Raw genomic sequence first — 72089 nt, forward strand, 5'->3', positions numbered from 1 at the left:
CCGTGATGTTCTGCTCAATGGCATTTATGACTCGGATATACGCCGCGAGACGCTGGGGACACCTGACGTCCTGGTTAAGCCAGTTAATGACGTAATTGCACTCGTCGAGAACAGAGAGATGGCCCGTAACGCTCTCCCGTCGTCCTCCCTATCAGCCATGTCGTCATTCCGGCGCCTGAAGACGACTCCACAGACGAGCCCCACCCCAAGCCCTGCGGACGGGGCGAAACGTGCCTCGTGCCCGGAATGTAAGAGCGTCTTTAACGTCTTCACGGAGGGGCCTCGCGGGTGGAATCCTAAGCCTCACCAGGTGTGCATCGGCTGCTACAGGGCCCGCCAACGACAGAGGCGTCAACAGCCGTCGTCCGACTGTCAACAGGCCGCCATGGGGTCGGAGCCGGTCTCCCAGATCTCATCGGTGCAAGCTGGGGCCCGCCCTGGCCGACGTCACAGGAGCCATCGCCGACACCGCGCCCCTACGTCGCACGGATGTGTCAACAGGCAAGCACCTATCAGACTCGAGGACCACATCTTCTCCAAGGGCGAATGGAGACGGGCCAGGCTGAGAGACCACCCCCGAGCATTAATCACCATCTCGATGGACATGCCAGTCGGGCTGAGGGATGGCACCGGCAACCGGGGCTCGGCCGATGGAGCTCGGATATCCGCCGTCGCGGACACTAGCGCGCAGTCGGACGTTTGGTCGCTGGAGGAGTTCCTGGCCTGCGGTTTCTCGCGGGACGACCTGCGACCCGTCAGCCTCAGCCTGTCGGCCGCCAACCACTCCCCCATAACCATCGAGGGAGCGTTCTTCGCTAGGCTCTCGACAACCTGCAGCGGGGGGCGTGTCACATCCTGCCGTTCCATGGTATATGTGAGCAGCTCGGTCCGGGCCATGTACCTTTCCTACGAGTCGTTGCTCAACCTCGGCCTCTTGCCCGTGAACTTCCCATCGGACGACGTTGCAGGGGGGCACAAGGACAGGCGTAGCCCTGACACGGCTGACACGCCAGACCAGCCCTTGTCCGTCAATGCGACGAGGTCAGCCAACGGCGGCTGCGTGGGGCCAGGTGACCCCCGGGACGCCCAGTGCACATGTCCTCAGCGCACGGTCCCCCCGGCGCGCCCCGTAGCACTGCCGTTCCCTTGTAAGCCAGAGAACAATAACAGGATGAAAGATTGGCTACTCGGGAGATATGCCTCGTCGACGTTCAATACTTGCCCCCATCGAGCACTACCATGCATGGAGGGGCCACCTATCGAGATGCACGTGGACCCCGCAGCTACGCCTAGGGCATGTCACACCGCGGCTACAGTGCCTCTACACTGGCAGCGGAGGGTCTACGATGACCTCCTGCGGGACGAAGCCCTTGGGGTCATTGAACGTGTGCCATACGGCGAGCCAGTGACGTGGTGCCATCGTATGGTAGTCACTCGGAAGCACGACGGTTCCCCACGCAGGACCGTGGACCTCTCCCCCCTTAACAAGTTCTGCCAACGTGAGACCTTCGCCACTGAGTCCCCGTTCCACCTTGCACGCCGCGTCCCGAAGGGCACCTGGAAGACCGTCACGGATGCCTGGAACGGCTACCACAGTGTCCCCCTGCGTGAGTCGGATCGCCACCTCACTACCTTCATCACACCCTTCGGCCGTTGGCGCTACACCAGGGCACCACAGGGCTTCCTGTCATCAGGGGATGGCTACAACCGTCGGTTTGATGCCGTCCTCTCGCACTATGAACGCAAGGAACGTTGCATGGATGACACCATCCTCTATGACACCGACCTGGAGCAACACTGGTGGAGGACCATCGACTTCCTGACGCGTGTCGGCCGGTCGGAAATCGTGTTGAACTCAGACAAGTTTCAGTTCGCGGAGAGGTGCGTCGATTTCGCTGGCTTCAGGGTGTCGGAATCTACCATCGAACCGCTCCCGAAATACTTGGACGCCATCCGGGACTTCCCCACCCCTGGCTCCACGACGGACATCAGGAGTTGGTTCGGCCTTGTCAACCAGGTGGCCAACTACACCCAGTTGCGTGACACGATGGCTCCATTTAAGCCGTTCCTCAGCCCACGCTGTGTGTTCCTATGGTCCCCCGTTCTGGAGGAGGCCTTCCAGGCGTCCAAGCAAGCCATAATGGAGGCCATCCGCGAGGGCGTGGAGATCTACGACATGCAGAAGCGTACCTGCCTCCGCCCTGACTGGTCCATGCGTGGCATTGGCTACTTCCTGCTCCAGCAACATTGTCACTGTGCCTCGGGCATACCGGACTGCTGTCCAGGTGGATGGAGGATCACCCTCGCGGGTTCGTGTTTCCTGTCCCCTGCGGAGCAGCGCTATGCGGCCGTCGAGGGAGAGGCCCTAGCTGTGGCCTGGGGTCTGGAACAGACGCGGTACTTCACGCAGGGGTCCGACAACCTCGTCGTGGTCACCGACCATAAGCCGTTGGTGAAGATCTTTGGCGACCGTACGCTGGATGAGATAACAAACTCGCGTCTGTTTAGACTCAAGCAGCACCCTCCCATGGCGCTTTGACATTGTGCATCGGCCTGGCAAGAGCAACTATGCCGCTGATGCCACGTCGACTGTGGCTGCGAGGGAGTGCGGTCGTCTTTCAACCAGAAGGTTGTGGGTTCGATCCCAGCCCATGCAGTCAACATGTCGATGTATCCTTGGGCAAGATACTTAACCCTGAGTTGCTCCCGATGGCATGGCCAACGGTGTGTGAATGTGTATGCATGTTAGTTCCTAGAGTAACATACACTGCTCTGTATGAATGGGTGTGAATGGGTGAACGACATGTAGTATGTAAAGCGCTTTGAGGGGTCTTAAAGACTGGATAAAGCGCTATATAAGTACAGTCCATTTACCATTCCCCGTCGGGCTCAGCGAACGGCCTCTCATTGGGGCTGCCGAGCGGGCCTGACGCCGTGGAGTCAGCACTCATGGCCTCCATCCACGACGACGCACGGGAGCTCGGAGCCATCTCTTGGCCCCTCCTCGCACGGGAGACAGCGGCTGACGGATGCCTCGGCCACCTCCTCCAACTCATCGAGCAGGAGGGTGGGATTGACGTAAATGACCCTGCCCTGGCGAGTCTGTCATCGGTCTGTGAGTCCGTCTACGCACAGGACGGCGTCCTGCTCTATCGGGACCGCGTCGTGGTCCCCCCATCCCTCCGTGGGAGAGTCTTTCGGCATCTCCATGTCGCTCACCAGGGGACCTCAGCGATGGGGCAGCATGCCCGAGCCATAGTTTACTGGCCCGGGATGTCCGGGGACATTCAGGCCACCAGGGACGGGTGTGCAGACTGCAACCGCAATGCTCCGTCACAGGCGGCTACACCCCCCCTGCCGTCCTCACCCCCGTCCACGCCATTCGAGGCGGTGTTTGCTGACTTCTTCGACTATGGGGGCCGCCACTACCTAGTTGTCGGGGACCATCTCTCGGGCTGGGTAGAGGTCCTGAGCTCTACGGCGGGTACTGCCCTGGCGGGCTCAGCTAGCCTGGTCCAACACCTCCGTTCGTTCTTCGCCACCTTCGGCGTACCGGAGGAGCTCTCGAGCGACGGTGGTCCGGAATTCAAGGCGAGCCACACTGAGGACTTCCTCCGCTTATGGCACGTCAAACACCGTGTGTCGTCCGTTAGCTTTTCGCAGTCGAATGGGAGGGCGGAAGTTGCGGTTAAGACCGCTAAGCGCCTCCTGATGTCCAACACCGGCCCGTCGGGCGGCCTTGATCAGGACCGCTTCCTGCGTGCTATGCTGCAGTTGCGAAACACGCCTGACCCCGACTGCAACCTCTCGCCAGCGCAGATCATCTTCGGCCGCCTCCTTCGTGGCTCGCTCTCCTTCGTGAACCGCCTCGAGAAGTTCTCGAACCCGCACATCCGCCTGCTATGGCGCGAGGCATGGGCGGCGAAGGAGGACGCCCTTCGGACCCGTATGTCCCGTACCACCGAATCTCTGGGGACTCACTCAAGACCGCTCCGCCCATTGGCACTCGGCGAAAGGGTATTCCTCCAGAACCAGCAAGGCCCGAGCCCCCACAAATGGGACAGGTCAGGGGTCGTGGTGGAGTCGCCGGGCCACGACCAGTATCGGGTCAGGGTTGACGGTTCGGGACGTTGACACTGCGCAACCGGCGTTTCCTCCGTGCCTATACGCCGGCCACACCCTGCGCCCGTGAGCAGCCGGCTGCGCCGTTGCCGCCGCCCGCTGCTCTGGGCCATCAGCCCCCACCTATCCACCCGGGCTGGGCGACGCCCCAGGGGATTGCTCAGCGGCCGGCTGTTGGACCCCGCGACTCGGCTATGAGCGCTTCCCCACCGGCACCTGCCGGTGAGGCGTCCTCTGACCTCACCGTTCCTACGGGTGCCTTCCTGGGCGCACCGGTGCCGCAGTCGCCGCCGACGCTGCCCCAGCCTACTCGGCCAGGCCGCGTGAGGAGGCCGCCTGCACGTTACGAGCCCGAGTCCGGCAGCTGGATTTAGACCGTTAATCTATTCCGGCCCATAGTTTTCCGGTCTGGGGGGGATGAAGAGTTTATCGCCGACCACTAGAGGGCAGCGTCACTGCTGTCGCTGTCTGGGTATGCCGTGCTTTGACCCGGAAGTGCCGAGCAGCCATTTTAGTTCACATGTTGTTCATTCACTCCGCCTCGAGTTGAGACGTTCATCCACTCACTCATGTAAGACTGTTTCCACTATTGTTTGGTGTGTCTTTACTCTATGTAATTGAATATATGTGTATTGGTCATGACATGCATGTATGTAGTACTTTGTCAGCTTATCCTGCGGCATTGCTCTGTTTCAGGGTGTTGTCATCCTTGTCATTAAAGTACCGAAACTGACATTGAGGAGTGTGTTTCTTCAGCCATGACATAGACAGTCTGTGGTTTGTACATGTTTAACTTTTGTCCAGTTTCTGAACAGATATGAGGAGCTGTGAGATCTGAGTGTGTGCTAACGGCTGATGTGTTGGGACATATTTAGCTGTCGGGTGTTGACCAATCACGAAGCCTAATTTCTTGACTGGCAGCAAAAACAACCAATCACAGCAGTGCTTCTCTGGCTGGCTCTGTCCAATCACAAACAAGAAGTGTTCTCCCTAAAGGAATACCCTTTCCGTCCAATGTGAAATGCTGTGGTGTTTTCTGAAATGCTGTGGCGTTTTGTGAAATGCTGTTGTTTTTTGTGAAATGCTGTGGCGTTTGTGAAATGCTGTGGCGTTTTGTGAAATGCTGTGGTGTTTTGTGAAATGCTGTGGTGTTTTGTGAAATGCTGTTGTGTTTTCTGAAATGCTGTGGTGTTTTGTGAAATGCTGTGGTGTTTTGTGAAATGCTGTGGTGTTTTCTGAAATGCTGTTGTGTTTTCTGAAATGCTGTGGCGTTTTCTGAAATGCTGTGGTGTTTTCTGAAATGCTGTGGTGTCTTGCACTTCAGGGCCAGCGTACTTTTTTGCTGTAACAATGTACATTTCCACTCTGTGGGACTAATAAAGATATTTTGATTCTGATTCTGATGATAATTGCCACATGACGATAATCATATGCACAGCCTATACATCATTATTTTTTAAAACAAATACCTTTCTCACCATAAATACCTTTACTTATGTAGGCCTTCTTCAAATAATTGTACTGTTACAGTAAAACCTCTTTGATTTTACTCTGCTTTACCACTTCATTCAGATGTGCAATATTGCAAAGGGTTCAAAATTGCGGGATCAGGTTTTAGATGCTATATAGTTCTTAGTATACTAAGGAGTAGAGGCAGCATACAATAGAGGCATATATAAAATGTATGTAGTAATGAATAAGTCCCACAAGATGTTGCTGTTTTCACAGCAAGTGTTTGATTAAGGTCCAGATAGAATGGGCAGCAAATATTTTACATATCAAGGGCAAATCTAAAGATAGCCATAAGACAAATGTGATATTGAAACAAATATAACAAGGGTAAGTTAATACTTAACAGTGCAGTAGTTACATTAAAAAGGATAATCATTTAACAGCAGTTAATATAATTTTAAATATAAATGAATGCCATGTTAAAATTGTGTTATTCATGCTATCCTTATCCTAAAATAATCAATAGAGATACAAACATAAATGTGTATTACATGTAATAAATAAGTAAGACTTTATTTTATTGAGGTAGTTTCAACTTGTCCTCTTCTTTGTTTGAGCCTATTTGTAGTAACACCCATTGCCTATAAATGCCCAACCAGGTATACTGGTTTTACAATGAGAGTGGACCACATAGTTAACATTCTGTCACACACATCGTCAGTCTCACAGTTTTCACTGAAGCTGTTCAGGCTACCTCCTCCTGCTTACTTTTTATCAAAGCTTTTCTTCAGCATTGGATCCAACACATTTGGGTAACATATTGCTGCTGAGCTGAAGCACCTGTGGATTTCAATTTTGGTCCCATAATTGCCAGACATCCTATTTAAAAAATGTCTCTAGATTTAGACAGATATAGCTCGGACAAATCTCGTCGGTCTACCAGTCGTAACCAGTCGAGGACCCTGGCCAAGTCAGAGGAAGTGGTGTGTGACTTCTGCACAACTAGGAAGCAGAAGGCTGAGAAGTCCTGCCTGGTGTGCCTGGCGTCTTACTGCGAGACCCATGTCCAGACTCACTATGACTACCCTGCCCTGATGAAGCACAAGCTGGTCAAAGCTACGGGTCAGATGAGAGAGAAGATCTGTGCGCAGCATGACAAGTTGCTGGAGGCTTTTTGTCGCACTGATGAGACATCAGTGTGTGTTTTGTGCATGATGGATGAACACAAACACCACGACATCGTCCCGGCTGGAACTGAAAGGACTGAGAAACAAGTGAGTGGTGAAAACGACATGTCCATCTAAACTTTTGGTTAAGTTACTCAAGGAGTTTTTTTAAAGGCATATTTATTGTTCAAGGCTGACAAAAACACTTTAATGTCATTCCCTCTATAGAAACAACTTGGTACCACGCTGCACAAATCTCAGACTAGGATTGACCAGAGAGTTAAAAAGTGGCAGGATCTCCGTCAAGCTGTTGAATCAGTTAAAGTAAGTAAAATCTACTTTAAACATAATAGGTCAAACATTAGGGTATTTTGTAAGGAAAATAACTGCTTTTTTATCCATATTTTAACAAACTCTCTTCCTCTCTTTGTGATGTTTCTCCTCAGCATTCAGCTCAAACTGCCATGGAGGAGAACGAGAGGATCTTCAGCGAGCTTCTGCTTTCCATCCAGAGGAAATACAATGAAGTCAAAGAGATGATCCGTTCCCATGAAAAGACAACTTTGACACGGGCCGAGTTACTTCTGGACCGCTTGGACGAAGAGATCACTCTCCTGAGGAAGAAACACACTGACCTGGAGAAGCTCTCACACACCGATGATCACATACACTTTCTGCAGGTGAGGTTTATATGAACTGAGGAACTTGTATAGTGCAAACATCAGGAGTCTGAGTAGAAAACATGTAGAAGCTGTTAATGCTCATTTCTAGCTTTCATCTCTTTTACCAGAGCTGGCAGTCTCTGTCAGGCCCCTCCGGATATGAAGACCTCAACAACATCTGTGCCGCTCCCAATTACTCCTTTGATGCCACCAAGAGAGCCATCGCTGCACTGAAATTACAAGTAGAAGAAGTCAGCAAGACTGAAATGAGAAAAATCTCAGGAGCAGGTACACAAATGTGTGATTTTCATCTCAAATAGCATTGATGCCCCTCTCTAGTTCCTTTAAGGAATGTTTTTTCAGTCTGCTTCTGCTCTCATAAAACCTATGCTGCCCTGTGTTTTTTATCTGCCTCTTTATAGTGAATGATGTATACATCACGCAGGAGGTTGAAACAAGACAACGAGTGAATCAATATCGAGAGAAGAATCAACGTCAAGAGAAGAACCGAGGTCAAGAGATGAACCCAGGACAAGAGATGAACCCAGGACAAGAGAAGGACCCAGGACAAGAGAAGATTTCCTGAAATGTGAGTTAAAAAAATTATTTTACAGAGAAGGATGCCTTTAACCTTTCATGAAACCTTTAGCAAAAGCAACTTGGCAAGGCTACTTTGCAGTCATATCAAACCCCACTCATATTCAACCGAGTGAAGTGTATTCTGTACTAAGGTTCATAACAGGACAGTCATGTTGACATATAGCAGGCACATCTTCCTTACAAAGGTATGACTACACCATCGGGTGAAACACATTTTCGGAGTGTTACAAAAGGCCTGTAGAACTGGTTTGGTGAAATGTAAGTCAGCAAACTCACAGTTCAGTATCACTTAAACAAACACAGGTGTTCCCACTGTAACTCCACCTTGGTAAAGCATATTAACAAACTGATGCATTCAAAAATGATTCACCAAGGATTAAGTGGACTAACTTTGTTCCTAACCATTTATGTGGGTGATTTATGTACGACCCAAAGAAGAAGGAAAAGGGAAGAAAATGTGCTCATCTGAAAAGAGACAAATAGCAAAACGTATAGCATTACATAGGAAAACAGATAGTGATGAACAAAAAAGAGATGATAAATTATGAAATTGTCCTGCTTTGTTTAGACTCTTGCCAGCTGAGTTTGGAGGTCAACAGTGTCCATCGCAACCTTCATCTCTCCGAGGGTAACCGATCAGCAACGATGAAGAGTGAGCCCAAGAATTACCCTGACCACCCAGACCGATTCGAGCAATGGCAACAGGTGAGAATATATTCAGCACGCCAAAAAGTGATTTAGTGCCTGAAAAGAGGGTTGTGAATTCTAAAGAGCCAAAGATGATCACGATATCAAGAAGTCAAACACAAAAGCACAGGTCTGATTTGTGAGTTTGGGCTATTTTTCTCCCACAACATGTCATATTTTAGACTACTGAACAGAAGACCTCCTAAACACACATCAGTTGTTTATTTTACTACGTACTTTGTCAATCTGCATCTGTAAAGTTATCCTATAAACTCACTAAATGCTAACATAGATAATGCCTTATTGACACATTTAAACAAAAAATTTCAGTAGACTTAGAACACGAATTTTTTTTAAATTAGTTTTCTTTCTCTTTTTTGTGAAACTTTTTACATGTCTTTTGTTTGTATTGAATGAAAATCTCCATCCATATCAGGCTATTAGTCTTTGAAGTTATTCTTATTATAAAAGTATTTCATTTGTGTAGTTGCAGTACATATCTGGGCAAAGGTGAAGTAAACTCTCATATTAAAAGCTAACAATGCTTAAACGTTGTCTTTTAACCTCTCATTTGGTCCATGCAGGTGTTGTGCAGGGAGAGTCTGAATGGTCGCTGTTACTGGGAGGTGGACTGGAGGGGGACAGAGGTGGACATGGCTGTTAGCTACAGGGGAATCCGCCGTAAAGGAAACAGCAATGAGTGCAGCCTGGGCTGGAACGACAAGTCCTGGAGTCTGTACTGCTCTGACTCCAAATTCTCCTTTGTGCACAACAACAAGAGCACAGATCTTGCAGCTCCTATTGCATCCCGAATCGGCATCTACCTGGATTATTCTGCAGGAACACTCGCATTTTACAGTGTTTCTGATGGCATGCAGCTTCTGCACAGAATCCAGACGATATTCACTCAGCCCCTCTACCCTGCATTCAGTGTGTGGGGCTTCGGTAGTAGTATCAGAGTGTAGGAGAGTTGCCATAGTGCTAGTTATGTGCGACAAATGTACACAAAATTCCATATATCCTTAAAAAAAAAAAAAATGTTGATTCTATTTTTACCTTTGCTTTAAGTTTTTTTTCTGTGGTTTAAATGATTCAAGTGTTCTGTTTTTTAATTTTTTATTTAAAATTAATCCTACCCTCTGTATATTTTATTTTGATCACTGTTGTTTTGGGGCAATCTAATTATAAAACATATGCACTAATTGACTATGTTATTTCACAGTGTTCCACATATTTTTCTCAATTATGTTATAACACGTTTTATATTTATATTAATGGTATACTGTGTTTTAAACAAAATTAAATAAAACTTTCTAAAACCACCATGTTTTTTTAAATGTATCTGCATTATAGTTATGCAACATGTCAGTCTATACACCATCTTTGCTCTAATTATACAAAAATACGTCCTTTAGATGTTGGGGGAAATCTGGAAACAAGATATTTCATATGCCACTTGTGATGATGTGACAAATGTAAAAACTATTTGATAATCAACAGAAATCAAATAAAAGTGATTGTATTTGTTATCAATAATCACCAGACTCAATAGATTATTGCCTTCCACCACCATCTGCTGGTCCTCATTAGTGCTTACACATATTAACAAGTAATATATATATACCATATACATACCATGGTTGAAGCTCCAGGGGGCAGCAGAAACACGTTTCGTCTCTACAGGTGTGACCTGCATCTTTTAGTCTTTTGGCTGTCCAGTGAGAGAATAAAACGACCCATACGATCAACTACTAATTGAAGTAGTACATGTAGGATACAACAACAATGAATTCGTTTTCCATAATGACTGTTATAATGAGGTGTTTTGCTTGTTTTTATATAGGACTACTTTAGATATGCAATACAGTGGTAGTTTTCTCATAATAGAAATATGTACCTACAATAATTAGAAGTGCTCATGATGACCTCCACAGGGTATAACACTAATGGTGGTAACACAGTTATTAGGTTTATCTTGAAAAGCATAATCATACTGTAAAATATGCAGTGGTCATATGTACATTGATTTACTGCAGTAGCCTACTGTCCGTAAGTACAATTTGTAGGTACTTGTACTTTACCTGAGCATTTCCATTTAAGTATTGCTGCTTTTATTAAGTAGAACATCTGAGCACTTCTTCCATCACTGAAAATAGGACAAACTATTTATTGAAACTGGTTATTTTGCCCTCGACCCGCCCACCTGGTGCTCCACCAAATTTAAATGCAGCGCACACTGCAGGTCTGAGGGGGCGGAGCCTAACAGCTGGATACTGTGGAGTGTCTCGTGGCGGCGATGCAACGAAACCGACTGAGAGCGAGCCTCCCCCTTCGATTCAAAGCGAAACACGGAAAACGGGATTCAGTTGTTCGGGAAAGAAAATGCAGGATTAATATATAAAACAAGTTTAATTGCGTCCCGTCTGTGTGGAATATTTTTCGGCTTCCAGAGGTGTGTTCGGCGTACTCAAAGTTACCAAAAAGCTGCAAAAAACGTACTAGTGAACACTGAGACAGAAGGTGAGTAGTCACTGGTTTTCTTTTGATGTTCGTCGTTGTTGCTAGCTAGACCCTTGAAGGTGAGCAGCTTTTAGCATGTGTCATGAGAAGGGATGCAGTTTACCAAACATTACATTTAATTACACATATTAGTTTAATATAGTAAAACCACATTTTAGGTAAATGGCAGGTAAAAGTCCTGCATTTACAGATTTTCTTCCAAGTAAAAGTACAACTAAATTGACTTAGAATAGCAAAAGTACAAAATACACACATAATGACTAATCTCAGAATCCTATATTTGTAATGCATACTTTTTTTGTAGTATATATACTGGGCAGCCTAATCAACTATAGGATATCATCATTTATTGAAAATATTTTGTATTAGTACAATATGTTCCTCTTAGTTGTAGGGAAGTAGAATTAAAATAACATACATGTTGGTATTCAAATAAGGCACATGTACCTGGAAAAGTGTACTAATTGAGTCAATGTTACACATCACCAACGATGTATTAGAATGACAAGCCATCATCGTTATTAAATCAGACAGTCAAATACAGTTAAACTTCCGAAAAACAACTTTTTTAAAATCTTGAATAGGATAACCTACCTTGATAGGTTTAGTCCACAACAACATTGTACAGCTCCACCAATTAGAAGACATCTCCAGAAACAGGTTAACAGATGTAAAGCCCTACTTTTTTGTCTTTATATATTAAATTGCTGTATGCTTTACATACACATGCTAGGGAGACTTGCTCTGATTTCTCTAACTGGCAGAGCTTGATGAAGATTGCTTTCTAATCATTAGGTGAAGGTACTGACCTTACTCATTTCTCCCCCTCTTCTCGTTCCCCAGCATAAAGGACACACCTGTCCATCTACTATCCTCTATCTTTAAGAAAATGTCGGTGGCAATGCAGATGTCAGCCACACTCAGTTAAATGTTAGTACTACTTGAGCAGATATTGCACGGCTGGCCGAAGAGGAAAAAGAAGAAAGTGGCTGCTCAAGGTGCTGGAAGATGTCTCTCTGGATGATACTGCCCGTTAGCCTCCCAGTTTTGACCATCACTGGGATATGGGTAGTGTAAGTAGGACATTTCCTTAAAATCTGTTTTCTAAAACTCAAATCAAACACAACCAAGTATCTTTTCAAGTCGGCTGCAACTGAAAAAGTGTGTTCAATGCTGTGCTGCCTTGGTAGAGAGTGATGCTCAGTGCAAGTTTATTTTACGTCAAGTATGATATATCGCTTACTTATATAACAGCTTTGTAATCGTTTCTGCCAAACCAATACAGTAACTGTTTTACCAAAAGTAAAAGAAACACTAGTTTCAATTCTGCATTGTAACCCACAAGATTTTGAAAGAGACACATTTGGCCAGTAGCACGGTTTTATTAAATTCAACCAGGCACAAAGATAACACCTTATCCCTGACAGATTTATAACACTTTTGCAGGGAGGAACAATACACAATGTATTCATGTGCAATGGTGTAATAAAGCACATTTGGCCCGCTATCGCACTCTTTTAATAGCTTAATAGAGCCATAAACCTGATTTAACACACACTTGTTCTGCCCGCATACACATTGGCCAATTTAGTTTTATACAAATATAGGACTTCTGCATATATCTTTCTTAATAAATATATCAGTGTACATAACAAATAACAGAATATCATCACAATTAAAATGATATTTGAACAAATTATCTTTGACATAGACTACATGCAGTGATACCCAGGCCTTAATAGAACAAATTATAAATCTTGTTTATGTTGAGTCTAAAACCTTTTGATACCTCAGCCTCTGAGAGCAACACTGCATATTTACGCTGAATTCCTGGGAGTCATGGCGATTGCATGTTTAACGCTCTCCAGGAAGGATCTGAGATTATCACCGCTCTTTTAAAGAGAGACTTGCAGGTTTGCAGTATATCTGTCTGCAGTATGGTATCTGAGCGTATGTAGTAGAGAGGAAGGAGTGATTACCTTCTTGCTATGTTTTGGGCTGACAGCTCTCTCCTCTCTGCTCTGTTTCTATGGGAGAAGGAATGCTCACCCCAAAGGGGAGAGGGACAGATGGCCTAATTCCAGATTGTAGCGGTCTATGTTGAGTTGCTTGGGGAGTTTTCAGTCTAATCAGATGCCAAAGCTGAGACCAATTACTAGTGTTTGTGAACATGGCTGCTTCACAGTCTAATCAGGTGTGTGTTCAGGTGTGCAGGGCTTTGCAGATAAGACATGGTTGAGCTGCTGATGTTGCTTTAGACTGTAGACTGTTTGCTTCACAGTCAGACAAATACAAAGTTAGAGTACATGCAGGTGAAAATCAGTGCTAGCTGTGCCCATTTTGTTCTTGTTTTGACAATTGTTTCTGAGGTAGTAAGATATCTGAGCTAAGATGCCAAATGCTGCCTAGTGTCAGTCCCTTTTTAAACCCGTTTCCTTCCCGTTACCTCGACAATGGTGCCTTGTTTCTAAGAGCAGTCAAGGGTCCTTTTCAAGACCGGAGGAATGTCAAAGGATGTGACTACGATGTGAGGGTCTAAGGATAGAGGGTGTCGTTTTTCTCATACTGATATTCTGAACAATCTGTGCTGTTGTATTTGCTGTAAAGTGTCTCTACTGTAGGCTATTTTTTATTATATGTACAGCACTTTGTCTCGACCAAAAATCGTTTATAAATGTGCTATATAAATAAAACTTGAACTCCCTCTTTCACTGTGGGCGAATGGGTGGGAGTAAGGTAAATATTGGAGGGCGGTCATAGAGAGCGTAAGCAGAACTTTCACTCGGCATCTGGAGGCCATGCAGGCAGAAGAAGATTTCTGCCCACCCAGGATCTTTGATTCTTCTCCTGAGTTAGGAGTTAAGCAGTTTTGCTTTAGTTTTAATAGTACTGTACATTTTAGGCGCTACAGCAAACAGCCAGAGAAGCGATTGGAGCTTACTACTAAAATGAATTCACAGTTTGTGCATCACACCCTTTCCTGTGGTTTCTGATATGTTGTTTTTTTGCACAGTGTTATGGGAATTCTAACTGTCAATAAAAGTCCTTATCCTAAATAAAACAACATGGCTTTTTCCACCTATATTTTGCTCAGAGGCATGCAATTAGAGTTTACTACCACTGCTGAGCTTCGATAGAGGTCTAATTATGTAAACAAACCTATTATTACTTAGACTCCCCCGAGCGCAGAAGGCACCAGTTCAGTTTCACATAGTGCTAAAAAAGACCGCTCTATTTAGAAATGTCCCAGAAAGGCCCTGCTGCTGTTTTTATATTTGGAAGCTGACCAAACAAAAAAAGTTTCCTTGGAAGTTGTGGAAAATGTGATCACTTCAGCAGGCTGCAGTTACTTTTCCTATATCTTTCCCCCTTGGTAAGTTAGTATCATTGTATTGGAGCACTGGAACCTTCTACCTGATGGCGGTGGGCTTCCTCGCTGCATTATGCAAGAGTAGCATACCTTTCACATGCCACTCGTGCCTCCCTCTTCCCTTAGTCAATACCCAAACAAATAATGTCATCTTCATTCAATTATGCCTTTCACTTGCTCACACTTGAGTCTGAAACAGTGAAGATTAGGAAGCCACAAATAGACACTCCAACATGTTGATTTTCTCCCAGTAATTATTTATCTTAGGTTGGACTTGATATCTATTGGTGTTAAGTCCCATTAATGGCTTTTTTAGTAATAATTGTAGTTTAACTTGACGTGTAGGATATTATGATATATATATATATAGTGTAGTGTAATACAGTGCAGAGCGGATGACTGTGAAATAATGCCAAATTGAATACTTAACACAAGCTTTCACGTGTAAAAGAAAATGCATTAATTTATAAAGTACCAAAATAACAGATCTATTATAACCAGGGGTGCACATAACTTTTTTGCCCTGGTTCTCAAAGGAGCACCTGGAGATGTTGCTTGGCGCTCATCCTTAAAATGAAATAAACCGTAACTTTTGAGGGGGTCTTGACTTTATTTGCCAGACACACGGCACTGAACACACATGCAGAGGTGAACACAGAACACACATGCAGAGGTGAACACAAGACAACATTAGCACGACCAGTAATCCTACAAGCTGTCATCACTACCCTCCTGACTGTTCTCCTCTCTGTCTTCCTCTCTGTCAGACATGGTAGCTGATGATGTAGGCCTACTACTTTCTCTCTGGTTGAGTCTGCGATTAGCTGCTTGCATCCAAAAGTCAACAGCTGGTTTTGGGTCGAAAGTCTCTGTTGTCTTCTTAGAAAAGTGGATGTAATCAAATAAGTATGTGAACATAACCAATAGCCTACCATAGCCAATAACAAATGAATGTAACTTATTTTATTTGTGTTGTTCATTCATATCTTATTTTACCTTAACATTTATTTATTTATGCATTTTTTTTTTATCTCCAGTTTTAAAGGATATTTTTGGTTACTGTCCTATAGTATACATTGGAATGATTTAAAACCTGTTTATCCCAATAATTACAAAGGAGTGCCTTGGAAATATGTGTTTACATAAATTGTGACCAAACCGTTTGAACTTAGACTAAGAGTCCTTTACCTCACTGAGCTGTAGTTAACTTATCAGCCTCTCAGTCTGACTGGAGAGGACTCTCCCTCCACATTATTGTAGAAACATCTTCTTCTTATCTCCGTTAGAGCAGCTAGCACAGCACCAGATTATAATAACAACAGCGCTGGTACCACCCTCCCTCTCTCCCCTCGCTCACTCGCATTTTGTCTGTGAGCTGCGGGCGCCAGATAAGCCAACATCCCCCATTTTCATCACTTACAGCGCCCATCGTACAGGGCAAATGAAACGTGTAACCGGGGTGAAAAGGGTGCTACATTTACTTAATTGTGAATATTGTTACATCAAGGCCGAAAATTAGGATGAGCCCCAATGGTCAAAATGGTTTTTTCCCTCCCAGAACTGCCAGAGCAGCACCTCCCCAGATCTGGCGCCCTAGGCGAACATCTAGCCAGTGCTACGGGCCGGCCCTGAGTTCATATCATGGTTCATATGCAACTCGCAAATATCTTTCTCTCTCTCTCATCTCTCCTCTCTCCTCTCTTTTCTCTTTTCTCTTCTCTCTCTCCTTCTCAATGTTGGTACGCAAATGCGCTTTGTTTCAAATGACCCGGTGCTCTTTTTTTGGCGGAGGTGCGCACCAGTTATGTGCAGCCCTGATTATAACCATATGCTGTAGTGGATTGGGGGGGGGGACTTATTTACCTGATATTTCTAGTTATGTACCCACAACTATAATATAATTGTAACTATATATCTGTGTGGTACTAAAGCGTCAGACCTTGCACTCTAAAGTTTGACACTCAAATTTCACTCATCAATTTGCATATTATAAACACCACCATTTGTAACTCATATAATAGGTCTTGCTTCCAATAAATATAGTCTTACTTGTCTTTATGTGTGTTGACACGAGGGCCTGTGCTTGTTAGTGTCTTTTGGGGAGCAGGTGTGTGCGCGTTTATGATATCACTCCGTCGTTCAAAGAGTGATTTGGATACTATCGACCCTGGAAACATTTGTAACTGGTATTTAACCTCCTACTGAACCAGGACTGCTTTCATAAATCTGGATAGATAGTCTCTGTGTCTGTCTCTGACCGTCTGTCTTCCCATCTTTCTTCTAGCAGTTAAAAATATTATTTTTTATCAGTGTTGACAGCATGTGTAGCAATAGCGAGGGGATAAGGTGACAATTGCTTTTCCTTCCAGAGTTTCCCTTTTCGTCCCTCCAGTGCTGACATGTCCATCTTGAAACACAACATGGAGGATGACGTTGATCCAAAAGTACACTTATACCAATATATCTTCAATAATATGTGTTTCTATCTTTTGATCTTCTGGCCATTGACCTCAGTGGATGTCGGTGGTCAGTGACCTGACTAAACATCACTGTTGGGTATCAGCAGTTATTAAACCAGTTGTGAAAAACAAACCAGTTTTTTGACCTCCGAGTCCTCGATAGAGAGATAAGAACAATCGAATGTCAGGTCGTCTGACCCTACAGGTTTAACAAAATCAGTGGAAGGTCAGACTGGCAGGATATGATCAAATGACATTTTGGTAGTAAAAGTGTAGTCATGGGCTATGTTACTAAGCCAACAGTGTAGATTCCACTGTTATTTGCGTATTATTAGAACCTTATTCTAAATGTTTTACTCTTTGACTCACTTGAGACGATTTACAATATACCAACATTGTTTATTTTTTCCCGGCTAATCATACTATTTATATTTCAGGTACGCCATGGCCCTGTACAATCAACATGTCTGCCCTGTGGATAACTGGTATGTTGATCAATTATACTGCATGCTGCTTTATTTGACCTCTGATGATCCCACAAACTCAATCCTTGCCATCTGGTGATATGTTGTGGTCCCTGTTTTTCTTCGTCATTTTCATTATTTTACAAATTAACTATTTATTCCAAACTTACTAAGAACAAATGTGATAGTAATTATTCGAAATGCGTCTGCAATTGGTGATTTAACAGCAGGAATAAAGTTGTACTAATATTTCTAAAGCTTGAATAAATGTGATTGTTCAACAACTGTTTGCTTATAAATATTACCTTTTTATTGTGTGCACAAATGAGCATGTATGTTTGATGTTCCAGGTTGTACAACCAATCATGTGAAGAGGATCTGTATTTGCAGAGCGGGCCAACCTTGTGCTGCACGCTAGACAATGTACCTCTCATAAGGTCAGTGAGACTCCCACTCACACCCCCCCCCCCACCTCTATCTGTCTCTTTTCTGTCTCCTTTTTCTCATTTCTGTCTGGTAGTTAAAAAACAGGAACACTGTCCCATTGTTTAACCTCACCCTTGTCGGCACATTGTTGATAAAAAGACGAGTGAGCTCGAAGGAGATGGTTCTCCTGAGTGTGTGTCTGTGTGTCTATGTGTGCATTCTGAAAATAACTCAGGGCTGAGTATCCTGCCTGCCACCGTGGCAGTTCAGAGGCGAAGCATTGGTCTGCACTTTACCAAATAAACACACACACAGGCGTCGGCTTACATTTGGGCGGAAATCTAGACACTCCCGCTCTTTTGTGCAGCTTTTATTCAAACTGGGCTTTCATCATCAAAGGCCAATTGTATAATCTGAATACTTTGGTTTATCAAATCTGGAGCAAATAGTTAGAGAAGGCCATCAAAAAAAATCACCATCTTGACACAATGCGCAAGATTATGTCAACGGAAATATTAAGTAGGCCTCAAACTATTTATGTACCTATACGTAACATCAGAGATGTTGCTAACCATCCTCACCAATGCAGTGCTGCTGTTGATCTGTAATTTGCAATTTAGTTGGAAGGTGAAAGAGATTAAAATGTTCCAGTTTTATAACTATATATTCAGCTACATCATATGCTGTTTGAGTAGGTCAGTAATTGACGGAAATCGAACTATGTCAAATCAAATCGACAAAATATACACAATCCTCAATCAAAATCCTAAATGCATCTCAGAATTGTTTCAAAGGCATGGGTGTGAGAATAAGCTTACTGAATTTGTGTGTGTGTGTGTGACCGCAGTCAGCTGAGGAGGCTTTGCATGAGGCAGGAGCTCGGGCACAGACGGCCTGTGTTTACTGTCTTCTGCTTTCCCCTCCTACAAACATTTACCATTCCTAGAGTGGAGTATTCAGTAGGTGAAAAGTCAAAGCCTTAATGGTGGTATATGAGGAAGTGTGCCCCCCATCCCCACACCACCCCCCCTTTTTCCTTTGTTGCATGGGCAGAACTACATATCTGACAACATTGCACAACACAGGAGATTAATTAGTGGTTCTGTTGCTGTGGACTGTGCGTAGGTTGTTGACAGTAGTCCTGTGATTTATTTCTGTGTACTACTGTGTTCTTGCAGTAAATGTGGGACTCTTCCCCCGGAGAGCTGCTTCTTCAGCCTGATCTGCAGCACAGGCTCATTCATGGGTAAGCATCATGTGCACACACAAACATTTTACATACATACATGAAGGCAGGGGAATATAGTGAAGTCCCATATCACAATGTTTGACATCAAAAAGCATATTGTGGGGTTTGCTATTGGTGCTTTTACAAACTATTTACACATTGGAATTTTGGATACATACCATCAGTAATGGGGATGTAATAATTAATAACAAAGTCTGTGTCATCTTCAAAATGTTTGCTTTTTGAGACAAGCTGGCAAAACACAAACATATTCAGGTTACTATTATATCAAAAGGAAACTGGCTAATCCTCACAATTCAAACCTGGAACAATCATCATTTTTTTATCATAAATTAACTATCAAATAATTGAAATTCTGTTGATCGACTGATGGTTTTATTACTATATATAATATCCAATCCAAAGTAGATAAATATAGGATACATGAGTAATGAGAAGCATCGCTTTCTTTTATAAGGTATTCATTAAAAAAAATATAAATCGGTTCTGCAGAAGTGACTAGTTTCTTGTCTTGTTGGTACTAAATGTAGTTTTTATGAACAGTTATTTTGCCTAAGTTGAGACTGAGAGTAGCATTAGTTTTGTTTCCCTTTTAAGAATGCCAGTCTGTGCAAAACATATAACCACACTGACCAAAAGCCAGTGAAAACCTTGCATGTTGTCATATCTAAATAAAGGGGGAGGTAAAAGGACAACAACATACGCTTCAGAATGTTTTATGTTTTATACATGCTGAGTGTGTATTTTCAAAGGGACAAGGGAAACATGCATGATATGAAAGTGAGGGAATGAGCGCCCGTGTGCAGGTCTGTATGTTTTTTGTGAGTCTACACATGCTGTTCCCTGTGTTAACTGCCTGCCTGACTATCCTGATCCAGTTAATGTTTCCCAGCTGTGGCTTAGACATGTTCAGTGTGTGTATACACTTATATAAAGCGGGGGATAGGTCCCTTTGCCTAGTTTGTCTTCTCATCAGGAGCCTGCGTGCCTTCAGCAGCTATTTAAGGCCTGTGTGATCGGCCGGTTGTGGACTGTTGCTTCTGAAAGGCAAGCAGAGAAAGACTCATGATGAGACCATGATCCTCAAAATAAGCTGTATGCTGTGTGTTTTTGACATCTTAATTACAGCTATGCTCTTTGGCTGTGACAAGAATAGGGGAGCCTTTCTCTGTGTATGTGTGTGTTTATATAGAGTGAGGCTGTGCGTGAGAGATCCAGGCAGCAGACGGTTGCAGCTCAGTGTGAAGGCCTGCTCAGGCAGCAGTGAAAGTCTCACATTGGAGCAGCTCTGTTAGCAACCCATGACCCCTGAACCACAGCAGGTCGCCCCTGTGCACATAAAGGTGTTTGTGTAAGAGAAAGACAGGTAGGCTAAGCACTGCACTGTGAAAAACAAAAAATTGAATTTCCGTATCCAGCACTTGGTGTTGCTTATTTGAAGCTAATGCTCTAGCACTTAAAATGGTTTGTCTTATTGCAAGATTATTGCTGTTTTAAGTTATTCATAGTTGATTCCTCTATAAGTTGCACGGTTAAAAGCGTGAGCTAAATGAAATGTAATGTGATATGATAATGCTGTTAAGTATACAAAAATGTAGAAAATCGATTTAGAAAAGTTAGGTGGCGACTTAAAGGGGACCTATCATGCAAAATGCACTTTGTGATGTCTTTTATACATAAATATGTGTCTCCGGAACTCACGCAGCGTCAGAAAATAAAACCCTCTCTTTTCCTCCGTATCCAAATCTTTTTAAAACGAGTGGATACAGATTTCCATCCGAACTGACGTGTCCATCAGTGGTGACGTCGGCGGACCCACAGAAAGTTGCTATCAGAAACAATGCCTGACGTGTTTTGGACGTCTTTGTTTACATTAGCAAGCCTCGCTAACACTCAGAGCTAACCTGTACTGGAGAGCACATGTGTTTTTAAAAAGCAGGAAATAAAAAAAGGAACTCACCTTGTGATAAACCTGCAAGAGAAAAAGCATTTGAGCTCCATACTGTTTCAGAAATAATCCTTGACGTGGTTTAAACAGGATGGCGTTTTATCACAACCGAATTTAACTTTATCTCTGGTAGAATTCTGATCAGGCATTAGCTCTGCCTCCTCTTCTTCATTTTTTTCAAGCTAAGGACCCAAAATCTGCGTTTCTCTAACAGGGCTGCAAAAGAGGGGTTTGAGCAATATGAGGCATGGCTACAATGGGCGATCTGTTTGGTATTTTGAAAAAAAAACTTCACAGACATGTTTTGTATAGGTATGGCCCTACAATATATTTTTCAAATATAGCATGATAGGTCCACTTTAATGTATCTGACGAACAATTTGGCATTTCAGTGCATAAAGCTTAACAAAAACAACACAATATTGTATATTTCCTGTCTTTAATGTTAACTCTGAATTGATTTAAGTGTAATTCTGTTCTTAGTAAGTGTGTTCAGATCAGAGCTATAAATGGTGTGCTTTAAAAAAGAGAAGTCTGGAAGTACTATGTCATGGTGACACCATTGTTACTTATTTGTTATTTACGATGCGACAAATCTGCCATGATATATCGGCGTAACTGATCCATCAGTCTCGTTCTGAAGTAGAAAAAGTTTAACTTTAAAGTGCACCTGTTGTTGCACCTAGAAATAAGATCCGTCCTTTTTTGCTGGACATGTACTGTAGGTTGCGACATATCCTTTAAATCAGTCTTTGAGCACATTTGTTCCCCATCCATCAGTTTTATGATACTCAGTTTCTGACAGGCATGTAACATCACGGCTACTTTTGAGAACTATATATCTTTGTGTTATGTGAAGGCATTGTATTGTTATATAAACAATGGTTTGAGTTTTTGGGCGGCAGAAAAAACATGTCTTTAAAACATCTCTTTATTTACATTGAATTATACAGGTATACTTAACAAAAAATCACTGTATATTATTTAAAATGTAATAATTTACTCTACTTTGGTCCTGCTGTTTTCATCCAGTCCCACACCAGCAGGCAAATGTCTAAAACTGTAAACATTACTAAAAATAATGTTGATCAGAGTTTCCCACACATAGAATATACTTTACTTGGGCGGGCCGCCCAGGTATATTAACGGCCGCCCAAGTATATATATATATATTTTAATATAATTATTATTATTAATTTTTTTTTATTCGTCCGTGACCACGACGCCATCTGCGATCGATTAACTCGTGGACACTGATCCCTCGCTCTACGCCTCCTGTACCCAGTCCCGGACTGGCCATCGGGAGGACCGGGGGGTTTCCTGATGGCCTGGCCTGTTAAGTGGCCTGCCTCACACAGGGTGACTGGCTGTCTACATGATGTGGCCTGCCGACATGGCCACTGTCATACAGATCATAAATCAAAGCCCTTGATTGGTCTCTGTGTGTCATTCAAGCTCGGGATAACCTCAGCTCAGGTGAGGCAAAGGACTCTCTGAGTGTTTAGATAGTTAACTTAGTCTAAGTTCTCAGTGGGTCTCAAACGGTTTGGTCACCATTTATGTAAACACATATTTCCATTTGAGAGGGTAGTGATTAGTAAAATATGCATGATACAAAATAAAAAGTTAACTAGGTGAAAAAAGGTAAGATACACTTTTAAAACTTGTTGAGAGCTAAAACTAGTCTTTGCTGCTGCCTCAAAGAGGAGAGGGAGGAGAGGAGGGAGACAGGAGAGGCTGATTCAGGAGCACAGACACACTCACAACTAAATGAACCAAAAATAAATAAATAAACAAGTTTCAGTGTTTTTTTCATATTGGAAATGGTATGTTATTGGTTATGGCCATGATTTTATGATTATTGAAATGTATACAGTTCTGTTTCATATAGGTGTTTCCATATATCTAGGCTCTTTATTTTCCCCTCAAAGTGCACCAGATTGATGCATTTAACTCCAAAATAAAAAATAAAAACCTTACCAGACCCCCCTAGAGGATTTGAGGTCCACCCCCACTTAAAATCACATGGATAGGTTCCTAAATACATTTACCATTTTTTATTTTTTTTTAAATAGTAACCCATGTCCATATGTTTATTTGTGGGTAGTACCTGCCTGTACCTGTTCGCTCTGCCATCGCGTGAAGGGTCTGCTAACAAGCGACCAACAGAAAGGTTAATGTTAATGTTGTTGCATGTCACCTCAACCCCCCCCCGCTACCACCCCCCCCCCCCCCCCCAAGTATATTTCAGATCTGTGGGAAACACTGTTGATTATACAAAGGTTCAAATCTAAAACCAAAAATAGAAGAAAACATAGGAATTAATTCTGAATACAGCTACAAAAATGAGGGCTTCCTTGGGATTATTAAACATTTTCTTTACTGTCAAGTGAGTCTGATCTCGGCGTGTGTTAATACCTGTTGTAAAGCAAGTTATTAAGGCTCTACAAAAGCGGGCTAAGCAGTCGTGGCATGTGGCTATACAAGAGGCTATTGTAAATAACTAGTGTTTAGCTTCTTAGCCTATTGATGTATGTCTCGCTTTGTGCCTGCTACAGTCGGCTCAGAGGTTCACTTTTATCTGGGATATCTTGCACTCCCTGAACTGCACATTGCCTCATAATTATACTTCTCGTTTTTATTCCAGGCAGTTCCCACCTCCTGGCCAGTGTACACACTCTGTTTCAAAGACAATGCATGTTTTCTTTCTCAGCGTGTTCCTGTGGGAGAGAATGCAGCCATTTGGTTGGGTTGAACCATATGTACTTGAGGGGACAGCAGGGTTTATTTAACTGCAAGGTGTGGTGTGGCTGACGGGACTTTAGTGGGAATATGCACTGGCACCGTTTGCTAACGTCTATGTGCGATTGCATAAACCAGTCTGTGTTTGTGGCAGCAGGGTTGTGCATCAGTTACCGTAAGTCCACGTTGTTGAGAGGTGACTTCCACGGAAGAGTAGCATTGGTGGGTTTGAGCCAAGCTTTTCCCCTCTGGGCTTCCTGAGTTCAGAGAAAAGGAGTGGGCGTCTGTGTGGAAGGAGATCAAAGCTTAGCAATGGCAATATGTAAACTGATTCCTTCTGTTGACAACACAATCAAATTGCCAACATCTAAATATAGTCCACACGTTTCTTTGATCAAGGCACGAGGCCAGCACCTTGCATGATAGCTTTGCCACCATCAGTGTATTAAGATGTATGTGAATAGATGATTGGAGTCAAATGATATAGTGCTGTGTCTGGTAAGGTAGAAAGGCAGTATACAAATGTATCACAGCAGCTTGTCCTAACTGTCTGATGCCAGGTGGGGGTCAGCCATGCTGCTGACTCTTCAGACATGTAACCTTTATGCTGTGACTCATCATCACGACATGCATCCTCCAAAAGTTATTCCAGAAAACAGAATGTGCCTCAAAGGTTACAGAGCACAAATAAAGCCTAAGCATGAAGGATTTCTCCATAGAGTAATGGGAACATGTTCTTCCATGCCTTTAACCTTCAGGCCGAGCTTACATCAGTTTAGAGAAACGACTTGATGCCAGCCAGTTCAAGCACGCTCATTTGTAATGATGAAAACTCATTTGTTTCAATAGAGAACATCCACAGCCAACCAGTCTGCAGCAATTGGACGAAGAAGCTGTAATCTAATGAAATAAACGGTGTACTTTCTTGTCCCTTCAGCGCTACATTGTTTTCTACATAAAAAAAACGAGTAGGAAAAAAACAGACTAGATTGTTTCCGCGCCTGGAGACACTGCTGTGTGTTTTTCCATGATTGTAATTTAAATCACTCTGCCTAGAAGATTCTTAGTGCAGAGGGAAAACAAACAACAGCACTCACGCAAAAGCTGAGGCTTGAGGATCTGAACAAACATAACATTGTTATACATTTTTATAACATAATATAATTATTGGTAATACTGTGGCACCAGATACACATAAACATTCCATCTGTTGCATTGTATGTAACATTTTGTATCTGTTTTGCCGAATAAATACATTAATATAATGGGATTATTTTCATTTACTGTGAAAAACACACATACTAGCTAAAATGACTGTTGGATTACAATTAATCCTATATTCCAAAATATCATAAAGTATACTCATTGTACTTTCTTGGCAGTTTGTAGAAGAAAGTCATGCCGTTTTCACACTTTGTACTAACAGGATATTACTCAAAACTTCTTGAAATCTGTCGTTTTACTATGTGACCGTTATGTCCACAAAGAGACGTTGGCTTAGAGCCCGACGGGCCACAGTGTATCCAAACCCTGACTCATGGAGACAAAGCTTGACATTGTTAAGTCCTGCACTGATGTTTTTTTCCCTCTCTGTGACCACGGTTTCCATTTTATTCTCATTTGGCAGCACAGAACGTCTTAGAGCCCGTCTCTCACACAGATGCTGACCGATTTAAAACAACAGTTTAGTCTCCAAGAAAATATATGAGCGTCAGGTCAAGACACGAAGGGCTCCCTGTTCCCCTCTGAATGTCTCCGCCTCGTCTTTTCCCCTCGCCCCCTTTGCCCCGCTTTCACCAAGCCCAGTCAGCCCTCGTGAAGCACCATCCGTGAGGAGCTAACAAAGAGACACCAAGCGGGGGTCAGCTCCTCCGTGCACCAACAATACCCCCAGTCACAGCCCATTAGCACATCCGCAGTCATCTGTCCCATACACTGTACTTCGTTTCCCCTCTTCTTTTAATCTCATGCAAGATTTAGACCAACCCCCACCCATTTAGCGTTCTCACTTTCCCGCCATTTCCTGTCTTTTTAATCAGCTCCCAAGCAAGTCTTGTGTTTTTTGGCTAATGTGCTAGTGTTTGAAATACATTGAAGCCAGGCACGGTGAAATAAGATAAGATAAGATGGACTTTTATTAATCCCTCGTGGGGAAATTGTTTCTCTGCATTTGACCCATCCTAGTGTTAGGAGCAGTGTGCTGCCATTTTGAACGGCGCCCGAGGAGCAGTGTGGGGAACGGTGCCTTGCTCAGGGACACCTCGGTAGCACTTGGTCTTGCCGGGACTTGAACTGGTGACCTTCCAGTTGCCAAGCCAAGTCCCTATCGACTTCGCCACCGCCCCAATAATAACGCACAATACCAACAGTGTGAAGTGGACTTTTCCAGAAACAGCATAACCTGTTATCCCTCACAGCGGTTCACTGTTCTACTAGTGTAGTGATTTATGTAGTAACCTGTATAATTCATCAGATCCACCCATCACTGACTCATCTTGTTTTTGTCTCGTTTTGTTTCTCTTCTGTAGTTATGGTGATCGTGCTGCTCCGCTACGCCCACGTCATTGAGAAGCACCAACATTGTGTTCTCAACACGGCGAGTCTCTCCACAGGCTGGATCTGTGCCGCTGGACTCATGATGGTGGGCAACTTCCAGGTACGAGGGTCCAGTTTACCTTCATCACACAGACATAACATGCAATTCCAAATATAGAAAATGATGAAAAGATGAAATAACAGGAAAGTTATATGATACCACAAGGGAAATATAGATTAGTAAAATGACTCTCAAAGTGTGAGTCAGAGTTGATTAGAAAGTTAAAGATCCTGACTGTGACAGCATGTGTTAAGATTTGTGCTTTAGCCTTAGGTGGTTTTTACATCATTTTAAGGTGACTTTTTTGTTGTTTTGCTTTGTCACATGTGGTGACCTTAGTTTTAAGAATATTATGATGGCTATTCTTCATTGCACATGGCAGAATTATTGTCAATACAAAGTAACCGTTAGTTTGCAGCCCAGAAGAAAACTGCCTGTCATTGAAATGTCTCAATTATTTCTCAATGACATTCAGGCCTGTGTCCATGACTCAGCTTGTTTAATTTGCTTTAATCTTCCTCAAATGACACTATTCCTCGTCCCCTCTTTATCACGTGCACGCATACACAGATACACACACAAAAACAATTTGTATCTAAGATTAGATGTACATTCAGGTGTTTTTAAAGTTCTACTGCTCTCTCCGGTAGTTAAAGTGAGGAAAACTGACTTGAATTCCTCTCCTGTAGATATTTGTTCTTTGGAAAATAATTTCATGAAGTTAAAATATTTGGAGCACTGGCTCGATGCCCAGACTACAAGTAGCTTTGATGACATCCTTGGTATTTTTGTAAGTTTGGGAGGGGAGGCTCAGAGACAAAATAGACACGGTTTTATTTTTTGATAAAAGGCTGGATACGTTAATGTTGTTAACATTCAGGTTTTGTCCTTCAAATTGGAAAAGACTGTTAAATAGTTCACTGTTTATGGTAAATAATTTGGGAGAGATACGAGAAGGGAGCAAACAGGTTACTAACACATGTGGGCCTTTTGAATTACCAAAAGACATACCAGTTCTGAAAGAAATTCACTGTTAAAGTTCCTGTTTTTGAATGAAAACATTCCTCAGTATAAAGCAGAATAAATGTTCCTTGAGTGTATCAGATGTCATTGTTATTGTATATATCTCTGACATTTTATAGACTTAAAGATTAACCGTTGAATCTGTAAATGAATCACTAGTTAAAAAATCTATAGGGGCAACTCTGTGTCTCTTTATGATCAGACTGAGCTCATGCTGTTTGTAAGGTGTGGCAGAAGCACTCTTAACTAAATGTTGTCTATGGATGATATGACATCTTACAGTAGTTAAACAATGTTTGTCTAGAGGCCACTGTGTCCTGAGGAAGATGGAGACAAACAATAGCCTTAGAGGTGTGTGTGTGAGTGTGAGAGGTTTGCAGTGGTAGTTTGTTTGAGAATGCTCAAAGGTCGTCTTCACCTTCTTCCCGCTTCTCCTTTGGGGCCTCCGCTCTGCAGAGCTGGGAGGAATTATACGGGAAGAGCCAGGGGGAAGTGAGTCATCAGGTCTGGCCATGCATGGAGAGGAGCAGGGCAGACAGGGTGTGTGAGGCTGAGGCCCTCTGTAACCAATCACAGGCCTCGCTCACAGACATCACATCGCTTATAGTGGAGGCATTCCAGTGGGATGGAAATAGAGATGTCATTGAAGATGAATACACTTTTTAAACCACATGACAACAGAAATTCTGTTGGCAAAATCAAGCCCAGGCTCAAAAGAATAATGACACGGCATCCCCTGGCAAACATTGGAGAGTCAGAGGAGAGAACAGCAGCCAAAATCTGATGAACTCAACAGAGAAAAGGGAGAGAAAGTAGCAGAAACACAACACCTGGCATCATGTTGAGCGGTGGCAACGACTTCATGTAGCTGTGGGTTACGTAAAGGCTTTGGCAGAGCAGATGTGGTGCGGCCACTGGGGCTGTTCCTGTCAGGTGGTCTGATGGTTTGGGCAGAGAAGCACATAACTAGATGATGGAAAAGCACATCGCTGCCAGACAGAGGTCCACGAGAGGGACGCGGCTAGTTCATGAGCTGCAGTCAGGAGGAGGAGAGAGAGGAAGATGACGTACAGATGATGCTGACTGTCGGTGCCGTTCAAGTGCATCCTAAAGGAGTGCGGTCCGTTTAAGAAATATTGATTTTTGAAAAGCACTGATGGTTGTGTAAAGTATTAGAAACAATGTCCAAGGAATCATGGCTAACATTTGAAAGCATATGTTATGTGCATGAATATGTCTCTGGTGATTATAGATATAAATGTCATATAGGCACTTATTCAGGACCCCCTTTTTGTCCGTCTGCTTGAATAGCTTTTGCAATATGTGGTTGTGAAATCTCTGTTACAGATGGCGGCAGCCGTTTGGTTCAGCAGGTGTGTTTTCAACGGTCAAGTCAAAAGAGTTTCACTTTTGGTTCAATTTCCAGAAAATGAAAACTGACGCTGGAAGAGAGCTGGATGTCTGTTGGGCTTGTTCCCACATGTACTGCATCCTCACACATCAGATTATCCTGCACACACTCTGTATTACATTACAGTGACACACACACACACACACACATTTAGATGATCATATGTCTATTGATTTTTTATATTGACAGGATCAATGTATTTAATAAAATGTGGTACCAATACTTTAACAAAATGACAGAACCAGGCAAACTCTGGTGATTTATAGCTGCAGTAGGTTTCAGCAGTGACAGATGAAGGCAGATGCTCAGAGATGTGTAGTTTCCCATGAACAAATGTTGCCATATTGAGAGCATACTAAAGTGTGAAAACCTCCATACAAAAGAACAGCAAAGGTTTACTGTGATGCCGCGACGGCTCATTAAGCCATCAGGTAATGACTACGATTAGTGATATCATCTGTGACACCAGGCAGCACACAAGCAGTACAAACCCCTGAGGAGTGTTGGATTATTTAAATATACTGTCTATGCCTAATCTGCTGGTTATATTCTTGAGAATAAAGTTGTTTGATATATTAAACATCTGAAAAGGAAACATTCTGCAAAAAACAAAACGTGAGTTAAAACCAGAAGTTGCCAGAAGGAGAACAGAGCATATGGTTGTTATTGCATGTGTGTGTTTTTCCATTACTGTGTACAGTGAGTAACAGATTGGCAGTACACTCAGACCCTGCAGTGCCAGTTTGATGTAGTTCCTGTAAATGGAGATGCAGTTGAAAAAATAGGATTTTGTGACAGCCACTTTAGTATGAAAGCTAAAACAATAAACTGCTGTTTGAGCAAAGGCATGTGGAAAAATGTGTGAAAGAGCTTGCTGTGATTTATATTCCACTCCTGTAAAAATAAGACTAATGGTGTGTGCGTTTTTTTCATATTGATTGTATGGATAACTTACTTTCAAGGATTAGCCTACTGCACAGGAATGTTCAGTATGTACTCACCAGTATTTACCGATTCATCATCAGCCAAAAAACCCCTGTAATTTGGCTGAATTACTGTGTGTGTGTGTGTGTGTGTGTGTGTGTGTGTGTGTGTGTGTGTGTGTGTGTGTGGTGTGTGTGGTGTGTGTGTGTGTGTGTGTGTGTGTGTGTGTGTGTGTGTGTGTGTGTGTGTGTGTGTGTGTGTGTGTGTGTGTGTGTGTGTGTGTGTGTGTGTGTGTGTGTGTGGCATTTTGTTGAGTCGCTACCCGCTAGCGCTTACTTTAAAGCATGCTCTCGTTTCCACGTATTCTTCTTTGAGCTTCTTACAAAAGAAGTCTAAGAAAGTATTACACAACAATAAATAATCCGACCCAACTGCCTGATGCAGAAGCTGTCTGATAGTTCCTACATGTCAGCTGCAGACTTTGTGTATACACTTTTTTCCCACCCATTTTTTATTTAACCACGTTTTATCTCCTCTTGTCTCCTTTCTTTTCTACACAAGGTGGATAATTCCAAAGTTCTCCACTATGTCGGAGCAGGCATCGCCTTCCCCACCAGCATGCTGTTTGTGTGCGTGCAGTCAGCTCTGACTTACCGACTGGCCAAGACCCAGGGGGAGTACAACGTGGCCCACCTGCGGCTCTGCATGACCCTGCTGGCCTTCGTAGCCTTGGTGCTCAGTATCCTCCAGCCACTGACAGATGGCAGCCTTCAAGGCCGTATAGTGCTTTAGCATAGAGCTTATTACTGCCACAGACATCAGGTCCGGTATTTAATGTCAAATAGTTTGTTATAGGCCTTTTTTAAGTCTTTTACAGCTTTACTTTGTGAGTAGACTCAAATGTTAATATATATGTTATGCTGCATGCTTTTAAACACAGTCATGGCTGTGAAAACGTGACATTTTGAGAAATATTATTAGTTAATTTCTTATATACCTTACACCAGGGGTAGCCCACATGTTAACTATCTTAGTAAGTACGATGTGATACTGAGTATATAAAGTGGGCACAGCATGTGGATTATATAAAAAGATTACCCGAATGTATACTACATAAACAAGAAAATCAAAAAATGCAATTGGAGCCTACGGGACATACCCAACTGCACCCAAAATGCATTGCAGCTCTTCAGGCTTTCCAATGTGGATGTATAGAAGCAGTCGACGTGGATAATGAATCATTGGATAAGATAAATACAAATGATGGCTAGTGACAATATTGTACAGTCAAGAGGAAAAATGTGAAAACTTCCATATTCTGTAAAAAATATTTAAAACTAAACTATTTAATAACATACAATTGCTCTAAAAAATTATATAGAACAAATATGTATTTGAGTGTAAGGGGTAGTGCTGATTTGTGAAAACGAAATCAGGTGGTGGTCCGATCTGATGCAGCCCTACTGAAAGTTGAAACAAGGAGTTTGAATCTGATCAATGTCAGCCTGTCTGCACATTGACTACATGTCTTCTCACCGCTCTGCTGTTGTTGACCTTAACCGTGTTCTCAGGTGGCGTGTTTTTCTGTCAGGAGAGCTTCGTCCTTCAACACGCGTCGGCCATCTTTGAATGGTTGTTCTGCGTCATCATCATGCTGTTTTACGGGACTTTTGCCTTTGAGTTTGCCGGCATGTCATCAGATACCATGGTGGTGCTGGCTCGAGGGACCCTGGGATCTGCTGGGAGAGAACACAAGGTGGATGCACTGGGACCCCTGGGAGGGCCCCTTCCTCACTCACACCCACACCAACCTGAAAACATGTCCATACTGTAGCCTGCTGGCTCACCTCGATGCCACACAGGTGGCTTGTATCATCCTTTCAAACTCTGGTTTTTGAATGAGTTTAATTATTCATTTCCAGCTCGTCTGAAGCTTTGAAATGAACCAGGCCAGTGCCGTTCATGGCAGAGTGGATTCTACTATTTCAGCCCCAGGGGTGGGGAGCGAAGCTTGTATTGTGCTCACATCAGAGCTCGGTGTCTCAAGAACTTTGTATTTTGCACATTGCACAAGTGTAAAACCAGACTTCCTCCCAACGTGACAAGTAAAAGAGTATTTTATCAATCAGATAAAGAAAATGTGCTGTTCCCCTCTGAGATATTGAAACATGTCTCAATAGTGGCCTTGGACCAGTTTCACTTCTGGTGACTTCCTGAAAGCATCATTATCTACGTAGAGGAGTGACGGCTGCTGGACGGCCGAGCTGGCAGCGTTACAGCAGAGAGACAGGGAGGAGAGAGAGAAGAGGGTGTGAGGGTGACAGCAAGGTCATGCTTGTCTTTCCCACGAGAGAATAGATGAATGCAAAACATTTAAAGAAACCATGTCAAAAAGAAAAGTAAAATAATGTCTTAGTCAATCCTGCATTAAGCAATACTTTTGTTATACAATTTAAATACATTTTATGTCAACAAATCCTTAGAATTAACATCATACTCCACGCTACATGTCTGCCTATATAGTTTTTTAAAATGAGCATCATCAACAAAATGATGTTTGAATAGCTACTCCACTTTGTTCCTGGATGCTTTGTGTGATGTACTGTGTCCTTATTCGAACCACCCCCAAAAGAAACATTAGATCTGGTGCCTCATTATGTCAAAACGTTATGACTTAAAACCTAAACTGTTGTCTCATCCCCGTTCTGTTGGGATAAATTAACCTCATATGTATTCAACTTCCGTTCTACCAAAGAACATAAAAGAAAGATGATACAGTGTCCAGAGGCCAAAGACGTACCAGCTAATTCAAGCCAGAGCACTGGGTTTATTGAGTTTAGTGAGCCGGCTTCACACGTGTTCCCAGCTCCTAGCAGCGCAGGTCTGCATCTCATTACTCCCCAACAAGGAGAAGCAGCACACTGTCACTGCCTTATGGACAAAGGGAAGAAGGTAGGGTTTGTAATGTTACTGAGATGCTCCGTTCTGCCTCATTGTTACTTTACAGCAGAATAAGCCAAATATCACTTTGCCTGTGGCATTGGTGCTAAAACACACAGGGCCTTATCTTGTCCCTGAGTTTATCTGTGTTTATGTTAACGTCTGATGAATGACATCTATAGGATGGTTATAGACGTCGACTGCTTATAGTGGAGAAGCAGGGACAGGAGGTAGCATGCTTGTGAGTGCCAGGAATACCAAAACGGATATAGCTACATTTAGATATGGCTCCCTGCTAATTGATCATTGATAATTGTATCTTCTAGTGCATTCTTTATTTAATTTGAGCCCCAAAATCATATATTTTTTAAGATTTTCAAATTTAATTTTGTATTCAATGTCTTTCTCTGACATGCTGTAATACAGAGTAAGGATTACTGTTTATATTTTGGGGAAATGTTCAACATCTCAGTTTAAAATGAACACACTCTGAGCTCTCTGGTGGAAAACCAGAGCAAGCAGTGATAGTGATAGTCAGTTAGTAGGCGTTATCAAAATATCAAACCACAACCCAGTATTCAAACTGTTTTACATCCTGTCACAGAAGGACTGCATATGAATACTGTCACAAAGGCTGAAGTGGAAAGCTTGCGCACGCTGCTACAGACACAACAGCAGACACACCTGTGATCTCTTGCTTCTCCCTACTGGTCAAACTGCTTATTGCAGGTGTTGAACCAGAGCTGTAATGTTGCTGCTCCGCTCACACGAGGTCTTGTTCTCTACTTGTAACATTTTCCACATTCAATCACCTCGAGGTTCATGCCAAATCAGCTCTTACTTTTACATTTGCAGTGGAGCAAATTCTTGAAGAGCACTTGAACTGGGCCTGTTCTTTAATTCAGCAGCGATCTTCAGTTGTCTACCAGGTATTACTTTGAAGTCAAACTTGACCATGTGACACTAGTTTTGCAATATGCATTCTTTTAAGTAAGTGTTATTGTCAAATGATGGTGCTGCTCATGTTGCTCTAGCAGGAAACATCTTTCATTACACATTAATGCATGGTAGCAAACTCTAGCCCTTGTTTGGATTTGAACACCACAAAAATCTCTTTTGTAAAATGTTCCTTAAGACTGATTGTCATTTTGCATCCTCTTCTTTCAATGTCATACTCTTCTTTCTGTCCTTGCTCCTTCTCATTTACTGATCTGTCTGAACTTTGCACTCAGGAAAGCGTTACGACACCAGCTGCATTGTTTGATTCACAGCAGAATGAACTCTGCTTGCTTCTGCCTTCTGTTGTTTTTTAAGGCATTTGTTCTATGACTATTTGTTATGTTTATATATGTTGTGTTATATAGGTGGTTAGCCACGATTTAATCGATTATTTTTGTTAATCCAGACTCAAGTTAAGCTTCAAAATAAACATTCCTGTATAGTAAGCTTTTGAGAATGCTTATACTGCTGATGATGGTTAAAGATCTGCAAGAAAAACTCACCCGTGTAATCAGTAGATCATCGGTGAGACTTTTCTGACAAACTAGCATCTGTAAAGCTCACAGAAATCTGTTACTCAATACCGTTGAAATGCGAAATGCTCCCTATGTGCCTTTTATATATTTTGATAATGAAAACCAAAGAGGTTTAGGTTGTAAATTATATTTTGATGAAAAGTCATATGATTGTGTGTGTATATATGCCTTAATGTTCAACAAATAAAAAGATTCCAAAAACAATCATTCTCTTTATGTAATGCAATTCTATCTTCTGCATGTAGCCTGTAATGAAGAAATGGCAATCCATTTATATCTTTCATTTTCTTTATTGTTTAATTATTTACATTGTCCAGATTCTCTTCCAACAGAGTCAACACAGATCAACACATTAAATAGGAAACAATGTCGGCTGTAAAAGAAAGCACGGGTTGTTACAATAGCCACAAAGTATGCACCTCTGCAGACATGAAGGTTTGAGGTGAGTACTGTTCACACTTCCTCGACCCTATCAGAAGGAAATCATTTGATCAAATACTTTTACCATTCAAGGTTCGAAATGCCTTTTGAGAAATACATTTGAAAAACCCTTTTTAATCTAAATCCACAAGGGGGATCTCAATTTGCAATAAAGATCTGCAGAGAACTTAACATTATCTCAACGATAAAGGTGATCTGCATCCACACCATGGTATGTCAGATATAATAAAATGGTCTTAAATGCAGCAACTGTAAGACATCAGTGGTGAACTAAATGCTAAGCCTCAACAGCGTGCAGCTTGGTAATCCACTTCGAAGAGAAGAGACTGATTAAGACTAAGTGTTTTGATAAAATATATAGACTCTTTAACAGCAGCGGGCCTACAGGTTAAAAAAAAATAAAATAAAAAAATACAAAACAGCCAAGCAGAGGCTGAAAGGATGACAGAAAAGAAGTGCAGTGTGAAAACCGCATGGCTATTTACTGATTGTAACACAATGTTGAAGAGATCAGAGCCCTCCCCACGTAATGACCTGTCTGGATGTACAACAATCATGGTAACAGTGCAAACAACTTCCTGTAGCACACATTACAAATTAAGACTTAGAAAAGGAATTGTACAGTCATGAAGCTGAGCCTTTGGTTGAGCAATAATTACACCTCGTACATATTCATGTTCGTCACTGATGAAGTAAATAAAGCACTGAGGTGGTTTCTGTACATCATACTGGTCAAGTAAAGGAACATTTGCAGCTTTGAGGTAAAACCCTGATTCTAGTGGGTTAGAAATATTTATCTTCAGTGGATTCTATTTGCTGTGGTGTTCCTTTACCTTACCAGGGAATATCTTTGACTAGCGATTGTACCCATATTTATAAAGCACCAATAATTGGATGTTCAAGGACAGGGGGGAAAGGATTGGTTACTGAGATGTCCTCTGCAATGCCTGTCTACTACATTACATGACTACAACCACTCGTGCATATCATGATAATCCTCATCTCTTTTAATCTTACTTATCGTTAACGTTGGCTTTGGTTCTTCCTATTTAAAAATGTCCAATCAGTTGAAGCAGTCGTAGCCAAGAAAGAGGCGCCTCAAGGAAGAGCAGGTGGAGTATTTAGTATACAAGCTTTTTGGGCATCTCCCAAGTAAACTCTGGTCGACCAAAGTGGCCGTAGGAGGCTGTCTGCTGGTAGATGGGCCTCTTCAGGTTCAGTTCCCTATGGAGGATACAGAAGAAATACAACATCACAGGTGAGAAGACTGTAAGCACGTCACATGATAATATCTGGATTGTTTTTGTAATTTTGTCAAAATAAGTCAACTTTATTGTCAATCTTTCAGTTTGTGTGTGTACAGACAGTGAGATCGAAATACCGTTTCCCAGAATCTCAAAGAATACAAAATACAAATATATATAAAAATATGTATATGCATATATATAATCAATCAAGACACATTTAGCCATATGCACACATTAAAGACATAAATAAAAGCACAACAATCAATATATAAAAAATAACAGTCACTTCAAAATCTGTGAAATCTGTGAAAAATGTACATTAGTACATTTTTTAAATGTATGTAGTTCTGGTTGTTCACACTATGGCTATGATCAACTGCAACTCATGTGTATTTAATATTGATCAGACATGTCGCCATGAGTTATATGGAGCATCATTGTTTTTGTTTTGTGTTGCTCTTTGCAATTGAGTCTCTGTAGGGAAGGGCATTGCAAATTATCTTATGCTATAATTGTTGGTTCATAACTGAATGTTGAAATGATTGTATGTGGTTATGCATGAAGCATAAAATAAAAAATAGTTGCGGTAAATGTAAATGTAGAAACTATGTGCACAATTTGAACATGTTCAGCTCTAATGGCCCCTAGTGGTAGTAGACACAAATGCACATCACCAGAAAAACACATTTTCACTTGTCTGTTCTATTTCGTATATATGGCTTCGCCCTCTAAGGCTATCGCCATTGGATAATCCCTCTGCACGTGTGCAGCACTGACAGACTTAATCCACGCCTACCTATGACGTGGGCCCCACCTACGGACTCACTTCCGTATAAATAGGAAGTAGTCCCTACAATCTAGTCCCACTTTTCTTCAGCACTCCGTTGCAGAAGCACTGTACAGGCACAAGCTCTTTTCAGAGCTGTTTACTAGAAAGCAAACATTTCTCCCTGGCCCCATCCTCCCTCTCCTCCGGACGGGGGAGACAGGGCGGGGCTCGGTGTTAGCCGACATGAGTTACGACCGGCTGTGGCTGGCTCGCTCCAGGGAGGAAGCGGCTTTACACAGACGATACAGGTGAGTCCTGGCGGGGATTGGAGCACGCAAACGCGGCTCTCACTCCCCAGGTGTCGTGCACTCATTAGGCGCATTCACACTGCGGTACTTTTCCCACAAAGGTTCATGTGAACTTAGTTCATGTGAACTCTTTTATCGCGTTCACACCAAAAAGACCAGGTACTAAAATTAGTTCACGAAAGTCCCTTTCGTGCGGCTCTCTTGTGAGAAAAGAGCTATATTTCTGATTGGCTGGGCGGATTGCAAACCACGCCCCGTAAAACTCCCAAAAAGTTTTGTGAAGCCGCCATTTTATTATCCTCGCATTAGCATTATTAGCATTAGCATTAGCCCAGCGCAGAAACGCAGAGAGACTAATTTATGGCAACACAAAATAAAACATGGGAGCGGTGGAGATTAGGAGGTGTTGGCGTTCTGGCGATTTACTCGGAAGGCTTCAGTAGAAGCTGCTGGGACTCCCAGCAGCTTCTACTGAAGCCAGTCCCCAACTCCGGGGACTTCCGGCCGGGGACTTTGGGCGGCAGTATACGCCGTGAAGTGGTTTGCGGCCTGCCAGTAAACCCAAAGCAGAAGAAGAACAAGTGACGTCAGCGGCTTCATTTGCCTAATCCACCCCCAGGGACTTTTTCCAGTGTGAACGCGATCTGTACTTAGTTCATGCGAACTAAAGAGTTTACATGAACTAAGTTCACATGAACCTTTGTGGGGAAAGTACCGCAGTGTGAATGCGCCTATTGTGTCCGTCTCCCTCTGGCCCACAGACAGCGGAGAGCGAACGCTCTTGCGGCTGCGGCCGGGGATGCTTGGCTAGTCCAGGAGTCTTACTCTGTGGACCAAGCCCTTGATTATTGGATCCGAGTGGCGGGCAGCAGTCAGGCGACTCCTTCCCCTCCATTCACGGATCACCATGTGGTTCCCCCGGCCCCATCCTCCCTCTCCTCCGGACGGGGGAGACAGGGCGGGAACCGGTGTCGGCCCGGCAGCCGAGCCTATAGGTTCGGCTGCCGGGCTGACAACGGGTCACCCGGTCCCTCTATCCGCCATCTCGGCTCTGCCGTATAGACGGTATTCTCCAGGAACTCCCGGAGATCATCGGAAAGGCAGCCGCCTAATGAGATCTCCCCGTTCCTCCGGTTCAGGAGAGCTCTCCTCCGGATGACATAAGCGGCTGCCTCATAGCCTGTCGGTTATTAGGCAGCAAGGCTCGCGGCACAAACCGGCTGTCTTTAAAACCTGTCGGTTGATTAGACAGCACGGGCTTGTTTCCTATGTCACAGATATGCATCCACACACCGTCCATTCCTCAAGCGGGTATGAGCGTGAACGCGCCTCAATGTCCGGTTTACGAGCCTTCTCCTAAACGGTGACATGATGAGAGCCGCTGTGCAATACAGCGTGTGGAGGTGCAAGAGCCGACTGTAACCTGTCAGTCAGCAGGCAGCAGGGCTCGTGGCGCAAGCCAGCTGTATTTAACCAGGCGGTTATTAGACAGCAGGGCTTGACGTTTAAACCTGATGCTCCTAACCTGTCGGTTAGCGGCAGCAGGGCTCGTGGCGCAAGCCAGCTGTATTTAACCAGGCGGTTATTAGACAGCAGGGCTTGACGTTTAAACCTGATGCTCCTAACCTGTCAGTTAGCAGGCAGCAGGGTTTTTTCCCTCTGTCCCAGCTGTGCCTACTACACACGGTGGTAATGAGCCCAGGGCTGTTATTACGCACTGTGTGAATAGCACTGCACACTCCTCCGCTCATTCCTCAGCAGGTTTGAGCGTGAACGCGCCTCAATGTCCAGTTTACGAGCCTTCTCCTAAACAGAGACAGGATGAGAGCCGGTGTGAGATGAAGCGTGTGGCGGCCCCCTCGCAGCTTTTCGGTCCGGGCCCCTCTTGGGTTCATGCCCGGCGCCGTGGGAGGGCCAGGGAGGACCAGGCCCTCCCATTTGACATTCCTGCCCTCCCCCAATAAACACGTTTTTTATTATTTATAACATTTTTAAATTTTTTTTTAAATTTTTTGTTAATTATAAATAAACTGTGAACTTTTATGCTACGATGTATCTGATGTCAGATAGTAACTAAAACAAAAAATCGCAGGCTATGTCAAATAAATTCATGTGTCTGTTGTGATTTGTGATTCGTCCACATTTAGACCAATCACAGCGTCACACTCTGCCGCCTTCTGGATTTGTTTGTTTATTGTGCATTCTGTAGACTCCCATTTCTGTTTGAATTACAAAATGGACATCAGAAATTGGCTGAAAAGCAACCGCTCAAAGACCAACAGCCCCAGATGATCTTGGGGTTAATAAACCCAACCAGGTGAAACTGGATCGTTATCCAGGGAGATTGTTTTCAGGAAAGAAGCGCACTTTTGCCGCTGCATGGTACAACAACAGACCATGGCTTGAAGATTCGTTAAAAGCAGAAGCAGCCTTTTGTTTCCCCTGTAGACAGTTTAAAGTAAATACGTCTTCATCTGATGCGGCTTTTACTGTCAAAGGTTTTTGCGACTGGAAACACGCATTAAAGACTGATAAAGGACTGCTAAGACATGCCGCATCAAAAGAACACATTTCATGTGAGAGTTTGTGGAGAGAGAGACAGATACGGGAGGAAACAAATAAGGAAATTAGAACTTTGGTGCGCACAGATCAGCTGGCACGGAACCGTTATTACGTGTCAGCTGTCTTTGATATTATAGCTTTTTTAGCCGTCAACCAACTCCCTCTCAGAGGTGACCACGATTCACTCCACAGCATGTCCGAGTCAGGCAGTGGGCTCTTCCTATCGCTGTTTGAGTATTCGCTGCACAAAGATGCAGAGTTGGCCAAAATAATGTTCTAAGTTAGCTCGGCTGAGCGAAAGGATGCCCCTGCAGTGCATAGGAAAATAAACCATGCCCAAGGCGGGCTAAACAGTTAATCGTCTCCGTCTCTATTTCTCTCCGAGTGCAGCGATGAGGAAGCTGCCATCCTTAACCAGTGTGCCTTGCTCATGATTTACCAGTGTTTGTGCTGCCACGCACACAATGTTTCAAAAGTGGTTTCTATGTTGCCCTTTATTTGTGTATGTTTGCGATAAGTGTGCGTCTTTACGCAATGCTGTTGGCCTTGCTGTTTGATATATATTGTGCCGCAGGCCCGCAGCACGTGACGGTTTTGTGTGCCCTCCCATGAAAATCATATGCCCTCCCTTCAGATTTGTTCTGGCGCCGGGTCTGCTTGGGTTGCTTCACGGGCAACGGCGGCGAGGGCTCTGACGTGGCTCGTCACCATGACAACCACAGCACATCCAGAGCATGTCGTGCGCTCTCAGAATATTACTCAGAGTGGCGACGCGTGTGTTCGATGGACAGATGGATAATAACAAGGCCCACCGGGTAAGCCGGCTGCCCCTAACCTGTTGGTTATAGGCAGCATGGCTCGCTGCATACATCGGCTGTCTTTAAAACCTATTGGTTTTTAGGCAGCTCGGTTTTTCTCCTCTGTCCCAAACCTACCTCCTACACACGGTCGTAATGAGCCCACGAGTGCCATTATTACAGTGAGGACAGCACTGCACACAGCTCCGCTCATCCCTTAGGGGTGTTGAGCGTGAACGCACCTCGGTGTCCAGTTTAACACTGTAAGCAATTGCTGTTATTTTACAGCCAATTTTCAGCACTAATCTACTGGCGGCCCCCTAACCAGAATGTTACTGTGAATTATTACATTTTTTACAGTAATAAACTGAAATTGTTCAACAGTATGAATACTGTATAATTTCACTGTATTGCTGGCTTCTCTGCTGCCAGTATTTTACTGTTAATTGAAAAAATACAGCAGTATACTGTATTTTATTTTTACAGTAAGAGGCTGTAAAGTCATTTCACAGTATGAGTACTGTGGTATTACAGTGAAGTGCAGGCGTCTGTGAAGAGACTGCCGGCACTTTACTGTTATTTGACAGGAAAATGTGTTGCAGTGGACATAATGAGAGCCTGTGTGAAATGCAGCGTCTGGAGGGCTCTGGCGTGGCTCGTCACCATGACAACCACAGCACATCCAGAGCAGGTTGGCGCGCTGAGTGGCGGCGCGTGTGTTCAATGGACAGATGGAAGATAATATGCAGCAAGGCTCCCCGGTTAAGCCGGCTGCCAATAGCCTATTGGTTACTTGGCAGCATGGCTCGCTGCCTCAGCCGGCTGTTTTTTTTTAACTTATCGGTTAATAAAACAGCAGGGCTTACTATTCAATCCGTCTACCTTTAAACTTTTTGACGTACCTCCTACGTACCTCCTACCCACGGTCGTAATAAGCCCACGGAGGGCCATTATTACGCATTGTGTGGACAGCACTGCACACACCTCCGCTCATCCCTTAGTGATGTTGAGCGTGAAAGCGCGGTTTACGAGTCTTCTCCTAAACGGCGACATATTGAGAGCCTGTGTGAAATGCAGCGTGTGGAGGGCTCTGGCGTGGTTTTCCACCAACCACAGCACATCCAGAGAATGTACACCCGGCGCTATCAGAGTACTGTATGGTTCAGGGTGGCGGCGCGTGTGTCTGATGGACAGATGGATGAGCAGGTGGATGGGCAGAGGATAGTCTCTGCAGTTCGCCTCTCCCCCTCGCAGTTCTACGGGATACAGGGAACCCTGTCATCCCGGGAACAGTGTCTCGCGCTCCGTGCAGAGCGGCAGGAACTCTTGTTAAAAGAAAGCTTTTCTCCAGGGTTCCTCATGGGGAAGAAAATCAGGGTTTTTTACTCCCGGTATTTTCTGGTCCCGAAGGAGACAGGGCGGGGGGAATGAGACCCATCCTCGATCTGTCAGTGTCCAACAAGGGAATGGCCTTTTCCCATGCTGACGATCAAACAGGTGCTGGAGTGTTCACCAGGGAGACTGGTTCACATCCATAATCCTGAAGGATGCATTCCTCCACGTAACCATCATCCCGAAACACAGCAATTTCCTGCGTTTCTCATTCCTGGCTCCACGCACTTTTTCAAAGTGGGTGGAGACGGTTGGAGCAGCTACTCAGAATGGGGTTGAGTGTTATTTTACCTGGACGACCGGCTGTGGCTGGCTCGCTCCAGGAAGGGAGGAAGCGGCTTACAGACGATACAGTTCGTATCTCATCTGTCAAACCTGGGTTTCATTATCAACTGGAAGAAGAGCTGTCCTCGTCCCTCCCAGGTTATCTTTTTAACTGGGAGTGGAATTGAACTCAGCCCGCATGAGAGCGCGACTCTCACAGCGGAGAGGGGAGAAAGTGACAGCTCTCCTCCGGCGCGTCACACCCCGCGGGGCGGTGACACCCCTCTCCGTGATGCAGCTGTTAGACATGATATCAGCTGGTCACGTGGTGATTCCCATGGGTCTCCTTCATAGTGAGGAGACTCCAGAGGTGGTTTATTCGCATGTGCATCGACCCCGTGCATCAGAGGAGACGCATGGTGTACATTCCTCCTTCCGTGGTTTTGGATTTGATCTACTGGAAAAATCTCCACGTCCTGTCCGTGGGGGTGCCCCTGAGCATAGTGACGTCACACACCGCAGTGTTCACAGACGCATCTCTCGCAGGCTGAGGAACGTGCATGTCGCAGGCAGTGGGGGGACCGTGGCTGGTTCACATGTCTCTCCATATAAACGTGCTGGAATTACTCTCCGTATGGAAAGTGCTCCAGCACTTCGTGCCGTTGCTGTACAATCAACATATGTTGATTCAAACAGACAACAAAGCAGCGGCGGCCTACATAAATCACCAGGGAGGTGTTCGATCAGCGCAGCTGCTGAACACACATCCTACACAGCCAAATGGACAGCGTTCCGTGTGGTGTGCAGGGAAAAGCCTGGACCCCGTTGGGCCCCCTGCCTCGTGCTGTCGTTCCTCCAGCTGTTGCTGGACAGGAATTGGCTTATAGCACGGTAAAAACATATGCTGCTGCCATTTCATCTTGCCACGTAGGTTGGTGTCAGTACGGTGTTTAGTCACCCTCTGACAAAACGTTTTCTACGGGGAGCACAAAGACTCAGACATGTGTCACGCGCTTTGGCGCCTCAATGGGTTTTTGGCTTTAGTGTTACGCGCACTGAGTAAAGCTCCATTTGAAACTTTAGATCAGGTCCCCCTAAAGTTCTTGTCAGCCAAAGTAGCTCTGCTCTTGGCCCTGACATCAGCTAAAAGGGTGAGTGATTTGTCTGCTCTCTCTGTGGCTCCGTCATGTCTCCAGATCCAAGGAGATGGCAGTTCAGCTGTTTTGCGCCCTATCCCGGCTTTTATGCCAAAGGTGATCACAAGCTCTTTTAGATCGAGAGTGATACCTTTGGATGGCTTCTTTCCTCCTCCTCACACATCAGAGGAGGAAGCCACATCTCATCTCCTCCATCCCGTGCGTGCGCTGTCATGCCCAGCGTCTGTTTGTGCATTACAGAGAGCGCTCAATAGGGCAGCCTCTGTCGGCACAGCGCCTGTCACACGGGCTGGGTGAGGCTGTGTCACAGGCGTATTTCTCCTCTGGGTTGGATCCCCCGGAGAACATCAAAGCGCACGGCACCAGAGGAATTTCCTCCTCCACGGCGTTGCACGGAGGAATGACAGTGGAAGACATTTGCACTGCTGCATCTTGTTCTTCCCCCTGTTCTTTTATTCGTGTTTATTTTGAGGGATGTCTCCCATTCCTCTCTGACACACTCAGTACTGAGTGTCCTGTCAAGAGTGAGTAATGTCGGGGACTCAACTGCGTGCCCTCTCTCCTGCCTGTCGCCACTTAGAGAGCTGCCCTTTTTCCCCCTCTTTTATCGTTTTAACAAGTGCGACTTTGGTCTCTACTTTTTATAAACGACAGGTAGCCTATTTAGCCTACCTTCTTTCCCGTATGGAGAATATTCATTTTTTAAATGCTATATTCCCTGGGAATGTGATGCTCCATTTACGCATGGTGAAATGGACATGGGTTATTAATTGAGTAGGTGTGTTTTTGTGCTTCTGGTAACGGACGGACCAGTGGGGCGTAGACTACATCCTGCTTCGCCCTTAACCCAATAGCGATAGTCTTAGAGGGCGAAGCCATATAAGAAATAGAACTGGGGTTACGTACTGTAACCCAGCTTCTATGAGTATAGGCGCAGCCCTCTAAGGTTCGGGCCCCACTGGCTCCGCGAATAGCTGAAGAAAAGCTGTTTGTGTGGGAGCAGATTGTAGGGACTACTTCCTATTTATACGGAAGTGAGTCCGTAGGTGGGGCCCACGTCATAGGTGGGCGTGGATTAAGTCTGTCAGTGCTGCACACGTGCAGAGGGATTACCCAATAGCGATAGCCTTAGAGGGCTGCGCCTATACTCATAGAAGCTGGGTTACAGTACGTAACCCCAGATTTTGCACCAAATAGAAACCGAGTCCTAGGCCATCGGACTAGGCGGCTTCAAATGTAGCAGCTTGACACAAGCAAGTCTTGCATAAGGAGGATACAAAGGTCATATAGTAATGTTTACCTAACAATGACTCCTGGCCGCAGATCAAAGTTCTTGTTGACAATCCGCAGCAGCTCTGACTCTGATTTCTCGGAGGAACCGTAGGTGAACACAGAGATGGACAGAGGCTGTGCCACTCCGATAGCATAAGACACCTGTAACACATCCAGAAAGGTCAAAGATCAGCCCGTTAATGCTTCAAACACCACATCTACAGCCTTTACTCCCTCATCCATTTTTAGAGGCAAGGCAAGGCAAGTTTATTTATATAGCACTTTTCAACACAAGGCAATTCAAAGTGCTGGTGAAATAGATTCAAAGATGGGTGAAATATTGACGCTGTACGCTCACCTGAACCAAAACTCTCCTGCAGAGGTTAGCTTTGACCAGAGACTTGGCCACCCAGCGAGCAGCGTAGGCAGCAGAGCGGTCCACCTTTGAGAAGTCTTTACCGGAGAAAGCTCCACCACCGTGAGCGCCCCAACCTCCGTATGTGTCCACAATGATCTTCCTGCCTGTCACACCAGCATCACCCTGTTGAAGAAAGAAGGGAAGGTGTTATGTACTTCAGGGCTGATGGTATGGATGCAGATGTTGTCCAGTTAATTGCATTTCTAGGGAAATTTCATATCCATAAAAATAAATGGGCTGACTCCAAACCAATTTTTTAAAATTTCTATCAAGAATTTAAACAATATATTAGCACTATTAAAAACATTAGGAATAAGAAGGCAATCAAAACTAATTTGATATTTAAAAAATATTTAATCTGAATTATTAAAACGTATTTTTCTTTTTTCTTTACTTTATGTAATGTTTTGTTGCTTTGTATGTCTGCCCCTGGACTTTGTTGTATGTAGAATGTATGATGTTCATGTATGATAGAAATAAATAAGTACAAATAAATGAAAAAAAAGAAAAATAAGGTAAGATGAGTAAAAATCAGTGGTGACTTCTTAAGTGTTTGATTGTTTACTGATCGGAATAAGCAGATGTGTGTGATGTTCACCTGAGGTCCTCCAATGACGAAGCGACCGCTGGGCTGGAGGTGGTAGATGGTCTTGTCGTCCAAATATTTAGCAGGAACCACAGCGTCGATCACCTGAACAAATCAATGCAACATTAAAACCAAAGAGGTGCTTTCATCAGAGGCCGGTCAGGTGTGCTTATGAGGATCTACCTTCTCCTTGAGGACCTTCTTCTGTTCCTCCAAAGTAACAAAATCGTCGTGCTGGACGGAGATTACGATGGTGTGAACTCTCTTGGGGATCACAGCTCCGTTCTTCTGGTCATAATGTACCGTCACCTGTGGGACACACAAGAAAACAGTTGGTGTTTATTATAATTACTGACTGATCTGTAGTTCTCTCCATTTTACTCTGATTTAACCAAGTTTTTACCGCTGCTATTTATTTTCCTTTGCAGATCCTCACCTGAAACTTGAATGAGAGTTAGGCCTGATATCGTCTGATAGAAAATCATAGAAAATGAGTGCATCTGCATTGGCAAGCTGACTACATAGTCAATTCCTTAATATCCCTTTGTCAATAAATATATATGTGCTTAACCAAATGTGTTCTCTATTTTAATATTTTACCTACCATCTCTTGACTGACTTTATATCAACTTATATTAACCAGCAGGGACACAAAGGCATTAGACACCTCAGGTCAATGTTTTTTTCTGCTGGTATCTTAACAAAACTCTCGGAAGAAATCCGGAGTAGAAACAAAAAACTGTTACACAGAAGACATATTGTGAGGCAAAATGTTGCAAGTCTTGTAATACAATTCATAAACCCACCTGTGTTTTAGAGTCAGGGCGCAGCCAGGGGACGGAGCCGTCGCGTCTGAGTTCAGCCATCTTTGAGTTGAGTTTGTGAGCTAAGACGATGGTGAGAGGCATGCACTCCTCAGTCTCATCTGTGGCATATCCAAACATCAGACCCTGCAGAGAGAGAGCGACAGAACTTAAACAGAAGATGTATACTGTATAATGAACAAGATCGCCATAGAAGAAATAGCAATCTTGAAATAGCAATCTTGAAATAATCTTTTTTTAAAGGTTGATGATTAAAAAGCATTGATATTCATTGTTCTTCTCTGTGGTGTCTGAAGAGTCAGATATAGGCTGAGATAATAAATAAAAAGTGCACTCATGTAGGTGAATCTTTTCTTAAATAAATGTAGCATTAACCAATTATATAGACATTTTTATTCATTGGGATAAACCCCTTGAGATGCACCATCTCGTTTTCAAGGGGGTCCCGACAATAGCAACAACTTACAGACATACATAAACAAAAAGACAAAAAGCAAAACATGACACACAAGACAAACCACATAACTATACAGTCTGTTAAGTAAAATTCAAGCAATGCACACAATCATTACAATTTGAGACAGTCGAGCAAATCAGTTTCATCAATATCAGTTAATAACAAGTACAGACCAGTTGAAAGTGAGATAACAATGCATGTTTAAATAAACCCAATGATGCAAGAGATCTAATAGCAGCAGGTAAAGTATTCCAGTCTGTTGGGGCTTTGAAAATGAACGCTCTTCTGCCAATCAATTTTTTTGCAAAGGGGACAGAGAAATAAATCTGAACAGAATGTCTAACTTGATCATTTGACGAGTAGGGTACGAAATACTGCTTTAAATAAGGGGGATAGTTAAGATAAATGCATTTAAATATCAGCTGAAGCCAATGCCTGTGTCTTCTTACATTTAAAGAAGGCCATTTAAGTTGGTTATACATTGTGCAGTGATGTGTACGAAAAGAACAACCAAGAACAAATCTGCATAGTCTGTTGTAGGCTATGTTGAGTGGAGCAAGATCTGATTTATGTGCATTTTGGTAGACAACATCACAATAGTCCATAATCGGAAGAATAAGTTGAGAACAATTCTTTTTCGGACACTGAGCGTAAAACAATTGCGAGAGCGGTGTAAAACACTGATTCCGTAATTGACTTTTTGTATTACATGCTTTATATGTAGTTTAAATGAAAGTTCAGAGTCTAGCCATACACAAAGATAGTTAAAGCTATCAACTTTATGCAGAGAAGTGCCATCCTTACATGTTATTACTACATTAGGTTTGGATTTGAGCTTCTGCCTGGTACCAAAGACCATGGTATAATATTTTGTTTTGTTAAGCAGTAGTTTATTGTGTGATAGCCAGTCCTGTAAGATATTCAAATCCGATTGAAGAGAGATCTGAATTTGTGAAAAATCTGATTTGGATGTATATATGACAGTGTCATCAGCATAAAGGTGAGTACAACAATTAATGAGACAAGAAGATAAATAATGTATGTAAATAGAGAACAGAAGTGGGCCCAGAGTTGATCCTTGGGGTACACCCTTTTGTTGGATCAACAGGTCAGACTGTTTTCCATTAACAACCACACATTGCTTTCTACTGTGAAGGTACGAGTTAAACCATAACACTGTATTATTAGAAAGGCCAATGCCGTGAAGTTTATCCAAGAGCAGATATCGATCAATGAAATCAAAGGCTTTTGTCAAGTCAATAAAAATGGCACCTGTGAGTTCACCATCATCTGCAGCAGAGAACAAGTCATTCGTAAATGTAAGTAGGGCAGTTGTTGTGGAGTGATTAGGCCTGAAACCAGATTGAACCGGAGATAAAATATTATAAGTATTGAGATAATGTGACAGTTGATTATACATTTTTTCTCCAAAACTTTGGAAATAGAGCAGATTATAGAGATTGGTCTATAATTATTTGTATCAAGTAAATCACCACCTTTATGCAGTGGAATGATGCGTGCACATTTCCAAATAGTCGGCAACTCACAGGTGGACAAAGACAGGTTGAACAAATCAGCAAGTGGGTACATGAGAATATGGGACGCCAATGTTATGAACCTGTTTTCTATACCATCGAGTCCTGCACTGCCATCCACTTTTAATTCTGTGATAGCATTATGAACTTCGTGTGGTAGAATCTTCTTAAAAGAAAAAGAACTGTTGCAGTATGAGTTACTATTAGAAATACCAGTCGTCAAATAGGAGTCAGATAGTAGTGTGGAACATACATTAGCGAAATGCTGATTAAATATTTGGGCAATGGATAATGGGTCATGAATTATTGTATCAGCAGTTTTTATTTTATTAATAGAATGTTTACCTGATTTATTTAAAATAGATTGAATTTTAGTCCAAAATTGCTTGGGATTCTTAAAGTCCGATGTGAGAGATTCTTTATAGTAGTTCGATTTAGCATTTCGTGTTTTGGTTTTACTCAGATTTCGAAGATGCCTGTATACTTCCCAATCGGCTATAGTTCTTGAATGACGATATATCGACCATGCTTTATCCCTTTCCCTAAAGAGACTGATGAGTTCAGAATTGATCCAACGAAGATGTTGACCTTTGACCTTAACCGTTCTCACAGGTGCATGTTTGTTCATGACATCAGTGAGCTCTTTATGCAGAAAATCCCAAGCATCTTGTACAAAAGGTATTAGTTGAAATCTGTCCCAATTAAGGGCAACAACATCATTAATAAATAAATCAACATTCAATTTTTTATATTGTCTGATTTTGACTAGTTTTGGAGGTAGTTTAATTAATTTGATTTTCCATACGCAATAAACAATTGAATGATCGCTGAAGCAATCCGACATGACACCAGCTTTTAAGATTCTGTCAGGGTGTGACACCAGTATCCAGTCAAGCAGAGATTGGGTTCTAAGAGTGATACAAGTTGGCTCATTAATTAGCTGTTTAACATTTAGACTACTGAAAAGTTTTTTCTCTCTATCAGATAATTTATCCAACCAATTTTTGTTGAAATCACCAAGCAAGATTATTTCATTTCCGCAGGAAATGGAGTTGATAGTGTTAATTATATGGTTAAAAGACTCTGCAGGTGAAGAAGGTGGCCTATAGATGCTACCAATAGTTAAGCATTTATTTTCATGAAAAATAATTGAAAGAAAAATGCATTCAAAATGTAGAGGCACTATAGAAGTAGCAATTAGCTCAGTCACAAGGTCAGAGGAGACATACATAGCCACACCTCCACCCCTGCTGCACACTCTAAAAACAAATTCAGGCGACCTTTCACCTCCACTTAATTAAATGCATGGTTGAAAGATAGAAATGTGAGTTAATTGATTTAGATAAACATTTTAAGTTGCAAACATTAATTTCTAAGTTGTGTGGTAATTACATCAACTTAATATTGTGTGTAATTTGAACTCTGATTTCTGCGTTAATTGACTTAAAACAAAATTCAAGTTGTAGTAAGTAATGGAATTTACTTGATAACTTAATTGTTCTCCACCTTGAGTTAAGGATTTCAAGTCCACTCCCACTTAACATGCCTGGACAAGTTCCGACAGTTAAGACAAATAGAAATATACAAAGGACATTTTAAGGTGAGTGTCATCTTTTGTCATTCAAATACAGTAGCCTTGTAGTTGCACTGTATAGGCAAATTGATGTTTGACCAAAATTAGCATTCTTTGAACTGTGAATAGTTCTGTGAGAGGATACAAAGTAGTAGAGGCTACTGTGAGCGTAAAAATACTTTGATTACTATTGTGATATCGCTTTTTACTAAAAATGAATCTCGGTGAAGCAGATCAAGGACATGCTTCTTGAGGTAGGATCGTTATTTAGAGTTGTCATTGAAATGCAAGTTGTTGGCAGTCACCCATTCAGAATATATTAATTTAGGTAATTTCTCTTTTTTTCCTTTTTCAAAAATAGCACAATACAATTGAAGTACGCAGAGAACTATAGCCATCTGCTGCTTTGTCGTGTACCTTGGAGAAAAGGAAGAGGACCTTTTCAAGGAGTTTAGCGACGTAGTTAAAAATCTTGAAATAAAATAAAATCCATGGGCCCAGTGTAAAAACACAGGACAAAAGCACTGCTCTCTGTCAGTTACATTTTGAAGCATATTGCACTTTTGGCCACACCCCAATCAATAATATCTTAGCAACGTTCAGCATGGATAGGTGTTGACAGCAATGGCATGGGAAAAGGATTGTGTAACATTTGAAAAGTGGCTTCTGCTCTTCACAGTTCAAATATTGTAAGGAACCTGCTAAAAAGATGAGAAGGTACACTTAAACTTGCACGGTTGTGATTGAAAAAAATCTGTCCACATGCATTTAAACACTAGGCAAAGTACTCAAAAGCACCTCTGTGTGTCTTCAGGACCACATTGCCATGACGACACACACATGCAGACTCAATAGGGGAAAACAATACCAGCGTTGCTTGAGCAGCTGGTAATAATGGCTCTGAATTAGCTAAGAGTTTAAAAAGTATGCAATTACCTAATTCATTATCTCTTATGCGCTAACCTATTATTTAATGTGCTTCAAAAGGACATGAATATCGCCTTCATCAGTGACCGGTCCACCCCAGGATCTGACCATACAATGGCAACCATCGTGGTCCAGGGAAACAAATGAATAAGCAAGCATTCTGCGTTAAATGTGTTCATACTGTTTTAAATATTGACTGTCGGCAGTGTAAACATCTTTGTTACATCTTTTGTCAAATTGATGTGTGTGATCTGCAGATTGGTGGCCATTGAGAGTTTGTTACTGTAGTTTTACAAAAACGTTACAGATTTGACATATTTGGCACTGGTTTTAAATATGCAAAGGCCTCTAACTTCGTTGTGATGGCAGCATTTATTTGCTGTGTCCCCATTTCCCATGGTAATATGGCTAATGTGTTTATTTATTATTTGTGGGGCAATTTAAGTTTGTGTTATTTATCTTTTTTTTCAAGATTTAAATGAAGTTCAGCGCAAGTTATTTCAGGAAGACTGGGTGTATACATTCACTCCGCAGCTGCATACAATTAGCTCATCACAGGCATCACTGTGCTGCAGCCAAACTATAAAATGGTTCTCCTATCTCCTGCAGTCAGCTGTGATTGCAGGTGTTCATGCACCTTATCATATGGCATGTGTCAATAAATGTTCAAACAAAAATGAAAAAAAACAACTATTGAATACAATATATTTGGAGCAACTTAATTTATAAATGGTTGTCAACTTAAAAACGTGTGTTCACAATGATGGTAATTAAGTACATACAACTTAAAATTCCTTTTGAATCATGTGGTAAAACTAGTTGGAACAACATGATCTTTGGAGTAATCAACTTAAAAACTTGTGTTTATTCTACCAATTATTAAGTAAGTGGTAATTAAAAACACCTCTGATTGTAGAGGAAAAGCCTTCTCCCCTAACTCAAATAACTTTGTTGCTTTAAGACAATTTCATTAGAAGTTGTCTTAACTCAATTAACATTGATGCAAACTGTTGCGTTGATTTTCTTTGTTGAGCCAAGGCATTTGTTTTTAGAGTGCATCTATCAGATCTGTAAAGCAAATTATTTGTGATTTGTAGTTCACTATCGGAAATGTTACTTCTAAGCCAAGTTTCAGAGAGTGTGATGATTTTAGGTTTATGTAGAACAACCCATATCCGAAGTAAATCAATTTTGGGCAATAGACTCCTGATATTCAGATGAATTATTTGTATATCCTTTAATTCATCCAGTCTGGTAATAATAGCAAATAATGTTCCTGTCACTTGTTACGCATAAATGTGATTCATGATTGTAAAGATTGCTAAATTCAACCATTAATGTAAAACAGACATACATTTAAACACAAAAAGAAAAATACAGAAAAACACAAAACAACCGTTAAGAAGGCAATTAATTTATAATTAATTTAATTAGTAGCCTAACCTGCGTTTCCATTATGTAACAATAGCTGTGGTTCCATTTGATGTTTTAAGCTCCTTACACACCAAACTGACACCAAAGAACACCAAAGAATACGTCCGACCATAGACTGTCACTGTAGCCAACCACCCAAAAGTGCCTACCGACCATGTTTAAAAAGGTTAAAGGGAAAAAGTTGCCCTACTTTGCTTCCCCGATGAAGTTTGGAAGTCAACAGGTTGAGGTTGCTAACATGGCATCGTTGAACTTTATTTTTCTGTTGCTTATTATATATTATTATTTTTGTTGTACCTGGTCCCCAGCTCCCATGTCCTCCTCCTCTCTGTCAATGTGGACGCCCTGAGCAATGTCGGGACTCTGCTGCTCCAGAGCCACAAGCACATTACAGGTCTTATAGTCAAAACCTACGGAAGGAAAGAGAATGAGATGGAGAAGGCTGACACACAGAGCATATTTTACCTCTATTTTATTTAACGTTCAACTTGTTCTCTCACCTTTTTCAGAGTTGTCGTAGCCGATGTGTTTGATGGCGTCCCTCACCACCCTCTGGTAGTCCACGTTGGCCCGGGATGTGATCTCTCCGCAGAGCAACACCATGCCAGTCTTACACACCGTCTCTGTCAAATCAATACATTACATATGCGTTTAAAAACCTGAACATCTATTCATGGGTCTATTTTTGCAACGCAATAACTGGCATGATTGCAGTTATCAGAACACACACAGCTTCGCTCTGCTGAGAGGTAATCTTCAGACACTCAGAGGTCGATATTGAGATAGAATAAATCATCTCAGCAAAAACAATGATGTTTGTTTATACTCATCTTTTTCAAAACTTACCAAATGTTGCCCTTTGTCCTTAAAAGAATATCTAATAAACAAGTTAAGTTATTGATGAACCTTAACCTCAGTGCCCATGTTCAAAAAACAAAACCACTTGTTCCGATGTTCAGTTTAATAAGCGCATAGTAAGAGGTGGAAACCATTACCGTTACTTTTGATACTTTAAGTACATTTTGCTGATTAATATTCTGTTGTTAATTAACATTTTGAATTCAGGACATTTACTTGTACTGGGATATTATTGGATCTTGTAGTTTTTTGTCACAATCCATAACTATGGATACAAAATATCAAAAATGTGTTCTGCTAGTTTTGTCTGCAACTTTATTTATATGTTCTTGATCGACATAGAATATCTCATACACTCACCACAGGCCACTTTGGCATCTGGGTCCTGCTTCAGGTGAGCGTCCAGGACAGCATCACTGATCTGGTCACAGATCTTGTCTGTAGAGAAAAACAAGCAGGTTAACATAAAGGCCACCAGTTTATATGAGATTCTGAAGCAATAGATTCCATTATTTGCAGAACAGAAAAAACAATATATATTGTAGCATAATAACTGTAAGTTTTGCTGATTTATATCTTAAAGGTTAAATATTTATATTTCCAAACGAACATGTTGGATTTGAGTGCAGCAGCAGGATAATGCCTCTCAAACTTTCACTCTCATCTTTCTCTCTGCCCTCCTGCTGAGGCAATGAAACACACGCGTTACATCAGAAACAACAAACACCTGGTTGCATCGACTCAACACGACCCTGAGAACCTCAAACTATAGCACTCATTTACAAATATGGAGCAATCCAAATCAAATCAAGTTTTATTTATATAGCACATTTCAAAACGATTTTTGGTCGAGCCAAAGTGCTGTACGTGTAATAAAAACACATTACTACAATCACAATAAAAGACAATAATTTACAACAGAAATATAAAAAACAAAAACACAGGGAATAGTCAGGTGTCATGCTCCGCTCTGACTAGAAGGCCAGGGAGAAGAAGTGAGTCTTTAGTGAGGATTTAGAAACCCCTAGTGTCTCGGCCGACCTCACATGGAGGGGCAGACTATTCCAGAGCCTGGGGCCAGCTGCTGCGAAGGCTCGGTGACCTCAGGTTTTGAGCCTGGTCTTGGGCACTATCAGCAGCAGCTGGTCAGCAGACCTTAAAGCTCTGGCTGGGGTGTAGCGCTGGAGGAGTTCGGCTATATAGGCAGGAGCCAGCCCATTTAGGGCTTTGAAAACAAATAAAAGGATTTTAAAATCAATTCGGAACTGAATTGGAAGCCAGTGTATTGAGGGCAGAATTGGGGTGATGTGGTCACGCCAAATCCAAAAACATTTGATTGTTTTAATCTTTACTGTAGGTTGACTTTGCAGTTGTGTGCAGGTGTATGTCTACATGTCTTTCAGTCCAAAAAGTTCCCTATTTGTGGGAACAGCCCAGACCTCGAGGTGTTATCAAACCAACGCTGTGTGCTGCAGCTCTCCATCAAGGCCACACACCTTTGTGAATGTGCTAAACGCGGGATGTAAAGTGTTAAACCTTTTACTTTCATATTTAAGCTGCTTGGTGATTAAATGCCTTATTAACCTACTGCTAGTAAATTGCATCTGTAGTGAACAAAAAGGTATGAAAATGTTGGTCTTGCCATGTTTTCTAGAAAAAGTGCCATCTGCTTTTCTTCACAGTACTCCCGTTAGACAAGCTGCATGCTGAAAAGATCCTCTAATATATTTGTTGGTTTTGGGTTATCATGCATTTTGGCTTTTCTTTCAATTTCTTATCACTGGTAACTAGGTATTCCACTTTGGTTAACATCTTTCATTCTTTTGTGAACGTTATTAAAGACCTGAACGACTTAAAGTTACGTCTACTCGATGATATACAGAGTACAAGTATGATATTTTACACACTAAAGACGTAGCCCTCTCTTTTGCCATGTTTCAGACCTTTCCCTTACAATTAATAATGAAAAATTGTAATGTGATTAATATCATTTTTGCAAATTAATCATTTGTTTTCAATAATTGGAGCTTAAAGTTGTCACTTTTTCTGTCAGTGTGTGTAAAGCTGCCCAACCTGTTTTTACTCTGCTAAGTTTACTGATTATCGATTTAGTAAAGAGGACTTTGTAACATATTTGTGAAATGATTACAACACAAGTTGAGGGTGGTCTAAAAGCAGAACTTTAGAGGGTAGAGCACATTTTTAGCTTTTATGGTTTCTGGTTGGACAATCTTTCTCAGGGCACACTATTGAGCATCTATGAACAGTATACAAACTTTTAAAACATGTGAAAACTGTAATAGAGTTAAGCATCTAAAAATACCTAATACACCTATATTTTTTGCAAATGCCATTAAAAATGTAGCAGTCTCCTGTTATGGGACATTTACAGCTGTTGACAAATACATCTGCTAAATCAATCGTTATCAGACCTTTACAAACCATGTTGTTAATATGGACATATTGCTGATAAATGCTAAATAGGGTGGATTTAAATGTAAGTATAGCCAACATGGAATTTACATTACTTTTTGGATTTGAGTAACATTTCATTCAAATGTTTTAAAGGCTGACAGCTTTGTTCTGTTGCAGCAATGTACTTGCATTTTTGTACTTGCCAGTTGTATCCCAGCATGGTGCACACAAAAAATAGATACTTTTACTCCAGCGTGTAACCTTACACCACCGTCACACACATTTATTTCCTACTGCCCATAAGTGAGAGTGTGAGAGAGGGGCAGTAAACACATGTTGCTGTGAATGGAATACCAACCATGCTTGGACAGAAAAGCACTGTGGAGCTATTTTGGTCTTGACATCTAACTTGTGTGATGTTTATTTGTATACATTACATGTTCTTATTTGCAGTTTTAGTAAAATGGTTAACATATTCCTCTGTATACAGAAACAAATAAAGATGTGGTTCTTTAAGACTGGTATTACAACAGACTTGGCCAAGGTGTGACATATCTTAGTACACACGCTTCAGTTTCAGTGTCCCAGTTCAACCCAAAGGTAGTTAAAGTTGATTGGAGACTCACCTGGATGTCCCTCTCCTACGGACTCCGACGTGAACATGAAAGAGCCATCGTCCAGGCTGTCGCTCATTTTTTCTGCAGGGCCAGGTAGTCAGCTAGAGTCTCAGGGAGAAGAGATTCCTCAGTTCCTTCCACAAGCAGCTCAGAGAGATCTGAAGGTGCTTTATATTCCTGCTAGCTCTTCTTTGAGAGAGAAATGTAATAAGGGAGGCAAACAGCCCTGCAGCCACTACACAGTCTATTTTACAAAACTCCACGTCTGTGTCCACATGGCCCAATATATATGGTCAAGAGAACACACACACCGAACACACACACGCATGCACACACACACACTTTTGTGAATCCATGGGATAGTCCATGTCCAGGGGGGAGTGGATGATGGGAGGGTCTTCACAGCTTGTGGAAACTGCTTGTTAACCACTTGTGTACAGTGTGATGCTTCAGTGTGTGATTACTGTCATCACTTTTGCTTTCAGCTCTGCTTTTGTGGATCAAATGTTGTATGAGAGCTAGAAGACCTTAATTAGGGGGACCCCCTCCCCCGTCACCCTCCGGGACAGCTCTGTCTGGGACCCGGCCAGGTCAGGGTAGCCTATGGACAGAGGGAGAGAAAGGTTGTTGTTGTTGTCAACTGAAAAAAAAATGATGCAACTGTTCCTGTTTATATCATGTTCTGAGCAAAGTTAGCTTGTTCATTATATATTTAACTAGAAACCATGACATATGAACGTAAAACATGCAGAGCTTCAGCAATTAGTTGTCGGTTAATTTAATTTGTTTATATGGATCAATGGTTTTAATACATTTTCAAGCAAAAAAAAGCCAAATATTTGATGCTTCTATATTTTGCTGCTTTCTTTGGTCTTACATTAATGTAGCCTAAATTCTCGTGCGGAAAGTGACTTTGGCGCATTTCCACTACAGCGTGCTGTGCCCGGCCCGTTTTTGGATGCGTTCCCACTAGGCGTAGTTCCGGCTAGCGGGTACTTTTTCACTGTTTTCTGGCTCTCCAAAATCGAGGTTCTTTCCGGGCCAACAACCGGGCTGAGTATGCTAAACTAGTGAGAGAAGAGAATCGCTGGCAACTACTACAACAACATGAACATATTTTACCGTGATTTAATTGTAATACACGTTTCAAAATGATGCCGAAGTAACAACATACTGATACCGGTTAGTAAAAACCATGGATTAATGCTTTGACAAGTCTGCAGACAGACGGCAGGCGAAAAACCTTTTAAAATGCGTGTTTATGAATGGAGATCGGCTAAGCTAACGCAGTATATGCTCCAACCGTCCACACTCACAACAACGGCCTATACAGACATAAATAATCCAGCGACTGTATTCGCCACGACACAGACAGTCTGTGGTTTGTACTTGTTTAACTTTTGTCTAGTTTCTGAACAGATATGAGGAGCTGTGAGGGCTAACAGCTAACGGCTGATGTTGGTTTTGTGTTTCGCATTGAAGATGACGTCACATCTCCGCCTACACTGCGTTACTATAGTTACTACCCCAGTTCCTAAACTGTAATGGAAACGCAGCATAAAGTGAACTATAGGCCTACCGTACTAAGCCGTGCGAGGCCCTGCAGTGGAAATGCGCCATAAATACATAAAGTATAGTACTCCACTTAAAATAAGTAAAACAAATTCAAGTACTGTAACCCAATTTCATCCTTTTACTGCATTACATTTCAAAAGGCAATTGTTTTAAATTACTATGCGACTGCAATAGTTAATTATGCAAATTAAGATGTTGCACAAAAAACTGATGTTTAGTTTTTTTTATTATATTTAATTGTTGCTACATAATGCCTTTTATTATAAAATGAGCAGACTTCTAGTGCAAGCTTGTTGAGGTGAAGCTATGTCTACTACTTAGTGCTGTGTTATTAATTCTTTAGAAATGCATAATACTTTGCATACTAATCAACAAAATGGTCAACTACAGGTGGAATAAATGTCTTGAAGTTAAGAGTACACTATTTCCCTCTGAAATGAGGTGGAAAGTAGTTCAAAGTACCATAACAAATATTTCAAATGTGTACTTCTGTACAGTATCATGCATTTAGTAACTTTCCATTACTGACCGTAATTGCATTTGGAGTAGACAGTCACCTGTTGTCTAAATGCTCTTTCCCATCAAAGTCCCAGCCTGAGGCTCTTGTCTCGGTACACAACTGCAGAAAATACTGAGCCATTTCCTGAGAGAAGATCAAATAATGAAGATGTGTCTCTCCGATAGCTGGTGGCCTTTAAGGTGACCGACACTGTGCCTGTGTTTCAGTGTAATATCAGGGAGCGTATTGCACTGTGTGTGCAAGAGATGCTCACAAACAGGAGCCTGTGGAAACAATGGGTCTGTAATCTGAACATAGACTGAACCTTTTCATGTGGCTCACAAGCTCTGCAGACAGTGAGATAAACAAATGTATCTTTATTGTTGTGTAAACAGAGCAGAGAGACTAACCTTTTCTCTGCATCTCTCATTCAGATTTCGGGGGAGAAAATTAACAAGCTCTTATTAGTGAATGTTATGCCATCTGATTCAAGCATCATTAAGAACAAAACCAGCAAGGCAAAAAGCATGATCAACAGTTCATATGGGTGACCATAAGAAACAGCTATGTTAATATAAAGATAAATGCCATTAAACTAGGACGCCGAAGCTCCCGTAAACCAGCAGAAACAAATCAAACATGGATAGTCAGGGGCTGCGTGCTGAGTGGGATTTAAAACGAAATAATTCACCAAATAAAAAGCCAATTTATATAATATACTATTCAAGTTCTTGCCCTGCCTAAACAGCCTACCCAAAATGAACTATTTCATATTGTAATAAACTATGTGAGCTGAGACGATAAAATAAAGGTTGCCAGAAATAACAACCTGAGGCTAGCTTAAAGTAAAGAGTGCAAATAATTAGTTAAATCCACAGAGTAATACTCCTTAGGGGCCCAATTAAGGAGCCCAACACTCACTGTAATCTGTAAGGCATAACCTATGGGCATAACACATATATGAGAAATCCGCTATAATGTCTAGACACATAATGATGATGTTCCTACTACCTCCTGGCCTTTGTTTGGCCTTTTTGTGTTGGCAGAATGTAGTCTTTTATTTAAAGTTTTCAAACATTCAAATGCTTTGAGCGGATTCTTCTTCATGGGGTTGATGTTGGGCAGAAAAACTATTCTGCTAAGCTTGGTATCACTATTTTATTCATACTGTAATCACATTGTTTACATCGAGAATGTACAGTAGGTTGTTGTTGCTGATTAATTGTTTATTGATAGATGTATTGCAGCTGCAAGTAGCTACTCCTATTCCTTTTTGCAGTGCCAGACGGTGATAGCTCACTCTAAAATCAAGGTTTTGTTAGAAAACGTACTGTGACATTATTTGGTTTGAGCGCACTCAAATCTACTTAGAAGTGGCCTGTCGTAGAAGACAAAGGGTCAGAGGTCAGGGACAGGTTAATGTGAAAAACAGATCTAGATTAAACCACATGAGCCAGTTTGACGGCATAGTGTGCGACCTCTGAAGAGACACCTCTGTTTATTTTGGCAGAACTACTGTGCACCAGGATGAAAACACTCAAGACACCACACTTGTTACGTGAACACACGTGACACTGACTGTGACTCCTCTCTGAGTTTGTGTGCTTTGCCTCTAATCATTTGTTAATGACTGACCAGGAAGAGGCTTTTTTTTTGTCTAACAAGATCGTTCTGGTTATGTTGAAAGATAACTGCTATCAGAGCTTTGATTACGTGTCAGCAAGCAGAGGATGTGAGCAGGAGAATCAAGAATTTAACCCAGGTAATACTGTGGCCCTTAAAATGTAGCTGTTCTGTTTTCTGAATCAGGCTGACATGAAGCTAGGAATGGGATTATAAATCACTTGAGGCATTTAAGTGCTTTAGTTTTCCTGCATATGTTATTCTGCAGGAAAAACAATGCAAGCAAGATAAACAAAGTTATTCCACATTTCCTGCAACTACAGTGTTGAATCATTTCATACGTCTAAAACTTCTTCATATACTGTATCTTTCTTATTTTTTCCTTGCTACTATATACTTTTACTCCACTACAATTTAGAGGCCAATGTTATTATATTTACATGTTTTTAACATATTATACAACATTATATACTATACTATTATGTTTTCATGACTTTTTATACTGTATAATGTGTTTACATTTTCTTTTGGCATACAATACTACATATTTTTTTACCACTTTCTTTTCTAAATACTATGATGTATGACTTAAATTCTAGAGTGAGTGTACTTTTGTTTACTGATTGCTCTGCATCCTTCAGCGACGATTCATTTAACTTATTATAGGCTAGGTAAAAGAAGGAACATCAGGTCATTTCTTAACATATTAAAAAAGGAGAGCATTCCTGCCAAAAGGTCAGTTTAAAGAGTTGAATCTATGAAACATACTGCGGACACACTCTAGATTAAGTTTAAAGTTCAAGTCCTCCTGAACCTTTGTCCACAGAGCCGCTGGGCGCCTCAGGAGTTCAAGAATAAAATGATAAATGCCCAATGACCGTTGTGTTGCTTGAGGAGTGTGCACTTTGTATCAAATCTATATTAAATTGTTCAACAAGTATCTCACCCAATGGCCATCCAGTGTGTAAATCAGGAAGCATTAAAATCCTCTTGATTTAAACACTTAATTCAGACAAACTCACATTGTGCATTTTTCATTTAAATACTAACATTATGGAGACTCTTCCATGTTACATATTATAAACAAAAAAACGATATGCCCAAACCAATCCTAAATCCTACATGACAGCGTCTCCTCCTTCTCTCTGATTGGCTACATGATACCTGTGTCATATTGACCCTTTTGCATTTCAATTTAAAAGCAGGGGTCAGGGTTTTTGGGTTTTAGAGTGAGTCAGATTCAAACTTGCCAGAACAGGATGAGATAAATGAACCCTGGCAGCGACTGGGGCTGTTAACACCTGTTTGTCTTTCCGCAGGTTCAAGGACACGCAGTTTGCCTCTGCAGCTACGCACTGTGTCTGTCTGTTTACCAACCAGTTTCATCTGGATGTCAGTCACAGCAGGCAGGATCATTTGGATATTTCCAGTCTTGAACTTGTTTCGCTCGGTTAAGAGACTGTGGAGTGTGCAGATTGTGTTATATAAGGATTTACATGTCAATTAAGAGCAGATAATCCACACTGCCTGTCACCAACATTACTGGAGATTTATAGCCATCACTGTTATTTTCTGAGTTTTACAAACTCTTTCGCTACAGGTGGCTTTCTGTGTTAAGAGCTATTTCTATTGTGTGTTCAGTATTTATCTACATTTTGTCTGTTTACAGGGTGGAATGTTGTAGTTATAGAAACATTGAAATCACCAATATTTCTCATACAGATTTTAAGTGAAAACAAAGAGTTGAATGCTGCCTGTCGAATTGAACTTGGACAATTATTAATGTTGCACTCCCTGTCCTTTCTCTCTGACTGCCCACCTTGCTCTCTGATTGGTTTCTTCACTTGCACAGAAAGAGTTTAACAGGTCAACCAATGTCTGAAAACGAGAACTCCATACAGGAGGTGGGGTGCAAATCTTCAGCTGTGATTGGCTGCTGGTCCCGCACTGTCCCCATGAGCACCATTGGTCCAAGGAGAGGCTGTTGTGTATTTGTGTGTATGTTTGCATGTGTGTGTGATAAGAATATCAGCTGGTATAATCAGACCAGGCCGAGACCTCACTGAAACTTACATATTGATCATTGTGATGTGTGAAATGTGCCTATAGCCTTCAAAAATGGCTGATTATCAGATGGATTACAAGCATCAGCCTCACTTTGTTATATCATTTTTTTTGGGGGGGGGGGACCATTGTATAGTTGATGGAAGGAAATGCTTCTCAACTACAAAAACAAGCATGTAGGCAAGAAGGCAGACTCTTTCACACACCGCCCAGCATGTGTCCGAGGATAGCAACAGCTGGGCTCCTGGAGTCAGAGGGTCAATCTTTCCCTTCTCTATTCGACCCATTTTTGGACCCTCAGCACATTCCCCACTGCCACCAATGAGTGAAATATTACCACAATACCATTCCAGCAATGCACTTTTGACACACACACACACACACACACACACACACACACACACACACACACACACACACACACACACACACACACACACACACACACACACACACACACACACTCTTTTCACCTTGGACCCCCTTTACACCGCACTGGGATGGACTTGTTGGCTCCTCTTACAAAGAGGATCTGCTATCTTCACAGGCTGTGGTTGTAAAAAGGGTAATAAAATAGAGACAGGATGTTTTTGAAAATGAACTTGATATGAAGGAGTTTACCATTCAGAAATTTGCCTGAGATGATATTTTTAATAATAAAATGTTATTGATAATTTAATTTTCGTTAATTATAGTCAAGTCAGACACATTTCTGATAATTGAGCAATCAATATAGTCATAAAAAGAAAGAAAAAAGCAGCTTTGTTGAGTATTTGATGCTGAACTAGTGGTGATAGATAGCAAAATGGATATCTTTTGGTTCAGGGATTGAGTGAAAGAAGGAATTTTTAGATTTCACCCTTGGCCCTGTAACACTTCACACATCTCTGACTATTTATAAACATGTATTCATTGAAAAAAATGTGTGTGGTTAATCGGTAATGAAAATAACTGTTAGCCCTGCAGCCTTGAATTCAGCCACTGAGTATATTGGGTGTAATTACTCTGTAATGTCACTGACCTCCTGCAGGGGGCGTTGTTGCTCTAAAAACCATGTCAGCTGGAGAGTCTCAGGACCTTTGCAGCAACTTTGGTACTGACCAGAAAAGTTAATTATTACTAATCTTACAAATATATTTGTTATTCTCTCAATCAGCACATGTATTTCCGCGGTAAACATAAGACCTTCACTTGGTGTTTATTAATTACACTTATATGTTAACATCTTGAACATAATGAAGGTGACATGCTGCACTTTGCACCACACTGAACCTGGTACTGAGGATTCAGATTAACGTGAGCCTTGTTTCACAACGGTCTTTGAGGAATTCCCCTCATGTTACGTTCACATAAGCAAAGCTTTCACCGGGATTGGATTTATCTGAGTTTAGAGGGTTTAAGGGGCTGGTTGCAAACTTCAGATTCCCCTCCACATTATCAGCGAGGCACAGTCTGGTGAGTATCACATTTTTGGTTGAGCTATTGTTATTCAACTAAAGTTTAATTTTAGGCCATTAGAAAGTATATTATGAAATCTAATTGGTATTTTTCTTTTGGTAACATGTTTAGGGCTACAACTATTTAATCAAACTGCAGATTCGTCTTTGGATTCATTAGTTAATCATTGGGTCTATACAATGTTAGAAAATAGTTCCTCAAAGTCCAAGGTGATGTTTTTAAAAACCCATAGATATTCTGTTTCAATGTGACTTTTTATGTGGGTTAGGGTTAACCAACTATTCTATAAATCCATTGATCTTTGCAGCTCTTTATTTCTTGATCATCAAGTAAAACAATTAGCGTAAAAATATGAACAAAGCATGCACCTGTTTTGCTTTGTAAAGATATAAATAACCATGCTTAAGTCATCTAGTACGGTTAAAAGTTCCTGAGATAGAAGCAGTGAGATTTGATTTTTGTTTTGTTTGACATGTTCTCTTTGTAAGGGGGCTGTGGAGCGAGTTTAGGGTCATGGTGAGCGTGACCACGGTCCTGAAGGCGGTGAGCCTGTTTGTTGCAGAGCTCATCAGCTCCGTCACAGACTTGTTCCAGACCAAACCAGCATGGGCCAACCTGGAAGTGCTGGAGGACACAGAACTGAAGTCCACTGGGGGCAGTGAGTGCAAAAGCAGAATCAAACAGAAACTATTTACTTGTACATATGCTGCATCTTTGCACTACAAAGTTGCACATTTTAGCATACAACTCCCTCTTTGTGTTGCTATTCTTCTATCGCAGCTCATGATGAAACCATGGGGAAACCAAATAAGAGTGCATTTTGTACTAAAAGACTGTAACAACTTGATTGTACAAACTGTTTTAACAATCTGAACTTCTTATTGTGGGGATAGAATTAAACAAACCTGCTGTCTTCACAAACAGCACTTAAGACAAAGACTTCTCAAAATATAACTTTCGAGATATGTCTTATCTTTTGAAATTATGATTTCCTGAGATATCCCTTATGAAAAAAAGTCAGTATAATTTAGATTCAAATATACTCTTTTGTCTCTTCAGTCCATGAGCGACACAGGGCCAAATCTCTGTGGGAGAAGACTGGAGCTGTGGTCATGGTTGTACGGCGACCCGGATGATTATTGTGCAGAGAGGTACGAAATAATTTGCCTGTTAGATATCAGTACTCTGTAGTGAATAAGTGATTCATTCATTCCATTTTTGTTCTATCTGTCCTTTCCTCTAGGAAGCTGCTGAGCTGTCCTCTCTGAAGTCCCAGTTGCAGGACCTTGAAGTCCCTCTGTTTGCCGTGGTAAAAGAAAACATTGGCAAAGAGCTGGATTGCTTCAAGAAGTCCTTCACTGGGAAAGTCTACGTGGATCTGCAGGTCTGGTTTTACACACGGCTCTGAAATAATAGGGGAAACACTAAGGGTTACGTAAATTAAGACAATAAGCTACCTTTTTTTTATTCTCATAGAGAAACTTCTACGGGCCTCAACAGAGGTCGATGTTTCTCTCCATGTTCCTGCGTGTTGGCGTGTGGATGAACATTTGGAGAGCCTACAGGAGGGGCTTCAGGGGAAACATAAGAGGTGAAGGACACATCCTGGGTGGAGTCTTCGTCATTGGGCCTGGAGATCAGGTAAGCAGTCATTTACAGAATTTATATTTTAATTAGGTTTTGAATGGGTAAATATTAGTTTTTCTTCTCCTGACAGGGTATCCTACTTGAGCACCGTGAGAAGGAGTTTGGGGATAAAGTAAATTTGCTGGCAGTGCTCACAACAGCCCGCAAAATGCAAGACGACTTGGCAAGATAGGCTTTGAATATGTGGATGAATGGACTGATTGTTGGTGAGCCCTTATGTAATAATGGTTGTTACATGTGGCCATTTGCATGTCTATAATCTCTAACCCAGGAGTTTTCACTACACAACAAAATAGCCTCTAACATGCTGCTCTGTTGACATGGTATATTTAATTGCATTGCCTTTGCTAAAAAGTTAGGAAGTTAAATAATATATATATATATTTAAAATGTGCGACTTTAACTGTTTATTGACCCACTGTCTGCAGTTATTGTCTTGTTTATTGTGAAGATATTTTGTGTGTTTTAATGACGATCTGTTTCTAAACTCTGCTGAGAGAACAGCTCTGATGTTCACACATATCCTCCACATTTAAAAAGACAGTCTTTGCCTGACATAATGGAGATTGAACCTTTGGAGTGATTGAACACATTTTATGTTTACCATGAAATAAAATACCTAACCAGTCATCACTGTCTGTGTGTCGTGTTTTGCCTCGTCTTCTTCTTTTGATGGGTGCCGTCTATTTTATTGATGCTTATATTTCTGCTAAGCAATCCTATCTTATATAAGAAACTGTTTCAAAACAGGAAGCTAACAGGACCGTGACCTGTGCTCTCTCACTCATGTTAAAAGATCCATTCAATGTGAAGTCATGAACCCCTAATTCCCCTAGGTTTTTCCTTATTATTTCTGACATCCACCCAGGGGCGGATCTAGACAAATATTCATGGGGTGGCAAGAGGGTGGCAGGAGATTTTGTGGGGTGGCATCCCCTGGCAGAAGTATATGCTGATTTAAATCGCAATCATATCAATCAATTAGGGGTGTAACGGTACACGTACCCATACTGAAATTATTCGGTATGGGCCCTTTGGTTCGGTACACGTGTGTACCGAACGAATATAGCGTTAAACGTAAAAAATTGAGAACATGAACAACTTTCTGGAAGTAATCTCAGGTATATATCATAGAGCGAGCAAGTCATTTCATTGGACGAGAGGCATGAGAGCTGGTCAGAGGGATGCGTTCAAATTTAGTCAGTCATTTGAGGAACTGTCGAAATGGCGAACGCAGATAAAGTTGAGCTCGAAAATCCTCCAGCATCATTGAAGTCTCCGGTTTGGGAACATTTTGGTTTCGCAGTTACGTACAAGGATGACGGGCAAAGACAGGTGGACCGAACCAAAGCTGTTTGTCGGCATTGTTCAACTAAAATTGGTTACGCGGCTGGCAATACATCAAACTTGCACACTAATTTGAAAAGGCATCACCCGAACGTGAATATCACCGGTACCAAAAAAAAAAGACTGTGCAAACCTAACTCCCGCTAGCATTTAAGCCTCCACCACTCGCAAAAAGTTCAGACCGAGCCAAAGCTATTACAAACGCCAAATATCCTTATGTTGCCGTGTTAGCAAAGCGCTATCTGGCTGTATCTGCTACCTCTGTCCCTAGCGAGAGGGTGTTCTCCACAGCAGGAGACATTGTTAGTGCCAGCAGATCTGCCCTTTCAGCAAGCAATGTGGACAAGTTAATTTTTCTTTAAAAAAACATGAAAATACAATGACAAGCAAGTCATAATGTCAAACTGGCTGCTTAGGTATTAGTACAAATACAGATTATTTCAGTTCATCGAAATGCTGCACCTTAATGTTTATTTTATTATATTTTGTATTTATTTGAGTGAATATTCAGTTTAATAATAATTAAAAACCCAAAACTAATAGTTTATGTTTTGTGAGTACTAGTACAGTAAAGTTCAAATACAGATTATTTCAGTTCATCGAAATGCTGCACCTTAATGTTTATTTTATTATATTTTGTATTTATTTGAATACATTATTCAGTTTAATAATAATTTAAAAAAAATATATATATATTTAGTGTTTTGTGATAATTTTTTCTGCTGTACCGAAAACGTACCGAACCGAACCGTGACCTAAAAACCGAGGTACGTACCGAACCGAAATGTTTGTGAACCGTTACACCCCTACAATCAATGTTAACTTGGAAAGCCACAATATTAATATTTTAACTCAATGACATAGGTGATATTATTGTGGCACATCAGTAAAGCCTTACATATACATATATAAGGTGGCAGACGTAATTTAATGAATTTTAACTGAACAATAACTGAATGAGTTTGTTTCACTCTTAGACCAGCAGGGGTACCAAATCTATGAAGACTGCTGCAATAAGTACATTAATTAACTGTCTCATCGATGTTTGTCTGTATGAATATGATAATATTAACAATCATATTATTCCTATCAGCTGTCAATCACTGTTAATAAATAATAATAATAATACTAATAGATTTAATTTGTTAGCGCTTTTACAGGTGCTCAAAGACGCTTTACAGATATAGTGAAGAACTGGTATGATTCACATATTCATTTAGTATTGAATAAACTATATTTTTTGGAGGAGTTAATGATGAATGTTCATCAAGATGCTTGCTCACCCTCCTTCAAATTTGAAAAACAAGTAATTATATCATTATTGATATACAGTTACAACCTTGACTTTACATCAGAAAGAACAAATATTAAAGAAGTGACTAACTGCATCAGTTAGGCTTAAAAAACGTGTATTCAGCTAAAACATAAACATCGCTGCAGTTATTATCCAGTGGAAAGTCCTTACCTACTGGCCTAGTTAAATCAAAGTGGTTACTTTTTTTTGGCTGGGCAGTGTAGTTTTACACACCGTCTTATTTTACTTTCTCAGGACTTAAAACAGTTTTTTGAGGGCAGAACCCTACAAAGAAAAAAAAAATATACACGCATACAAGGTCATCATCTTAACAGTTTTGTATGCTCATCGAGTCATCCGTGAGCAGAGCAACAAGTTGGCATGCCTATTACAGCTGAATGCGGCGATTACCATCTTGTTCAGCAAAACGCCTCACAAACTTATTAAGATCAACAGCTGTAGTGCGTTTTGATTCATTGCTGAGTACAGCCAAACTTGACATTCTCTTCTCTGTCATTGTAGAACGCAAACACCTCATTCCTTCCGTCTACTTGAGTCCGAAAGGCTTCTCGTTTTGCGCCGTCCCCCCGTTCAAGTGAATTCGCCACCAATCATATTTCCACTCTCGCGCCAGGGGAGGGGTTACAAGACTCGCGTCTTGTGCTGCATTCACTTGCACTCGGACATTAGAGATTTTCTCTCATAAATGTCCGATGAGCCACAACTTTTCTTTCAAAACAAAGATGCCAACTGGGGTGGCAGCTGGGGTGGCAAGGCTATTGTTTAGGGTGGCAGTTGCCACCCCATGCCACCCCGGTAGATCCGCCCCTGCATCCACCCCACAAGCCTGTCTGATGTTTCCCAAACGTTTTCAATGTATTGTTTACTCCACAGAAGCGGTGGAATAAATAGCAGGATTTGATTTTCCCATAACTACTATATTAATAATATTATGTGGTATTGATTTAGAGTCACTGTGATGGACGCTATTACAACATTGAAATGATCTTTTACTAAAATATTTATGTTTAATCAAAACATGGGTTATCTAAAAAGTTGTGCCACACAAGACACTTTAACTATACTTCCTTGCATAATATTCACTTAAATGAGAATGTTAGCACGGAAGTAATGAAAATAGCATTGGTTTTGTGAGCTTCAAACTGAAATGTATTGCTGGTTCCTAAGTGAAACCTTGTGGTAAAAAAAAAAAAGCGAGGGCTGGATGTGACTGCAGACAACTCAGAAATATATTCAATATCCAATAACAGAGAGGAGACTCTGTAACAAGTACAAGTCCTGCATTAAAAATGTTACTCAAGTAATAGTACAAAAGTAATGGCATCAAAATATACATTTCCAAAAAGTAAAAGTAACCTACTCATTATGCAGATCGGTCACATTTCAGACTTATATATGTTTTGATTATAATTATTGATGCATTAAAGTAGTATCTCAAAATTGTAATTAAGTACATACTTGAGTACATCTACTTAGTTACTTTACACAACTGCAAATATCGAAATTAAACTCACATAATCACAATTTATTCTTCCGACTAACCATAGGCTTCAACACATCTTGTGATCTGAATGAAAATACCTTACACTCAGTGGCGGCCGGCCCATAGGGGCGCTAGGGGCGCCGCCCCACCTCTTCCCACATTAAAACAAATATATTAAAAAAAATATTAAATTAAAAAAATATATATTTAAAAAATATATATATTTTATATTTTTATTTGTAATGAACAAGGTAAATATCATACAATTGGTATCAGTAAAATGTATAATCTACAATAAAATCTCGTTTAAAATTGTGTTACGATGTCTAAAGTTACTGATAAGTCACATGTTTCCTGCCTGGCCTTGCCCGTGGCATTAGTTTATCATTACCAGGCGGAGCCCCCGAGACAAACAGCAGCAACCAGCACGTTGCAAAAGTCTCAATAGTAAACTGTGCCGCCGAAACATAATTTCAGCCAATCAGCGCCGTCAAATATTTTGGTCACGAGGGCGCTCACGTTGGCGCCCACGTTGCTTACGTGACGTGAGTTGTTTTTTAGACTCGTGAGTGACCAAGGTGACGCAGTATTTAGAATGGTGTGCAGGTGGAGTCGCCGGACCTCGGTCCGCACCCAATTCCGTGCAAGAGCTACTCTCCAATCCTTTCCAAAGGAGAAGTTTGGGAGATAAATTGATACTTAAAGACCTTGGACCGGACCAACCCGATTTGTATATATCACAGCAAGCTCGTGAAAAAGACAAAACGTATCAACGAGGCTAGCTGGATGCAAACGATGCAAACAGGTAAATGCTATCTTTTGTTTCCCATGCTTGCTCTTCAAACAGCCGGGCGGGGACAGATACGATCTGTTCAGAAACTAGATAAAAGTTAAACAAGTACAAACCACAGACTGTCTGTGTCATGGAGAATACAGTCGCTGGTTTATTTATGTCTGTATAGGCCGTTGTTGTGAGTGTGGACGGTCGGAACATATATAACGTTAACTTAGCCAAGCTCCATTCAGAAAACAAGCATTCTAAAAGGTGTTTCGCCTGCCGTCTGTCTGCAGACTTGTCAAAGCATTAATTCATGGTTTTTACTAACCGGTATCAGTATGTTGTTACGTCGGCATCATTTAGAAACGTGTATTACAATTTAATCACGGTAAAATATGTTCATTTTGTTGTAGTTGTAGCTCCCGAGCCAGCGCGTCTTGTTTGAATGATGCGAGTAAACACAGCTGGCAGCCGCGGTGAAACTCGAGCGACTAGAGCGATGCGATAGGAGCGTTTAGAGCGAAGCGAATATTCGCATCGCGTCCGGTGTGAACGCAGCATTAAAGCGAGCTCCGCGCTGCACTGGAAACGCGCCATTACATCACCATGAACATACATGATGAATTGGAAATGGGGCACCCTGATGTAAACAAGACGAAAGTCTTTCTCTGGTCTGCATCCCCTTAACAATTGTATGTTTTGAGCTGTACTGTACTGTACCCAATATACAAGCTGTTAATACACTTTTCAATCAATCAAACCAGAAGTCCTAATTTAAGGGGTCATTTCTCCCAAAAAAAAATGTTTTACTCACTATATCAAAAGCCCCACCAAAAATATTTTCCACCAGCCGCCACTGTTTACACTTGACAGGGCTGATTATTTCCATCACTTGCTCCCCACAATCATCCATGCCAAGTGCCTTAGTCAAAGGTGAACTCTCGCCAGCCATCTTGCTCGATTAGTTTCCCCTGGTCCGTGGATCGTTTAGCACGCCTGCGCAAAGATCTGTTGTTTACTAAACGCTCCGTTGAGAGAGGCTTGTCGCTTCATTGATTCTGGTGAGTGTGCATTATTATCAAACTACTCTTATAACTTGATATAACGGTGGCAGCATAAGATGGACCTGATTAAGGAAGATCCGCTAGTTTCAGACTCAGTGTATCAAAGGCTAAACTGGAAGCTAACCGCTATTTCATCGTCGTCACCGTGCCAACAGTAACTATAGCCACAGGAACTTTGTAGGCCACTGCAAGTATGTATTAATTATGGAACTATCATCAACATGACATCTCAGTAATGGTGAAATATTTCAATCCTATTCGGTTACAATTGAGTTTGAATTTCTAGAACCATCAGGTAATGTCATTGAATACACATGGGTAATATGAAGGTCATTTTCTGTCCTGTTTGTCATCCCGGACCCGCAGGCTGGACAGGTTTAAGTGACTTAATCTGTACTCTAGTCTAGTGACGCATAGTAGGTGTAGCAACGTAAATAAAAACGACAAGTACATTTCCTGCTTTCAGAACAAGTACAAACTATTGTATTAAGCCAGAACAAACAAATATACTAGACTAGGCCTTTATACAGTCTATGGACTAGGCCTAATGTTAAAAATAACAACACATTAATGACCAATATAGTTGGGTATTTTGGACAATTATGTGTTGGGCTTGTTTAAACGAGGCAGCATTATTCAGCTTTTGATGAACATAAGTAAAGCAAGCATCAGATAAGGACTGATGGTGCATTTTTTTTAAAAAGTCCCTTATCTTTCAAGGCCAAATGATTATTATAGATAAGGGTTATATGGTAAACACATTCGAAAAAAGTTAATTATTAAAAGTAAAGTTCATTATGCAGAATGTTCCTCTTCAGATTTATATCTTTTTAAAGGTTATCATATTGTTATAACCAGAGGTGGGAAGTAACTAAGTACATTTACTCAAGTACTGCGTAATTTTAAGATACTTGTAATTTACTTGAGTATTTCCATTTTATGCTACTTTGTACTTCTATCCTACAATTCAGAGGTCAATTGTGTACTTTTACTCCATTACATTCATTTTGTGTCTTGAGTTACTTTAAAAATTTGGTTTAATAATGTGAAATATAATCAACACTTAAATAAGACTTTAGTTACACCT

The 72089-nt window shown here is 41.8% G+C and overlaps 4 protein-coding genes and 1 pseudogene across 4 annotated transcripts in view; 4 read left to right on the forward strand and 1 right to left on the reverse strand.

Annotated features, from left to right (window-relative positions):
• The first annotated feature begins 6238 nt into the window (after positions 1-6238).
• On the forward strand, positions 6239-10012 carry ftr14l (finTRIM family, member 14-like). The gene is given in 8 exon segments (XM_034203788.1): positions 6239-6848; positions 6969-7064; positions 7187-7420; positions 7531-7690; positions 7825-7854; positions 7857-7991; positions 8571-8707; positions 9274-10012. Coding segments are annotated over 8 exon segments (1557 nt in total). The 5' UTR covers positions 6239-6464; the 3' UTR covers positions 9655-10012.
• Positions 10013-10958: 946 nt separating this feature from the next.
• zgc:154058 (uncharacterized protein LOC795538 homolog) lies at positions 10959-34490 on the forward strand. Its single transcript, XM_034203825.1, has 8 exons — positions 10959-11209; positions 12053-12282; positions 17476-17523; positions 17853-17939; positions 19107-19174; positions 26396-26523; positions 30383-30560; positions 31393-34490. The coding sequence occupies exons 2-8, from the start codon at positions 12218-12220 to the stop codon at positions 31653-31655; spliced, it is 837 nt and encodes a 278-aa protein (XP_034059716.1). The 5' UTR covers positions 10959-11209; positions 12053-12217; the 3' UTR covers positions 31656-34490.
• A 76-nt stretch (positions 34491-34566) lies between these two features.
• On the reverse strand, positions 34567-56483 carry mat1a (methionine adenosyltransferase I, alpha). Its single transcript, XM_034203826.1, has 10 exons — positions 56159-56483; positions 53478-53555; positions 52760-52882; positions 52557-52669; positions 46316-46459; positions 45693-45818; positions 45522-45614; positions 44864-45046; positions 44534-44667; positions 34567-35961 (listed from the first exon to the last, which is right to left on the reverse strand). Exons 1-10 carry the CDS (start codon positions 56223-56225, stop codon positions 35859-35861), a joined length of 1164 nt encoding a protein of 387 aa, XP_034059717.1. The 5' UTR covers positions 56226-56483; the 3' UTR covers positions 34567-35858.
• Positions 56484-63214: 6731 nt separating this feature from the next.
• Positions 63215-65645, forward strand: LOC117538239 (annotated as a pseudogene).
• A 5245-nt stretch (positions 65646-70890) lies between these two features.
• LOC117538238 (peroxiredoxin-like 2A) overlaps positions 70891-72089 on the forward strand; it is a 5660-nt gene continuing 4461 nt past the window's right edge. The window contains exon 1 of the mRNA XM_034203828.1: positions 70891-70999. The gene's annotated coding sequence lies outside the window, so the exon portion shown is untranslated. The remainder of the gene's footprint in view (positions 71000-72089) is intronic.

Source organism: Gymnodraco acuticeps, unplaced genomic scaffold (assembly GCF_902827175.1).
Source record: "Gymnodraco acuticeps unplaced genomic scaffold, fGymAcu1.1, whole genome shotgun sequence".
NCBI classification, from domain to species: Eukaryota; Metazoa; Chordata; class Actinopteri; order Perciformes; family Bathydraconidae; genus Gymnodraco; species Gymnodraco acuticeps.

What these genes read in the sequence shown, in the direction of transcription:
- mat1a (XM_034203826.1), bottom strand. Translation starts at nt 56,225, where the DNA reads ATGAGCGACAGCCTGGACGATGGCTCTTTCATGTTCACGTCGGAGTCC. An exon ending in ACATGGGAGCTGGGGACCAG is followed by an intron (nt 46,460 to 52,556) that starts GTACAACAAAAA and finishes CTCTCTCTGCAG; the next exon opens with GGTCTGATGTTTGGATATGC. An exon ending in AGAAGGTCCTCAAGGAGAAG is followed by an intron (nt 45,615 to 45,692) that starts GTAGATCCTCAT and finishes TGATTTGTTCAG; the next exon opens with GTGATCGACGCTGTGGTTCC.
- zgc:154058 (XM_034203825.1), top strand. Translation starts at nt 12,218, where the DNA reads ATGTCTCTCTGGATGATACTGCCCGTTAGCCTCCCAGTTTTGACCATC. An exon ending in ATCACTGGGATATGGGTAGT is followed by an intron (nt 12,283 to 17,475) that starts GTAAGTAGGACA and finishes TTTATATTTCAG; the next exon opens with GTACGCCATGGCCCTGTACA. An exon ending in GACAATGTACCTCTCATAAG is followed by an intron (nt 17,940 to 19,106) that starts GTCAGTGAGACT and finishes GTGTTCTTGCAG; the next exon opens with TAAATGTGGGACTCTTCCCC.